General features: G+C 52.0%; 3 protein-coding genes across 4 annotated transcripts; 1 reads left to right on the plus strand and 2 right to left on the minus strand.

Annotated features, from left to right (window-relative positions):
• Positions 1–2,577: 2,577 nt before the first annotated feature.
• LOC120238956 (taste receptor type 2 member 134-like) lies at positions 2,578–3,504 on the minus strand. The gene has a single exon (XM_039243032.1). The coding sequence runs from the start codon at positions 3,502–3,504 to the stop codon at positions 2,578–2,580; it is 927 nt and encodes a 308-aa protein (XP_039098963.1).
• Positions 3,505–28,467: 24,963 nt separating this feature from the next.
• Positions 28,468–44,822, plus strand: EPHA1 (EPH receptor A1). Its single transcript, XM_039243079.1, has 18 exons — positions 28,468–28,612; positions 29,671–29,738; positions 33,993–34,274; positions 36,172–36,574; positions 36,815–36,970; positions 37,259–37,603; positions 37,757–37,884; positions 38,146–38,296; positions 39,199–39,295; positions 39,518–39,576; positions 40,389–40,514; positions 41,339–41,524; positions 41,676–41,737; positions 41,859–42,065; positions 42,237–42,386; positions 42,637–42,830; positions 44,226–44,381; positions 44,466–44,822. Exons 1-18 carry the CDS (start codon positions 28,531–28,533, stop codon positions 44,542–44,544), a joined length of 2,931 nt encoding a protein of 976 aa, XP_039099010.1. The 5' UTR covers positions 28,468–28,530; the 3' UTR covers positions 44,545–44,822.
• A 93-nt stretch (positions 44,823–44,915) lies between these two features.
• ZYX (zyxin) lies at positions 44,916–54,131 on the minus strand. 2 transcript variants are annotated; one of them, XM_039243041.1, is made up of 10 exons: positions 54,010–54,131; positions 53,637–53,859; positions 52,949–53,148; positions 52,704–52,796; positions 52,090–52,608; positions 47,966–48,086; positions 47,664–47,833; positions 47,351–47,529; positions 46,123–46,243; positions 44,916–45,524 (listed from the first exon to the last, which is right to left on the minus strand). In XM_039243041.1, exons 2-10 carry the CDS (start codon positions 53,842–53,844, stop codon positions 45,420–45,422), a joined length of 1,716 nt encoding a protein of 571 aa, XP_039098972.1. In that variant the 5' UTR covers positions 53,845–53,859; positions 54,010–54,131; the 3' UTR covers positions 44,916–45,419. The 2 variants fall into 2 exon arrangements, with proteins under 2 accessions (XP_039098972.1, XP_039098971.1); XM_039243040.1 differs by having other exon boundaries at positions 53,637–53,856; positions 54,010–54,130.
• Positions 54,132–69,870: the final 15,739 nt, after the last annotated feature.

Genomic DNA, 69,870 nt, shown 5'->3' on the forward strand with positions numbered 1-69,870 from the left:
TATTTTACAGTGCACCCCCCTTCTGGCCAGCACCATGTGCTACCAGTTCCATGCACAGAACCCTACAAAGGGAGACCAGAAAGTAGAAAATCCAACATCTCTCTCCACTTCCCAGTCGACCTGGGACAAAGATGCAGGTGGGATTCTCCTTCCAACACAGAGCCCTTGCTATGGTGAATATTATGTTTCCGGAGAAAGGAGAGACGGGGAATTTTGTTCACCCTGCCCTTCTGTGAAGATGCAAATCTTCAGGAGATAAAATTCCCAACTCCTCTCTTTGTTAGCCTTATTCCTCTGGCTGACATTTGGCCATTGCCTATTGGGCCTGGAACAATGGGGTAAACTTTGAGTTCATAGCTCTAGAGTCTGGCCAGCCACAAACCTCTCAGTATGGAATCTCATCCTTCCCACCCACCACCTCCACCTTCGATGGCTTATACTATGGGAAGGACATGTGCTAACCTTCAATTCATTCAATAATTTATGAGGCATCTCCTATGCCATAAGGACCCTGAGAACAGCTCTGGGGCCACAACAGTGAACTAGGCACCTGCCCTCAAAGTGTTTTCATGCACCAGTCATCAACCACAACACTAATTGGCCACATCACACTGCAGATCAAGTTAATCCAAAGGGGTAAATAATCGTTTGCATATAAATATGTGCAGTGCGTCTTATGGTGATTCTTTTGTTGTTTGTGCTTTTTGGTTTTGTTTGTTGCATTTTACTTTCCCGCATTCAAATTTATCTTCCCAGGTAGAAGCGAAATCTGAGAATTTGGAAGTTTTCACAGCTCGTCTTTCGTGCGTCATCATGGGAGCGGTGCAGGTAGGAACCTCGAGTAGATTCTCTATGTGGGAAACACGTACGTCAGAATCTCCCAGAGAGGGATGAAAAGGGAGGACTCCCAGGCTGCAGCTGGAAATGTTACGTGGCCTCCCATTCCCACCGCAAGAATTCAGAGAAGAGCTCAGCAGCAGCAGCAGCAGGGGCTTCACTGCGGGACAACAAAGACTGTCTCGTATGTTATAAAGGAGACGGAGCCATGAGTCGGTGAAGGAGGTGGAGCTACCATTATCTCGGGAATAATCTGGCAAGTCTGACTCTGGCAAAGGGAATGGTGGCCTACCAGGATGGAAAGGCAGGCTGCAAAGAGTTCACGGGAAGCGTTAAAAGTCAGGACGGGCTACTGGGTTGTGCTTTTGGTCAAGATGGGAGCCACCAAGTGTTTGGGGGACTCTTCAGAGTTAAAACCCAGGAAAGGGAGGCTAAGAACATCAACCAATCAAGAAGTCCTGAGATAAGCCCACGAGACCTGGCATAACTCAAAGGGCTATGAATAGGTTATGGGGTATGAGAGTTGCACCACCATCCCCTCCCCACCCGAGACGTTCAGTAAAGTTCGGGAGCTCTGCACAGGGAACAGCAGCCTTCCAGGTGCTTCCAGATGAGTAGAAGGGATGGCAGAGACAGACACCCCTGATGCTCTTGCCTTCACTGCCCCTACCCAAGTCTTTTGGTCTATATACATTTCTAAAGTGAATTCCATCAGCAAAAAAAAAAAAAAGTTTATGAGCATGCATCCAACCATAGGTGCCTTTATTTATTTTAATTACATGCATATACTACTTTACTAATACATTCTGTATATCTTAAAATATACACACACAAAATAGAAACTAAAAGGATGAAATAAAAATAAACGGAAATTAGAGTCACCACACTTTTCTTTGCACATTCAGTGGATCACTGTGTACACAACTCGGAGATGCAAACACCCCAATGTGGAGACTACCAAGCTAGGCACTGCCATTCCGGACTGACCTCCTGGGTGAAGAGACAGGAAGGGCAGGATTATCAAAGTTAACAACTATAGCAAATTTGTTTGGTTTCCCTTCTCTATCTTCTGTTGGCCAAAACCTAAAAGCATTTCCACATCAGACAATTCCTTTTAATTCAACGTATAGCAAACACACAAAATCATGGGCAGGACCCAGAATGGCACAAAACTCATATACCTTCAGCCTTTCGTGGGATCCAATTGAAAAGGCTAGGTAAATCAGTCGTCAACAGGGCACAAAAGAAGGGAATGGCCAGGAATGGCAGACCAAAGAAAGAAGGGAGTTCCAGATGGGCCAAATCACCGGGCTGGAGGGGACAGGCCGAGCTGACAGCACAGCAGTAACAAGGAGGCGGTGGTGTGTGGGACGGTGGGGGACAATCTATGCCACCGTTACAAAACTCTTCAGGTTGACCACAGAGAAAATCGACAACCACTATAGGTCTTCTGTAAAGGGTACAGACCAAAATGATGCTTGGAAAACGGTATTACGGCTGCTCATACAGAAGGTAGGAGAGGTCTCTGAGGCAATGAGGCCACCAGCCCAGCCCAGAGCGGTCTGGGACTCAAACTGGGGACCTGGAGCAGTGCGGGGGATGGCAGGAACAACAGGGGCCACAGAAAGAATGGATGCAGTACGGAAGGAAGGGGAAAGAAAGAGGGAAGTGAAGAGAGAGAAGGACAGTGCCGAAACTTTGGGGGCTCTAGCCACTTAAAGGCTTGTCCACTGATAGTGGTTATTGAAACTGATAACTTGAGATAAACCTGCCTTTGTCCAGAGCTTTCCAAAGCCTGGTCTTCAGGGCCTTTCTCAGCTTGGGGCTGCTTAGCACCAGGATGCTGGAGTGCAGACAGATACCTGTGTAGGTCACCACTTCCCAGGCCCAGCGCCAGTGACCCTGGAAGGTTGTGATTTTCACAATAACGACAATCAGGGACAGAATATATGATGTATAGAAGACAAGGAAGAAGGCAAGTGACTTCAGGGCCGTGATGTGAGCCTGGGTGCTGGGATCACGTGGGCCCAGTCTATGATCTCTCATCTGCCCCAAGTGCCGGTGCAGAGAGAACATGAGCAAAAGTGTGGACACCAAGAACAGAAGGAATGGGGTCAACCACAGAAGTATTGCATGAGGTTGTGAAAAGCGCCAATAGCTCTGTACTCTATGAGCCAGGGTCCTGTTTCCTTGGGAACTCTCGGAGGCAGTCATCTGCCTAAGGAATACAGTCCCAGTGATTGATGAGATGACCGTCAGACCAGCCACGAGCAGGGAGCCCAGCAGCAGCCTGGGCACTGACCGAGAAATCCGCCACTTCAGCCAGAAGAAGACAGGGTGGGAGAAGATGGCGATCTTCACACAGTAGAAGACAGCAAGCCAGGCGGTGAGCCAGGAAGAGAGAGTGTTAAAGAAGGTCCAGAGAATGTTGAAATAGTCCAGTATGGAATGAAAATCAAAGACGGTCAAGAGGTTGTTCAGGATGGCCACCCCATGCAGGCAGAACCGGGAGGCGGCCAAGGAGGCCACAATCATATCACCCGCAGGGAGCATCCGGCATCGCACCCACTCCCTGCCCAACACAGTAACGATGAAGCCATTCTGCAGCACTGCAGCCAGTGACTCCAGGAAGAAGACGGCCATGAAGATCAATGCAGGGGAGGGCATCCTCTCCAGGGCGTTCTGATCATACTGCGACACATCCACAGGGAAGAACAGCTTCTCTGGCCAAGCCACTCTATTGAGTCCAGGGATCTAGAAAGCTCTCTCCTTGAATTCATGCAAAAGCCTCGTTGCCAGCAAACGCCTCCAGTCCCCCGGATTTGAAAAAAGGGTCCCTGTGATCTCTTTTGGCATGCAAATCACTTCCAGCTCAATGACTCCCTGTGTCTATTTGCCTAACCTGTATTTGCCTGTGCCTTACCAGAGCCACAGGCAGGGAGCTGGTAACAGAAAAGAGGCTCCAGGAGTGACTGAAAATACTCATACTTTCTGGGATGCCTGGGTGGCTCAGTTGGTTAAGCACCTGACTTCAGCCCAGGTCATGATCTCACGGCTAGTGAGTTTGAGCCCTGCGTTGGGCTCTGTGCTGACAGCTCAGAGCTTGGACCCTGCTTCGGAGTCTATGTCTCCCCCTCTAGGCCCCTCCCCACTTGCAATGTCTCTCCAAAATGAATAACATTTTTAAAAATTTTTTAAAAGAAGAAAATACTCATATTTTGTACTTTATTTCTTAACCATGCATACTATTTCTTTCCTAACTTTTCCTTAAAAGATGCTCTAATCCTTGTTTGGCTCCCCCAACCAAAACCTTCCTGGTTCCCTTCACATCCTTGTTTAAGATTTTATTCAGAGGCCTGAATTACATTAAGGCCCACCTCTTAAATGGGTGGAGTAAGAAGTCATTCATATACACCAGCACCAGGAGAAGGCTCATTTTCTCCTCCACTGACTGCTCATGCTGCCTAAAATTTCACTACAGGCTCTATATTGAAGTCTGAGGAGCCTCCAGTTAAAATGTGAGTTTTCCCTGGCATCTGGTAGCCATTAATGCCTTAGCTTCAATGTGCTCAGCAAGCCAGAAATAACTCCTTTCCTAAGAAGGCCATGAGATGAGAGGAGATAAGGTAAGTCATGAAAGGACGGGAGACTGGGAGAGCAGACCCTGAACAGATCCAACAGGGTCCAGGGAAGCAAGAGTCTGGATGACAAAAGGGGCTCAGAACGAGCCCACTGGGTGGGGGGTTGGGGGGGGTGGCGGGCAATAAGAGAATAACAAGCAACCTGTTCAGAACACCTTGCCATTAACAACATGACTGCACCCATTGCATTTTGCCTCCACCACCAACCACACAGGGACCCTGGTTCAGATCAGGGAGAAATGAAGGAGAATCCAACTAAGGTGGGTTCTAAAGGGACAAGAATGCTTAGGAACATGAAGAAGAGCCAAGGGAAAAGAGGGAAGAGAGAGGAGGGTAGAAGGAAGCAGGGGTGCAAGCAGAGGAGGAGGGCAAGGAGCCTCCTCTTCTGATATCAAAGATCCTGGAGCCACGGTCCTCCCCAAGGCCACTCACAACTGACATGGTCTCACTTCAAGACTCCACAGTGAGACGTCTATTGTGAAAGATGAAAGAGGGGAACAACAAGAATAAACATTTACGGAGACCTCAGGAAACAGAGGTTTGGCTCCGTCTCATACATGGCATTTGCTTGAAGAGCTGCTTCCATTTCCTCAAAAGATTGCCAAAGAGCAGCTCCCCCACTCTGATCAATGGATTTGCAACACGACTTCAGTGCCTTGATTTAGTGTTTGGTGTGTTTTTCCCCAGGCTTCTCCTTGAGGACAGCAGCCCTGAGTGGCTCCTGCACGTTTCACAATGTTGTGGCTCTTCTTGGAATCGCCTGGTGGAAAGGCCAGCTTCACGAGGTCATCAAGAAGCAAGTTGAGGCCGTGGCACACACACCCTGCTGTGCTCACAGGCAACCTTAGGACCTACTTCCCCGGTCATTGAAGCAGATCCTTTGCCAGAAATGATTTTTCTCAGGACTCTTCCCATCCTACGGCTGACAGCGCTCCAAGCTGCTCTGTAAGCGGGTGGAGAGAGCGCCCTTCCTTCCCCCACCTCTCAGTGCTCCACGAGATGCATCCTAGACAGGTCCTGTGTCCCGTGCACAGTCGGCCTCCAAAAGAGGCCGTGAGCCAGACAACTCTTCACACTGTTCTTGAGAGTCTTTCCAATGCGCAACACCAGTGGAAATACGAGGTGTTTCTCACCAGTTTGGGTCATGTTTCTGTTTTCAAAAGGCATCTCGTGCCTGAAAATAAATCTTGAGCATGATGCCTGAGTCCCCTGTGAAATTATGCTCGTGTCAACATGTAACAACAGGACAATTCGGAAGAGACCTAGCACCACCTCCTTCATTTTGACTCTATACTATTAGAGGGGTTTTTTTTGGCTTCCTTCTGTTCATTGGGGGGGCGCGGGGGGGTATTTTTTCTTATTATGTGAAAATATGTACTGGGTTACCTTAGTGACATGTGAAAATATGTTATTTCATTTAACAGCCTTTGTAAATCTTGGTGTCTATTCCCCACTGGACCGCTAAGCGACCTGCAATGTGCAAAAACTTCCACGTTCTTCCGTGGCTTCAACAGGGAATTCGTGGCCTGTGCCAGGGAAACGCGGAGCAGGAAGGAAACAGCAAGGTTTTTAAAGGCTAGACTGTACATAAACATGAAGCTAAATTATGCACTAATTTAATAATGATTTCCATGAAGAATAAATCCCCAATACCTTTCTGGCCTCACAGACCCCTTCTCATTCATATAGTCAGGTAAGTAATTTTCAATGAAACGCTGAATCTAATAGCAATCCAGTGTAAAACAGAATTTTAGCTTTCTGAAAGTAAATGAGCACTTACAACAACTTTGCTTATCAAAATGTATAAGCATAATTAAATATTGCTTAATTTTCAGGTAAATTTATGTACTTTCCTTTCAAATAACAAAAAAAATAGCATTTTAAAGCTACTTTTACAATAATAAAGTTAGCCTGAAAGGAGGTGCAAAGTCCAATTTTAGTCAAGGTCAAAAAATTTTAGAATAGTCATTTTTTTCTCTGACACGCACCATCTGAGCAATGAGGAACAATAAAATCCATCTCTAAAGGGATAAATCAAGGCTCCTTCCATAATGCCATAAACTTCACTCAAATGTCTGACATCTGCTAGAGGGATAGATGAGGCTCCTAAATCAGCGGTTTACAAACCCCCTTTGCAGGGGGTTCTCATGTTAGAGACAGGGCAAAACGAGAACTGAGAAGTGCAGCCATAGGCTCTCACCTCCTCTTCAAACAGGGCAGCTTTGCCTATATCTAGTTCATATACGTGTACGTACACACACACACACACACACACACACACACACACACACACACGTTCTGTGTGAGATCTCAGTTAAAGACAGGACTCCAGGGGCACCTGGGTGGCTCAGTCGGTTAAGCATCAGACTTTTGACTCTGGTCATGATTTCGCAGTTTGCTGCGGTCAGCATAGAACTCGCTTCAGATCCTCTGCCCCCCTCTTTCTCTGCCTCTTCCCCACTGGTTCTCTCTCCCTCTCTCTCTCTCTCTCTCAAAATAAATAAACTAAAAAAAAAAAAAAAAAAAGATAGGACACCACAAAAGCAAATTAGGAGCTGATGTCCTAGATCAAAAGTCATCAAGAGGAAAAGAAGTTAAATCCCTGCATCTTCTTTCACCTCCTCCCCAGCCTTCTAAATTGACTGTACAGAGATTTTTAGAATCTACTTTTCAAGGCTTCAATCTACAATAACAGAATGACGGGAGGGGGGAAAAAAAACTACTGGAAAGTAGAAGGACGAGTAGCCAAAAACGTAACAGATCTGAGAAAACAAAATCCTATGCAAACAGAAGGAAAAGTCAAGAACTAACCTGACTTTTACTCAAGATTTTCAGTACCAGGAACCTCTGGAGAAAAATTGCTAAGCACTTGTTATAAGTCAGTTTAAGATTCAGACTTCCAGATCACTTCTCCCTTTTGCATAAGTGGGCGAGCACTCCTCCCCAGCCCTTGGGAAAGACTGGAGGTTATTTTCCAGAGAGGATAAAACAGGATCTTCTAGGTGAACACCAAACACATCGGAGGTGGGGGTACACTGAAGACAGACACGTTAGCTAACCACTTCCCCTCTCCTGGCTTCCAGAAGACTGGCACCCAGGCCTTCAGTTTCCAGGCACGAAATGAGTGTAGACTTTTCTAAGAACCCAAGCATTCCAAGAGGAAGATCTACAGACACTGATATCAGAGATTCCTCAAATAATTACCCCAGCCACTCACTCTACAGTGAAGCCTGGGGCAAACAAATCCCATTCACAAGTTCAGTTTCCCGTCAGCCCTTCCTTCCATTCACTCAGCTTGAGTCTGGAGTATCCAAGAAAAGGTGGATGATAAAACGAAAACAAAGCAACAAAAGAGCTATCATCAGTGCAAGGAGAAAAAAAACCTTTCCTCCCCAAAACCCATATTCTCAGGGAGTTCAGAGAATCCAACACTACCGTACAATATAACAAGATCTTGTTAAAAGGAAATATTAAAATTACTTTAAATTTTTAAAATTTCACTCAAGTAAAAAACATGATATCTGAAATTAAAAACTCAATACGAGGGGCACCTGGGTGGCTCAGTTGGTTAAGCGTCTGACTCTGGCTCAGGTCATGAGCTCACGGTTTTGGCTCACGGTTCGTGAGTTCGAGCCCCGTGTCAGGCTCTGTGCTGACAGCTCGGAGCCTGGAGCCTGTTTCAGATTCTGTATCTCCCTCTCTCTCTCTGCCCCTCCCTTGCTGGCTCTCTGTCTCTCTCTCTCCCTCTGAAATAAATAAACATTTAAAAAAAAATTTTAACACAATAGGAGAGGGGCCCCTGCATGGCTCAGTCGGTTAAGCATCCGTCCAACTTTGGCTCAGGTCATGATCTCATGGCTCATGGGTCTGAGCCCCACAACAAGCTCTGTGCTGTCAGTGCACAGCCTGCTTCAGATGCTCTGTCCCCTCTCTCTCTGCCCCTCCCCCACTCACTCTCTATCTCCCTCTCTATTTCTCGCTCTCTCAAAATTAAATTAACAAACATTAAACACAGTTTTTTTAACTCAATATGGGAGACCAAGATAAGGGAGGCCTGGGTGGCTCAGTCGGTTAAGCGTCCCACTCTTGGTATCTGCTCAGGCTGTGAGCTCTGCGTCGGCTCAGGAGCGCTGAGCATTGAGCCTGCTTGGGATTCTCTCTCTCCCTCACTCTCTGCCCCTCCCCCACTCTCTCTCTCTCAAACTAAAATAACATGCTTAAAATTTATTTTAAAATAATAATAATAACAACAGCAGAAGGAGAAGATCCTACAAGTTTCTCGGGAGGGCAAGAAGTGAGGAAGATACCGCATTCAAAATATTCGCAATTCGAGCATTTTTCAGACTTTTAAAAGGTACTTCTGGAAGCTGGCAGGCACTGCGACGATCACTCTCATCTAGCATTTCCTATCTGGATACTCAACTACAAGGGCAAAATAAAGGCTTTTCAGAGAAGCCAAGTCTCGCAAACGGACTACTTCCTGTGCAATCTTTCCCTGGGAACCACTCCTCCAATATCACCATAAAGGAAGCCATGGGATACACACAATACAAGGTCAGGGGGAGAGGGGCGCGGGGATCACCAGGACACCCGTGACGGCCGACCGCAGGGGGAAGGGAGGGCCCCAGGCATCAGGGGCCATTCCAAACTGGAACAGAACAAGAGATCCCCAGGAGAGACGCTCTCAGGCAAACAGAATCTTGGGCTACTAAACGTTTCCAAAATTGTTGAGAACCACTGGTGAAAAGTTTGAAAGGAGAAAGCAAATGTAATGAGGCAATTATGAACTCAGCAGAAAACAAAAGTTTTTATGGAAAAGAAAAAGTAACCGTAGGAATATAAAGGTCCACCGAGAGATAGCATTTACCTTGTCATTAAAAAGGAACTTGTTTCTCTATGTGCACAGACACCAAATTGGGGGTGGTGGGTGGTTCTCATCCCACAATTCTCCAGGGCTCCAGACATCAACTGGGTGTCCTCCAATTCAATTGCAACACTAATTACTCAAAGTTCGTGCAGACCCCCAGGCTGAGGGCTCAGTCCCGCGTGACCGCACCCCACTTCAGGTGCCGATCTCAAGCCTCAGGCTGTCACTAGAACGTCTGACCACCCAGCTCTAAATTTGTTTCCCACACATCCTCCTCAGGTTCCATAACTTGATACAGCATCTCACAAAACTCAGAGAAACACCTTAACTTATATTTACTGGTTTATTAGAAATGATTTAGATGAAAGGCCAGATGAAAAGACATATAGGGTGAGATCCAGGAGAGTTCCAAGTGCAGGAATGTGTCTGTGGAGCTGGGGTTCCCTGCCCGGCATCTGGATGCGTCCACCAACTAGGGAGCTCTCAGAAACTCCTTGTTGAGGGTTTTTATGGTGTTTTCCTTACGTAGGTGCTTGATTAGATCACTGGCCGCCAGTGACTGACTCCATCTCCAGAGGCTGGAGGTGGGGCTGCATCAACCTTGCAGAGGAGTCTGGGTCTTTCTATCACCAGCTCCATTCTGAAGCTAGGGGCTGCTGGCCACCAGTCCTGCCATTTGCATCAAAAGGACATTCCTATCACTCCAGAGATTCCAAGGGTCTTAGAAGCTCTTGCTCAGGAACTGGGGCCAAAGACCGCGTGATGCTCCCAGCACCCCTATACTCAGGAAATTACATGGGTTTAGTAGGTCTGGGTCAGAAACCAGAGGCAGGGACCAAACATGCATTTCTTATTTTGTGACAGTCATAACATTTCAAATACTGAACGTCGATCTGGCCAACACTGCTGTAAAACTACACTGAAAAGTGAGGCGGAAGAGGGCTGCGATGGGAACAGGGTGAGGAAGAACTACGTTTTCATGTTCCACAGTGGAAAGTATGCCCGAGACTGAGAACTCAAAAGTAGCAGTACAAGCATATAATTGAGAGACAAAGGACACGAACACACACACACACACACACACACACACACACACACACAGGTAAAGGCAGTGAAAGCAGTTGCTTTGGGAAAGGGGTTTGAAAGGGAATGGGAGCAAGAACAACTGTTTTTCAAAACAAATGGCGGAGGGGGGCCTGGGGGGCTCAGGCGGTTGAGCGTCCCACTCTCGATTTTGGCTCAGGTCATGATGTCACAGTTTGTGAGATGGAGCCCTGCATCAGGCTCCACACTGACAGTGCAGAGCCCGCTTGGGATTCTCTCTCCTCTCTCTCTCCTCTCTCTCACTCACTCTGCCCCTCCCACACATTCTCACAAAATAAATAAACTTAAAACAAACTAGTGGAAATATCTAACTCTTTAAACTACATGTATATGTAACTTTGATAAAATCTTAAGGGAAAAAAAATGAGAAAAGATAACAAGCAGAGGCCTACAAGCAAATACAGCCAAACTATTCCTCCTTGGTTTTCATAAATAGCAGTGCTTCCTAGAAGCACAGATTCATTCTCCTCTTGAAATTAAGTATTGGACTGCTGTCCTCCATAAACAGGAATCAGAATGATCTAATATTACTCATAATCTTATTAAAATCTTCCAAGTATGTGTTTTTCATAATCATTTGGAGCAAGAAAGGGCAGAAGTCAATATATGAGTCATGTTTCTAAAATGGCTTAATCATTCAGCTAGAAAAAATCATAATCTAAGATTTTCCATTTTTCAAACAGTGCTTATTCTTCTCACTTTTCTCTCTTCACTTCCCTCCATCTTGTCCCTCCTGAGATCCTCAAAGAGCTGCCAGCCAGCATTCATCACACACCTTACAGGAGGCACACGGGGTAAAGGAGGTGTTGGTGGTAGCAGGTTATGACTTCCTAGGGTGAGGGCAAATGTGCTGACCTATGTACCACGATCCGCAGTGCGAGAGTCCTGGGAATTGGCAGATAAAATAAAGAGGCAAAAGAACAACACAGCATCCACTATGTTCCTGCCATGATATGAGATCTCACATGTTTCCTCTTAAACCCAGTAAAGGAGGGGGTGCCTGGGGGGCTCAGTCAGCAGAGCGACTGACTCTTGGTTTCAGCTCAGGTCACGATCTCGCGGTTTGTAGGATGAAGCTTCATTCACACTGAGCTCCGCGCTGTCAGTGCAGAACCCGCTTGGGATTCTCTCTCTCCCTTTCTCCCTTTCCTCCCTCACTCTCTCTCAAAAGATAAACTAAAAAAACCCATTCCCAGTCATCCGGCGACTCCTGGCCTTCCCCTCAGAAGGCTCCCGTTGCGTGTGCAGAAGTGAAGGAAACAGAGGGATTCCAGTGGGCTGCAGGAGGGGGTTTCCAAGTGGGTGAACCTGGGGAAGGACTGTGGGATGGGTGCAGGAACTGGGTGAGGCAGTGTGGACCCAGCAGGGGCTGGGTGCTGGCTCCCAGACAGGTAGGTTGGTAGATTGGTTCATTTTTTCCCCATCAGACCCTGGTAATAAAAGTCAGAGATTTTTTTTTTTTTTTTTTTTTGAATCAACAAGTATGAAGTGGGGAGCTCTAGGAAAGAAATACACCCTCACATTGAACCACATTCACTGAAAACCTGTTAGGTGGCTGGCATCGTGCTAAGCACATTTGCATACATCATTTTCTCATTTTATCTTATTCGAGGACGCCATATGTGCTCCACATTTTGCTCTTTATTATTAGATTCACTGTCTACACCTTTGTGTTTTTCCTCAGAAAAACACAGTGAAGCTGCTGCCACTGAGCCTTTGCCCAGAACGGGAGACGGGGCACCATGTCATCGTTTTCCACCGCCTGGTGGGGCCAGAAGAAACCAGCCAAACAAGCCATCTCCTTGCCATTTTTCAGTGCCTCAGTCTCAAATTTCTGAACCAAGACGTTGCACGGAGTAATGAACAAGTGTCTTCTCATCTCCCTGTTTCTCCTCTTGCCCGTGACATTTCTTACTTACCACCAGCGGACAATGAGTAAATACGCCCGGGCAGGCAAACGTCGGAGTATCTAAGACACTATCGTGACATTCCAAAGAAAGCTACAAAAATACAATGCTCATCATAACATCCCACCAGTTTAAATCCATTCAGCGCTGGCTTGTAAAGGGCACAGAATTTAGATTGGAAGACCTGGGCTTGATTTTATTTCTGGCACTTTCTCAACCCGTAACCTACCATGTCTCCTCCTTCCAGTGTACGACTGGAATGATGAATACGTGCAAATCTGGGCACATGAGATGAGGCAATATTCACAAAACTATGGTTGTCCATTGCTAAGCCCTATATATTAGTCACTTAGTAACACAGGCACAAGCCAGGAAAGACAACGCAGACAAAGCAAAAGAAACACAATGCAAAGCCCTTGCTATCAGTCTATTCGTTTCCTTTTCTGAAGGGAAACTCACTCCCACAACATTCCTGCTCCAAAGTCTTTCCTCGTGTACAAAACCTGCCTTCTCCGTCCCTTACTTCTGAACAGATCTCAGCTCTTCTGACAGCTTCCTTGTCACGCTCTGGAACCCTGCTTCCCTCTCTCAGAACAGGCAGGTACACTTGCCACACCTGAGGCTTTTCAAGGGGGTCTCTCTCGTGGAATGGGCAAAAATCAGCCTAAATGTCCTCAAAGTGCCCTGCTAGCCTGAACGTCCGTATTTCTGACCCGCCTCTCTCTTTCCCACTCGCTGGGATCTTTAACCTCCTTTCCTTTTTCCCATGAGTCTCTCTGGGAACAAGTCCGACTTCACTAGCTCGCCAAGAAACACCTTCAAGCTACTCATAATTTTCAATATGCACAGTTAAGACACGTTAATTGAAAAAAATCAACCTCATCCCCACCAGCAGGGTGTCCCACCGGAGATCACCCCTCACAGGAGAAATTGTGAGTCACGTTATGGTAGAGGAGTCGCACGCGCTGAGGAGAGCCTCTCTGGAGGAGGAAGGTGGGCTCTTTGCAATCACGGATGTGCCACCTACCTCGGAGGGACAGGTACGAACCACCTACGCCACAGGAGGGCTGCATTCCTGGAGATGGAGAGGAAGCCATCTGAGCCAGGTCTGGGAACCACCTGGAAAAGAGGAAGAAGATGAAATAGAAACAGCCATCTTCTAGAGAAGCCCACTTGGTGCCCCTGCTTGCGTGTGAGGGCACCTGGGCTGAAGCGACCTGGGGATTCAGCTTCCCGCGAGGAACTATTCTCACGTGCCTAAGAGGTCACAGACAAGGATACTCTTCACTGCTCTGTTTACAGTAGCAAAAATCTAGACCAAAAAAGGTCATCATGAGATGAGCAGTTCTTACTGAGGACGGTGTCACCCTCTCTGAAAGACACCTATGAAATTCATGAGGGTGTTTTGATTTGTACCACCTTTGGGGTTACTCGTGGCATTTAGTGTTTGAGGGCCACGATGTATCCCACACAACGAAGAACTTCCCCCAGCCAGCAAGTACTTCGGGGTCCCGCCAGACACTCATGTAAGTGAAAAACATCTGAGCCAAGAATTTAACTCAGCTATATATAAACAGAGTAATTTCTGCACAATTTTTTATATCCGATGACTTTTCTTCTAAGAATGGAAGCACCAAATAAACTGACGCATTAGGACTTTGTTGAGTTTGAATCTTTACCCCAAGTTGTTCGTCATCTCAGAAAAGTCCTGAAATCGATGACAACATCCCCCAAAGTATTTAAATCAACAACAAACACACCTAAATTTGTCTGCATTTGGGGCTGTAGCGCTCACTGGAGTCTATACTTGGTGCAAGCATCTGTCTACTTCATGATGTCACTGGCCATGTGCATGAGCCATCGACACATCAACTTATCAGTGTATTATAAATGGCTCTTTGTAATGGCCTTATTATCACAGTTGGAACATTATATAAATTTTAAGTCATGTTTTAAGTAAGTCGTAGTATTTATGCATTTCATTTCAGGATAATAAGGGAGGCATTTCCCAGTATTTTATAAAAAGGGGACAGTGGTCCAGACAGAGTATCTTTAATTAAATAAAATGGAATACACTGCAATAGTTCTGAGGATTAGCTGAATCTATATAAACTGATATGGAGAAATCTCTAAGACAACTGAGTAAAGAAAGCTGTGCCAGGGAAATTTATACAGTATGTACAGTTGATACCAATTTATGTAAATATATATACCTGCAAAACCAAAAAACTATTTATGATAATATATGATATACAAATGGAAAAATACACAGGGAAAATATCTGAAAGTTTACAAAATGAGCTGGTAACGAGGGGACAGAATTGGGAATGGTGATCCAGGTGGGTTTCCACTTTATTTGTAATGCTTGACTGTGAATGAATGCAGGGATCCATAGCATACTTAAAAATTGGTAAAATAAAGGGACGCCTTTGTGGCTCAGTTGGTTGGGCGTCCAACTTCAGCTCAGGTCATGATCTCACAGTTTGTGAGTTCAAGACTCATGCTGGGCTCTATGCTCATAGCTTGGAGCCTGCTTCGGATTCTGTGTCTCCCTCTCTCTCTCCACCCCTCCCCTGCTCGCACTCTCTCTCTCAAAAATAAATAAACACTTTTAAAAACTTGCTAAAATAAAAATTTTGAAAAGAACTGCCTGGGGAAAAAAGCAATGGCAAGGTTGTCCCGGCACCCGTGTGTTCCTGGCCTGAACCTCAGGGTGCCCCTTGTGCACGATCAGTGAGATGGACTTCACAAGTGACGCTGCTCCCAGTGCTCTGGGCCCAGCCTGTGGCTCCCTGAGCCCTGAGCCCTGAGCCCTGGTCAGCCACGCCTGGATTGCTGCACCCTTCTGCACAAGAGACAGGGATAGGAAGCTCTGACTTGGGTCCCACCTAGCCCAGGCTGGGCATTCCACTCAACAGTGTGCCACCCCAGGGGACGGCTCCGCATTATCTCCATTAGCCACTAAGGAGGTCCGAAACCTTCACCCAGTATAGGAAGGTCAATGCAGCCATCAGCGTAGGGCTGAGCCAAACTGGGCTCCCTCCTGCTCTAGACCAAGACTGGATTAAGCATTTGGACACCCCAGACACAGAACAAAAAGCGGCAGAAGGGCAGGGGGGATCCCCTGGCTCTTCTCCTTACAATAAGGTAGAGGGCTTGAGGCACTCTAAAGAAGTGGGGCAATCTGGGGGGGAGGGGTTATGATCGGCAAAGACAGCCCCCCTCCAGAGCTGTCAATAAATACAACTGTCAATAAGTACAACAAAAATATTTTAAACTCACCCTTTGATAAGGCAGCCAGGGCAGTAGAATAGCACATTTACATAGCCCAGTTTAGAAGATGTTCTTAACAGGAAAAAAAACAAAAACAAAAACAACACCACACCACATTTGTATGTAGTAGTAACAGCTATTTCCCCAGGTCGCAGAAGCCCGGGGAGCAAATGACGCATCTCAGTGGCACTAGGCTCTGCGAGCCCTGCCAGCCTGTCTGGTCTGTGGATCTCCACACCCGGCCCCCCATGGCCTCCCCGCCCCCACACAGCTGTGCAGGGCTCAGCTGCCCGCTGCTGCTGTCCATCCTGGCCACTGTTGTGCCTGCCCGTGTCCCCACATCACCACCTGTGCTCTGTGGCTCCCAGACTTAGAGGAGGATCCTACCTCCAAGGAACAGAACTTTTTTTCCTTCTGGGGACATGCCTTAGATGGGCCAGGACACCTGGAGAAGCTTCCTTGATGACAAGACCATTGCGCAATGACAGCTCAACAGCCCTCTCTTCCAGCCATCCCGCTAGTAGCATTCCTTACTGCTCCTTGATTTTGTACACAATGCAAACCCCAGCGTCCCCAGAGCCTAACCATCACGAACAAACTCTTCACATAAATAATTTCTGGTGTCTACACAAATACACAAGCATTAAACGTAGTGACTGACAATATGAGCTGTGGTGTCAGACCACCCGCATTGGAAGGTCACCTACACCATGACTGCCGTATAACCCTGAGCGGGCCAGTCGACCCCCTCATGTGCACGTGAGCACACCGCACAGGCCTCTTACAAAGACTACGTGGATATGTAGGCAAAGTGCTTAGCACAGTCCTGGTTCATAGAAGAACTCCAAGAGCCATCGGTGTTCTGCCCCTGGGCCACCTGGTGACGTGTGCAGAAGCAGCGCCCACCACAGGTCTCCCACGCAGCAGTGCTGAAGGCCTGCATTCTGACTTCTAGACAGTAGTCTCAGTTCCTTAGCATTGCCTTCTCCCCTCAGAATTCTGCCACGAAAGGTGGGAATTCTGAAATTATGCTGCAGGGACTGTGACTTTGTTTCTGGGACCTAACAACAAACAGAATTCACAGAAGTGAAAATCTTACTACAGGAGGCAGGGCTCGGAGATCACGGTAAGATGCTGCACCCCCCCCACCCCTCCACCCCCCGCCTGGCTCAAAGCCAAGACACCTCAAAAGACGTGCCTGGGGTCACTAGCTGGGAAAGGATGGGGGATCGAAGGCAGAAGGAGTTAGGGTTACCCGACTAAACGAGGGCATTTTGTCACTTCCACAGTGTGCGAACCTCCAGGGCTCTTGGTGTCAAACTCTCGGCTCCCTGAGGGTCGTGAGAGTTTCTGGACAATAACTATGCTTGTTCACTGCTGTTCCCACAGGCCAGTTACAACTCGATGCTTCCTCAAGACGTAGGTAACAAAAATTACAGTAATCATAAGGTTAATGCCATTTTTCTGTGAGTCTGTTGGTTTTCTTCCTGATTCTGAGGATTGCAAGGTGACAGCAAGAGCTGTAGTTCAAGCTGGAAAAGTGACAAAGGAAGAGGGTACAACAGACCCCCCCGGGAAATAACAGACAGGGGAAGAACTGAGGAAACTGGGCCCCTCCCGCAGACAAATACCACCTCTGCGCAGGTGGCCAGACCCACAGGAGGACTTTGAAGATTCTGGCGCTCAGGGAGAGAGCTGGGGAGCAGAGGAGCGGCGGACAGTGACCTTTACTTTCAAGCCAGCTAGACTGTGGGGAGACATAAAGCAAAACCTACGTCACGGAGCAGGCGCACGGAGCAAAACGCCGGGCTCAGAAGAGCACACAGCAGGCACAGAACACATTAAATAGAGAAAAAGAAAAATATCACCAACGTTGACGTTTTCCTCCGTTTCGTTCTCTTACCGAGCAGCAGAGCAAACAGAAAGACTGACCCGATCACGGGAACCGTCCTTGGCATCCTGCTTCCAAGAGAACCAAGAATCTGAACCCCAAGGCACCACGTAAGGACTTAATTTCTATGGGGAGACAAGGGAAGGAGGCCACACCCCATGTCCTCCCCCACTGCTAATCTTCATAAATGTCCCCTTCAAGTACCCGGGCCACTTTTCATCGACGCTCCACTCCAGACATAACCTGCCCCGTCTTGACTTCCCCTCTTGTCCTGTCTCACACCAGCCTCTGCCTGGCCTCCCTGGGCTGCCACCTCTTACCCACGACCAACAAGTCCTTTTCACAGTCTTCCCAGCCACACACCCCTCTCCGCCACACAACACCCTAATTGAACATTCCGATTCAAACAACTCTGAGGAGCGGGCTTTTTCGCCCACACCACCAGGCAAGTCTACCAGGAGACAGCGTCAGACCCCCCCAGGCTGCCGACCCAGTCCCACAAGACTGCCCCCCACTCCAGAAACCAAAGCAAGTCGCAGCTGTCACCTGTGGTCCTGACAGATGGGCTGTAAATCAGAGGCTCTCCTGCCCCCCCCCCCCCACCAGGGGCCACCTCACAGAACTCAGGAAAACAGTTTACTTACTAGATTAGCAGTTTATTATAAAAGCATAGAACTCAGGTAGGGCCAGAGGGGGTTGATGCACAGGACACGGTGCGTCGGAAGGGGCGCGAAGCTCCCGTGCTGTCTCAGGGCTCACCGCTTTCCCGAGTCTCCACACATTCACCAACCTGGAAGCTCACAAAGCCCTTTATTTGGGGTTTTATGGGGGCTTCACTACATAGAGCCGCTGGCGGTCCATCTGACCTCCAGGACCCTCTCCTCTCCCAAGAGAGAAAGTTCCAGCCCACAGATCTCTGGATTGGCTCCCCTGGTAACCAGTCCTTGCATAGGAGCTTTCTGGAAGTCACTCCTTAACATGACAAAAGACACCTTGATCACTCCTCACACAGGAAATTCCAAAGTTTTCAGGAGTTCTGTGCCAGACCAAATATATGTTTCTTATCAGATGCCATAATATCATACTGATTCATCATCATTTTCTCTAAAGCATTTTTCAGAGGGCAGAAATTCCTTCCAGCACACCTACTCCCACGGAGATACAGTTTTCTAAAATCAAAAATAGAACCCTTACCACGATGAGTCTGTAGGAAATGGTGAACTTCCCTCACTTTCCCGACTAACTGGCCAACACACTGTTATTCTAGGAGTTAAATGTCGCCCATACAGCCTTCCCACTCACTGCCCAAGTTTGAGCCCTTGTTTCTTACCACAGAGGCCGCTTTTAGGCAACAGGCTTGAGCAACGGAAACTTGATCAAGACAAAAGGGTCCACAGGGACCACCAAGCTGAACGCCAACAGGCTCATTAAGCAACCCACCTTGAAATATCCATAGGCCCTAACTGACTGATTACAACCGGGCACAGTTCCTAAGATTACCAAAAACGGGGGAAATTCCATACATTCTTTTACCCCCTCACTCCACCCTATAACTGTGGCCCGTCACCACTGCCTCGCCCTCTCTCCTTTGCTGCCCAGCCCTCAGCTCCCTTGAGGTGTATTCAATAAACTTCCCTTTTGTTCCGTGTTGGGTGAAGTCTTTCAGCACGCACGCACACCACCGGCTTCCACTCAATGGGCTGTCCCACACTGGGGCACCGCCATCCGGCTGGGAGACACACCACGTCACCTGGACCATTACCTCTGACTCTCTCCTCCCTCCATTGTCAACCAGAGCTCAAACTCTCTTCTCTGACCATGCAGCTCCCATGCTCAAAACTTACTTTTGCTGCCTCTGGGTTACACAGAAAACAAAAGTTCAAACCCTAAGCTGATCACCAAGGCCAATTCCAACCTGCCTTCTTGAGTTCATCTCCCATTTCTCCCTCCTCACCCCAACGGAGCCCCTCACACCACACAGCCCGCCATTTCCCAACCGGCCGTCTTCCCACCCTGTACAGTCAAATGGCGGCCGCCTGCCTGGTGCGAAACCACCTTTGCTGCTCTAGGACTCTCGCCACCCCCTGCACGTCCACATACACTCTGCTTCCATCTCTCCTCGGCCCAACTCCGAGCCTCCTAACCGGTCCCCGCCCTGCCCCCACCCACACTCGCAGGGGTGGTCCCTTGAAAAGCTCAGTCCGAGGGTGCATCCTGGTTGACTGACCCCCTCCTCTCTACGGGTCCCCATCTCACTCAAAGGAAACGCCAAAAAGTCTCTAAAATGGTATGAAATGCCCTACATGTGCAATCCCCTCCCAGGCCCTCTCTGAGCCAGCTCTCCCCGCTGCCTGCTCTGATCGGAGAGCCTGGCCTCCTGGACCTTCACCGAGCCGCTCTGCACGCGCCTGCCCAGGGCGCCGGGGCCACATTTTCTGCCCGGGGTGTTCCTCCCTCTGATCCGAATCTGTGTGGCACAGCCTCTCCTCTCCTTCAATTCCCTGCCCCAAACGCACCTCACGGATATGTAGAGACCCCCTCATACCCCCTTCCCTGTTTTTTTCTCCCAGTATCTCTATCTGAAAAACATATTTATCTGTGTACTGTCTGGTTCCTCCCCCTAAAATGGAAGCTCAGTGAGGGCAGGTGGTTCTTGTTTTCCTGGTTTACAGGTTATTTCCCAGCACCTGGAACAGCGCCTGCCTCACGGTAAAGGCGGAATAAATTTTTGTTGGATGAAGGAAGGAACTACCCTACTGAAGTCATTCTACTAGGCTCAGGACAGAGGCCGCCTTTTCCTGTGACAGGACATTGTTCATGTCAGCCTCCTGTATTCGCGTGGCTGTCTGCTTCCACCTCCTCCTGAGGTTTCATGGGAGCTGCCTCCCCCCTGGGTGCTCCCCCCCCCCCCGCCACGGAGGTGCTCCCGAAGGCAAATGAACCGCTTGCATGAGACGGAGTCCACATCTCAGGGAGGCAGAAAAATGCCCACAGTCTTGCACTTCGGAGGCAGAAATCCAGAGTTCTACTTCAAGTCAATGTGAACTCAAAGGCTCCTAAAACTCCTTTCCGCGAACCCTCAGTGCCTCCCCAAAATAAAGAGGAACTTTCTCGCTGCCCGACCAGAAGAATTACTGGGGTGTATAACTTAACCAGGATCAACTTGAGGCTTTAGCGACGGAGAAACCAACAGACACCACCTCAGTATCATCTTCAATTAAATCTGGGCATCTATGGGCTTTTGGACCTTTTTTTAAAGACTGTTGAGCATTTTTAAGTAAGAATAAATGCTGGCTTAAAAAACAACTTTCTAAGTAAATGAAACACCCAGTACTAGAAGTACAGGTTTTATTTTCGGTCTAATACATGGTGCTTCCTGAGAATTATATTTTAAAGATAAAAAGAGGGGCGCCTGGGTGGCTTAGTCAGTTAAGCGTCCGACTTTCGCTTAGGTCATGATCCCGCGGTTCGTGGGTTCGAGCCCCGCGTCGGGCTCTGTGCTGACTGCCAGCTCGGAGCCTGGAGCCTATTTCAGAGTCTGTGTCTCCCTCTCTCTCTGACCCTCCCCTGCTCACGCTGTCTCTCTCTCTCTCCCTCCTAGAAATAAATAAAAATATTTAAAAAAAAATTAAAAAAAAATAAAGATAAAAAGAAAGAAGAGAGGGAGGGAGGGGAAGGAAGGGCAGGACCACCCTGCTGGCCCACGCAGCTTCAGGGTAAGAGCGCTGAGTGGAGTCCACACGCACCTCCCTCCAGCCTGCACCTGACGGACACCTTGCAAATAATGACGGTCCGCTCCTCCCGGCCGGCACCTCCTGGACAACTTAGGTTTCTGCTTTCTCCGCCGCCCCCACCACCCTGTATCCAGAACCCAAGCCTGAACTTGGACAAGCCCTCGTCACACCATGGCGAGCCCCTCCCCCCCTTTCTTCCCACCTGGACCCTCCCTTCCCTCCCGTCAGAGGAGGTCACTGCGGGGATGACACGGGCTGTCCATTTTCACAGTAATGAAAATCACTGTCGCTTTCGTGTCGTGCTAATTATTCCTGTGATACTCTAAGATTTCATATGGGCTAAATTAATACCTGTTGATACTTGAAGATACAGATGCAGTTACCTACTTCTCCTCAGCAGGTGGCGCTCACATTTTATGACCCATTTTATGGCCTGAATACCTTGTAGACTGGGGGATCTATGTGGAGAAGCGTACATTCATTTTTTTAACAGAAGTGGCTGTATCTGTGTGTTCAAACAGGCACCCTGCTGTGTGTGTATACATTCATAACAGTAACTTTCTAACTGGAACTTAGAAAAAGGTATGGATTGCCCCTACTAGAATCTCTGATTAAAAAGTTCTTCAAAGCAAAATTCAAAAGGAATCAAATTTCTGCCCAATTAATAAGAGCCATACTTATCAAATAAATCTTTTACAAGACAACAACGTAACATCATCTCTGGGCCACCAGACCAGTAGCTTAAAACTGTAAGTGGGGGTTATGCAATCTACATCCCAACCCTCTCTAGGGGTTAGTTCCCCAGAACTCCCAGCCTAGACCAGCAATAGAATTGTAAGTTTTTCAAAAAACCTATGTTAGCCTAATCCAGAAGACAAAGCTGACAGTTTGTTTCAGGCCTCTCGTCTCTCATACTAGCTAAACTAAAATGGACTTTGAAACATAGTCTTCCATTCCCTCTTCGCTTCCTGTGTTCTAACCAGTAAACATTTTGACAAGGACCAAGTTCTCACTCTTCTCCCAGGGGGGTTCTGGTATTTAACACTTGTCTCTACTTGTTCTTATTAAATTTCTGACGTGTCCCCGTTCACTGAGACACATTTGTTCTCTCCCTCTCCCTCCCTCCCTTCTACCTGCCCAAGCATTAATGGAGCAGATTAATTTCTCAGGTCAGCAATGCTATCTTCTCAGGCAGTCAAGCAAACAAGTTAAGGTGGAAGCACAAGGATTTCTCATGAGATGCACAAATATTAGTATAAGGAGTTTTGAGTCACAGCCTCTTCACGTGACTGACGCGTCCAAGATTTCATGTCACCACTCCAGAAATCAATGAAATAATAGGATGGTGGTAAATTGGTTTTATTTTTACTCTGGAGTGAGACCAGTTAAGAACGGGGTGGGGGGGTAAGGAAGGTGTCGAGGTAAAGCTTGTACCTAAATATGCACTTGGATGGAATGAACGCATAACCCCAATGGGAAGTCCCACTTCACCCCTCCCCTGTCTCTCCCATCAACACCAGAAGTAACCCCGTCTCCACTGTGGCTGCTACCACCCATCCTTCAACTTGAATTTCCTCTTCTCTGTGCCCCATGCTAGCAGGCAGCACAGGCTCACGGAGCTTTCACTACCTTCCTGCCTTTAAAACAAACAGAATGCTTTGGAAGATTTTAACATTGCACAGGGAAACAGAATTTTAGGAAGAACCAGTACAGGCAGAATTGCAATATGTCCCCAAGTGTCAGTGTCACGTTTAGTCCCATAATGTCCCATAGTCTCAATGGATCAAGAGTGACTTCTCTTAGATCTTGCTTTATTCTTCTCTTGCCTCTTCTTGAGATCTGAGCTTCAGCCAAACATCCCTTTTAATTCAGGGACTGGTGCCACTGCCCCTTCCTTCAGCAGACTTATTCTCGGATTCTCCAAATCCACCTTGCAAACAGCCCTGTACAGAGGCCACAAAAAGGGAAAAGCTGTGCCCTTTCATTGCACGATGGAACCGGGAACACGTGACTGCATCCCTCATCACGCTTGACCCCCCTCACAGACCGTGATGTAGGTGCTTAGGACCAACAGCATTATCACCATTTCCCCCATTCTGTGGATGAGAAAGCTGAGGTTCAAGGAAGTCAGATGAGGGGCGCCTGGGTGGCTTAGTCGGTTGGGCGTCCGACTTTCGCTTGGGTCATGATCTCGCGGTTCGTGGGTTCGGGCCCCGCGTCGGGCTCTGTGCTGACTGCCAGCTCAGAGCCTGGAGCCTGTTTCAGAGTCTGTGTCTCCCTCTCTCTCTGACCCTCCCCTGCTCACGCTGTTTCTCTTTCTCTCTCTCCTAGAAATAAATAAAAATATTAAAAAAAAAAAAGTCAGATGATATGCCCACGATCACGTGGCTATTCAGTGACAAAAGGATTTTTAGTTTTTTTCTTTTTTAAGTTTTATTTATTTATTTTGAGAGATGGAGGGGAAAAAAACCACAAGTGGGGTGAGGGGCAGGAAGAGAGGAAGAGAAAGAATCCCAACCAGGACCCTTGCCATAGCGCAGAGCCTGATGCGGGGCTCAAACTCACAAACCGTGGGATCATGACTTGAGCTGAAATCAAGAACCGGACACTTAACCAACTGAACCACTGAGGCGCCCTAATGTAGGACTTTCTGATACGTATTTTTGCTCCTGGCATCTTGGGGAAAACTTCCACCTGCTTCCGTCTCAAAACAGTCCTACTTCTGATATGAAGAGTTGCAGCTACTTAAACAAATTGGGTGCTTTCCTTTTGTTAACGTGACATGGAAGGAGGGAGGACCATACAAAGGAGGAGGGGAGACAGAGGGGACAATCGGGCAGTGGCATTGCTCACAGGCTGCCTCTGAATAGATTTAATCAATTAAGGAGCCATGGGGCTAGCAAGAAGTCTCCTTTAAAAACAGAAGTACCTTCTGGACAGAGCAAACCTCTCTCACAGATACCCAGACTAGATAAACCAAGGGAGTTGCCCAATGTGGCAATTCAAGAATAAAACGTTTAACCACAAGTCAAGAAGTCTTTAAAAATAAAGTGTTCTTTTTTTATTTTATTTCTAATGTTTACTTCTGAGAAAAACACAGAGAGAGAGAGAGAGAGAGAGAGAGAATGAACAGGGGAAGGGCAGAGAGAGGGGGAGACAGAGAATCCCAAGCAGATTTTGAGCTGTCAACACAGAACCCAGCCCAATGCAGGGCTCAAACCCACGAACTATGAGACCATGACCTGAGCTGAAATTGGATGCTTAACCCACGCTTCCCCCACTGAGCCACCCAGGCGCCCCAATAAGGTGTTCTTTATACAAGAGAATATCGTACGAGGATGAAACCGCACACACCTGCATAAATAAAGTGCACAAACTAAGAGTAAATGAAAAAACTCAGACACCAAAGAATGTATATTACATGATTACATTTTAGAAAGTTTGAAGCCAGGCATTTTTCATCCATGGTGCTTCAAGCCAGGGTAGACAGAGGTAAGGAGGCAGGAAAACAAAATTTCAGCGCTGCGTACTTCTTCTGCTTCTGGAACCCAGAGTCTAATAGACCTGGGTTCAAATCCTGATTCTGCAACTGAGTGACTTGGAACAAGTAACTTAATTCCCTGTGCCTCAGGTTTTTCCATCTATAAAATAGAACTAATAATACTTCTTCAAAGAGTTGGTGTGAGAAGTAAATGAAATAATGTACGTGAAGTGCCCTGGCAGCATGCGCAGGTGCGGTAATAAATGGTAGCTATGATTATCCCCACCCCTGCTGCCTGACGGTAAACCAGGATCAGAGAGCAGATAGGTAAGAGCGAGAGCAGACAGGTAAGAGCGCAGGGAAGGGAAGGGAAGGACAAATTAGCCTTGTGATCAAAGACGTGCGGAATTCACCCGAATGCACCAGGAAGGCTGTTCCTTCTCTTCGCACTGCCCACATGGTCTCCTGGATCGTGCTGCCTCCGAGTGCAGGCCAGCCCCATGTGGCCAGAACAAAGCTGTTTGGTCCCATCCACCCAGGCCCTTGCTCAGGACCTGACACTCCTCAGTAACCAATGTGCACTGATGCTCCCGTGGTGGTGCTGGCAGCTTCCTGGGCTACCCTGCCGGTGAGGCTGTGTTTTAACCACTCTTAGGGGCATGGAAGGCCTTGACCTAGGCTGGGTGAAATTTCACCTTATGCCAGATCAGAAAAGAGCCAGGTGGGGCTGGGGAGGAGGAGCAGGGGCAGGCGAGGGATGGGACAATATGGACGAGGGAGCGTTAAGGTCCGGGCTGCAGGAAGAAGCCAGAAGCCAGGAAGTCCAAGGCTGTAGGGATGAGCAGGCTTTCCTTTCCTTCCTTCTTGACTACAGAATGAGAACCACGGGGCCAGGCAACTTGGGTTCTCTCCATCTAAGAGGGAAGACGCGTGGCCCTCTGGGAAGCCTCCCCGCTAAGGGGCCTGGAGTGCCTGGGGAAGCAGAGCAGAGGAAGACTCGTTTCTGGATTATTCAATAATGCCTGCGGGCATCCACACAGGGATCAGTGGCCAACAAACCAGAAGAAGCAAAGTGCTGATGTCCACAACCTGCACGGTCCTCAGGGGCATCATGTTGAAAGGAAAAGCCAGACTCAGGAGACTACAGGAAATTCTGGCCCCAGGGGAAACTCATCTATAACGACAGGAAGCCTAGGGCCCAGGTGGGAGTGGCAGCGAAGAACACTGAGGGCCCTTCTGGGTGATGAAAGTGCTCTGGGTCTTAAGTGAGACAGTGGTTATAAGGGCGGATGCCTTTCTCAGAACCCACTGAACTGTGCTCTTGGAACGGGTGCAATTCATGTTATGCAAATTATCCCTCGCAAAGTTGCTTTTTAAAAGAAAAAAACGTGATGCCTTAGTCACAGAGGCTGTTCTACTCGAGGAGCTCCCTGGAGGAGACTCAGTAAGCCACACCTCCAACTCCGTCCCAGGGCCTGGGGTCTGTGTGGTGCCCTACTGCTAGGAGCATTTTCTCCTCTTCCAATCATCGATCATAGGATCATAGCACCCACCCCCCTGCCGTTTTATAGCCAAGGAAACAGAGACACAAAATAGCTAAATGAGCTGGCCTATGTCTTTCACTCCTAATCCTGCCATTTTTCCTGGAACTGGCCTCGGAGATCACTCGAATGTAGGGAAACTAAGGTCCAGAGAGTGTAAACAGCCTGACAAAAGCAAGAGTGCTGGTTAAGGGCAGAGGCCAAAATCAAGGCCTGCCTCGGCCCGCACAAATGGAATGAGGAACTGTCAAGCTGGGAGCATCCTGAATGGAGGTAGGAGGTGGGCTTTCCTTCCCCTTCTGCATCCCTTCCAGAACCTGGACAGAGAAGCAATCTTCAAACAAAAGCAAGGCTCTTTTCCAGCCCTTTCCACGCCACCTCTCATGCCCGGAGCAGCCCCCACCCCACCCCCTTCAGTCCCAAGGGTCTTGTAACTTTAACAAACTACAGCAACGAGCACATGCATTACCTCACCACAGTCTGGCTTATTTCCTAGCAGTAATTGTCCAAAGCTTGCTCCATTTCCCCCCTTCTGTTGGCTGTGCACCCTTCACCCATTCCTCCCTGCTGAAATCACAAAGCTCTGACCCCGGTGGGCCTGCAGGAGACTCCGCCTCCTTCCCAAAGTACTTACCATTAGAAAGCGGCCCCTGGTGCTTAACAGTGTGTATCCATTGGCCTCGCTGTATACATTCTAAAAGCATGCATGTGTGTGTGTGTGCTTAGGGGGAAAATCCTGGGAGAATCTCAAGACACAACTGGCGGCCATTAACACTAGGGAGAGGAATTAGAGGGTGGAAGAAGGGAGGATTCTACTTCCCATTTTGTTTCTCTTCTGTTCAGCGTGAATTTTCCCACCAATGTCCATGGATTACTCTGATTTATGTATGCCAGTGAAGATAGTCTGGGCCAGAAAATTATAAGCCATTTTCTTCTTATACTGAATCTATACAAAAAATAGAACACCTGAGAAGTATTGTTATTAATAAAGTAAACACCTGTAAGGCACCACCTCCCTTTCTCCACAGTCACTGAAATATGCAACAACTGAAATGATACAAAGACTATGAATGATTCACCCAAATGAGGTGGAGCCAGGGAGGGGTAGAGAAAGGAGAGGCCCCAGGAGTGGAGCCCCCACCATCCTGAAGAGATGCATCACTCCCCTTTAAGCCACTGAAGTCCCCATTTTGCACCTCAGCTGGGCTCTGCTCCTGTCATTTGAGTCAAATGCATTTGCTTTATGTCCTAGCCCTCAACACTCCTCCCAACCAATAGCTTGTTTAGGGCAGGGAATGTCTTACTCTTAGAGTCTCTCAGAGCTTGATGCGTGCAGAGTAGAAAGAGAATAAAACATTTACTGAATATAACGTAAGGCAGTCTCCAAGAGGATGGGAGGGACATGGGCTGTCTCCCCCGAGACAGGGCTGAAGCAGGCTGGACCTGCTCCCTCTGAACACTTGTGCTCAGAACCCCTCACAGGTTCCTCTCTTTTGCTCTGTAAAGCTCATGGCAACATGTTTACCAAGACCTTCCCTGCTCTGGCCACACCTGCCTCTCTGCCCTGCTCCCAAGACAAATCCTGTGCCCCAGCAGTCAAACTGGTCCACTCGCCACTCCCAGAGCACACCTTGGGGCTCCGTGCCTCAGGCCCTTGCTCATGCCTTTCCCAATCTCTGCCACTGAAAACCCAGCTCACAAGGCCTACTCCCTAAAGACTCGCCTACTGTGCCCGGAAGGCTGGGCTTCCTTCCTCTTCCAACTCCCCAGGTGCTTCCCTAAGAGTTGTAGCCCACCTTGCATTATGGTCACCTACGCCTCCCCTACTGCAGCATAAAACCCTGCCTTCCCCCGTGCCTATTACATTGTCAGGACCTTTAGAAAGGGAGAGGGAGAAACACAAAGGTGTAGGTAGTTCAAGTCGGAGGTAGAATTAGGTTAAAGGCTGTGGATCACGACAGGGTTGGGTTTAGGATTAGAATTAGAATTGGGTTAGTCGATTCCTAGTCCCACCCACTAGGCGGCGCCCGCAGTCTCATTCCGGTCAAGACGCCTCCGGTTTTTGAAGTTTATTACCTGTCTAACAAGTTTCCTTCCTGTTCTACTGTCCCTTTAAGAAGGTGATCCAGGTGAGGCCCGGCCCCGCCCCCGGCCCCGGCCCCGCCCCCCGCCCCCGCCCGGCACTCCCGGCTCGTCCAGTCCGCGCGACCCGACCCAGCCGTCTGGGCCGAGGTCCCAGGTCCCGGCCGGCGCCATGGAGCGGCGCTGGCCCCTGGGGCTCGGGCTGCTGCTGCTGCTCTGCGCCCCGCTGCCCCCGGGGGCGCGCGCCAAGGAAGGTACCGACCCCCGCTCCCGCCCCCCCTTCCCCTGGGGCCCGGCCGGCACCCTTGTCCAGAAGCCGGCATTCCTGCGGAGGCCCCCTCCGCGCGCCCCTCTCCAGCGCTCTTGTTTCGCCCTGCCGCCAGGCGATCGACTGGCCAGGCCAGTCTTTGGTCTTTGACCCCCTAATCAACTGCTTTCCCGGGTCAGTCACCCTGGTCAACGGTTTGCGTCTGGTGGTGGGGAGGGACCTCCTGCCCGCTGCGAGGAAGCAGCGTCCAGACCCGCACGCCAGTAATCGTGGGGATCCCTCATTCCCAGGCAGTCACAGTCTCAGGTGCCCAACCCAGAGATCCGGATCTTACTTAGTCGGAGGTGGGAAGTCCCTTTATGCCATCCTAGGCCTAGGCCGGAGGGGGGGGAAGGGGGGGCAGAGAGAACTGCCGCTGGGGATGGATTCGAACTCGGGGTGCAGGAGTTTCTAGATGTAGAGAGAAAGCCTTACAGGCGAAGGCTTGCACACCCTCTCTGGCCCTACTACCCCTTCTTCCCAGGCTCAAGGGCCAGGCCTGGTACCCTCACTGCGTACCCTCACCCACAGGCAGAGCAGGCTATTTGCCTGTGGGAGGGAAACTCCCCATCCAGGAACCCCTGTAAGGTTCCCTGTCCGCACCCTACGCACTCATGACCCCAGGGGCTGAGATCCTTTCTTGCCCACCCGCTTTTCCAACTCTGCACCTGATGGATTTCCCCGGGCTGCAGCAGCCACTGCTGAGTGACAGGGTGCAGGTCTTACAGGGGGCTGCGATTCCCAACACTTCCTGCCTTGACTTTGGTCAAGGATCCAGCCCTCCAACCCTTGCCCGACTCTGCCTTCCTCCCTTCACACTCTAGAGGAAGACAGACTAATCCCTGAGCTCTTCACTCCTCCTTCCTGGGCTAAACCTCAGGAAGCCACAGCTGTTAGGAACAGGATGTTGAAGCCTTGGAACTGGGGGCCCAGAATGAGGAATGTGGGTCGCACGTGTGGGGCCTCCTCCCCCAGAAGTGACCGACCTTTCTCTCACCACTTCAGTCACTCTGATGGACACGAGCACAGCACAGGGAGAGCTCGGCTGGCTGCTGGACCCCCCAGAGGATGGGGTAAGTGTCAAGGGAGGGAAGGCTCAAAGCTGCAGGCCAGTGGGAAATGGGCGGGCGGAGAGGTGGGTGGAGGAACGGAGAAAAGAGCAGGAAAAACTGGAAGTGTCTCCTCAGGGAGGGGGAAGGGAGGTGAGTCAGAGCCTCCCGAATGGGACATTGGGGGGGGGGGGTTCAGGCTTCACCCCATGAAGAACGCTTCAATGCCTGGCTCCTCCCCTCCCTGCCCCAGAGAGAGGGGGCTAAATACTTACAAGGACTTGGGAGGACATTGGGGGGGTGGTGGTGATGAGACCACAATCCCCCAGGGAGGTGATGAACGGGATGGTTGAGGGCTAAGAACCAAAACACCAGATGTGTCCTCAATGTGAAGTCCATCTATCCCAAAAGAGCTGCACAGACAGACTTCAGAGAGTGAGGGAACCCCCTAAAAGCGGATTCTAAGTTGTGTATACGTACGTAGGGGATATTCTTTTCTGGAGAGGAAAGCCAAAGTTTTCAGTAAATTCTTCAAAGGGTGTTTGACTCCCCAAAACTAAAAGCTGCCCCCCCCCACTAGAGGTCCCTGAGCCCTTGGCACCTTGTCCACCCTCTTGAGCGTGCGTTCCAGCCGTGTGAAACTGCTCCAAGTCCCTTCCATCCTTGGCTATTCCTAAGACCTAGTGAGCAAAGGTGGGTTCTTGTGAGTCCCAGGGCACACCTTTCCACCACCCCGCAGAGCTGGCCACGGAACCCCCGGAGGCTGCCCTGGTTGTCTCTGCTCCCTGGAGTCTGGCCTCAGGGCCTCCTTCCCTCTGGTCCCGGACCCCTTTGGCCTTCCTATTCCCGTAGGAACGCAGCCTCTATTTCTGGTATTGGGGTCACTTGCTTTCTTTCCCTCTGGGTCCTAGGGTCCCAGCTCTACTCCTAGTTCTCCCACAGAGTGGCCTATAATTAGAATTAATAGACTAAACCATAATGTATCCTACAGGAGGGGCTGCTTGGAAAATCCTGGATTAGGCCAGCCGTAATAGGCGCCTCATCTCATAAACCAGCTAATCACTCCACAATGAGGGCTGCAGGTCCATTAGCTGCTCCCACAGGCCTTCGCTGCGCCCCGGCCACCCCCACCCAAACAACTCTTCCCTAATTGGGCTGGAGTGGAAGGAAGGCCCCTTGTGCAGCTCAAACCAAACAGCTTTCCCCCGGAGGGCAAGAAGATGAGAGCAGTTACAGACTCCCAATGTCTACCTCGTCCCCTCCCCTCATGTCTCTGTCTCTGTCTCTGTCTCTGTCTCTGTCTCTCTCTCTCTCTCTCTCTCTCTCACACACACACACACACACACACACACACACACACACACACACACACACACACACACACACACACACACACACACACAGATTCAGGCTCGCCAGAATGTACCCATGGAACAGCCAGCAGCCTGAGCGATAAGTGAAAGGATCCTTGCTGCTGATCCTGGGCAGCTGGCTCTCCCCATCTGTCACCACAGAACTGGGAGGGCAAGTCACAGCTGGGAACATCTGCTTCGCCTGGCTCCAGCTGCAGCCATGGCAATCTAGCTAATGAGCTGCACATTAACCGCCTACCACCCTTCCACCTGACCTCCACCCCATGCCTTCCTCTTGGGCTTTCTCATCACAGCTTCCTGCTAAGAACAGGCCCCAGGTGCCTTCACTGCTGGACGCCCCTTGCCCAATCTTTGAACTACCTGACACAATGCAAAAATAAGTACCTCAGATATGCCTGCCACTGCTCCACCCAATTCTTAGTTGATGGAGCTTTCTCCTACTTTTTCCCAGAGCTGAGAGTAGCAACCTTCCCTTAGAGAAGATGTCCCAAGGGCCTCAGGCTCCTCTATAAGGCTCAGGTCACCATCTCAGCAGTTCGCGAGTTTGAGGCCCATGTGGGGCTTTGTGTTGACAGCATAGAGCCTGCTTCGGATTCTCTCACTCCTCTCTCTGCCCCTCCCTCACGCACATGCATGTGCGCGCACTCTCGCTCTCTCTCTCTCTCAAAACTAAGTAAACTTTTTAAAAAACTGATTTTAAAAATAAAACAAGGAAGAAGAAGAATATAAAGTTACATCTCCATTTCATACTATACACCAAATAATAAATTCTAGGGAGATTAAAATCTAAATCTAAAAACAAAATCCACAGAAATATCAAGAGACAATACAGAAGATCCTTGTAAGTTGGGAATGAGAGAGCTTCCCAAGCAAAATACACAACCTAGAATTCATAAATGGAGCGAAGATAGATGTTACTCTGTAAAACTTTTAAATGTAGGCCAACATCAAAGATATCATTAGCAAATTAAGTGGCATGACATGAAGAAAACACCTGAAGCATATTTCAAGCAAACGATTAGCATCTGTAATGTAAAAAAAGGAAAAAAAATGTTCATCCAAATGAACACTCAAAAGGTAACAGGAAAAATTTACAAACACATAATCACGTAAAAATACAGAGAGCCAATGAACAAAATAGAAACACAGCCTCCTTCTCAAAGAAATGTAAATTAAAATGGCAAGAAGCTGCGGTTTGTCCATAAGAGAAGCCAAAGATGAAGGAGATCTTTAATATCCAGGTTTTCAAAAAAGGAGCCCTCATGCATGGTTGGTGAAAGTGTAAATTGATAAATCCTTTTTGGAGGCCAATTTGACAGTACCTTCTTACAAAATTTAAAATACTTACCTTTTAGTACAGCACTTGTACAGAAATCTTATAGAAATCTATACGTTTACTTAAAACAAAACAAAAAACAAAAACTAGAAGCTCCCTAAGTGTTCAACAATAGGAAAATAGTTAAATTATGGCACACCCTTAAATGAAATACTATTTTATGAATTGCTAAAAAGACTTAGGTAGACCTACTTAGACTCTTGTGGACATCTTTCAAAGATTTTTTATTTGTTAAAAACAAAAAGTAGGTTACAGAATAACATGTTAAAAAATTATGTGAAAAACATTCACACATTTCTCTAGAGGCACTGAAAATGGTCTGGGGGACTTTACTCCAAACTGTTAAAGAGTAATTGCCTGGGAAGAGGTAGTCAGGTGAGAAGACTTTCACTTTATACTATATATGTTTATTCTTTGAGTTAAAAAAAAAAAAAAAGTATTTATTTTGAGAGAGAGAGAGAAAGTCCATGCATGAGCGTGGGGGAAGGGCAGAGAGAAAGGGAGAGAGAATCACAAGCAGGCTTGGCACAATCAACCCAGAGCCCAATGTGTGGCTTCAATTCATGAACCTTGAGATCATGACCTGAGCCGAAGTCCAATGCTTAACTTACTAAGCCACCCAGACGCCCCTGCTTTGACTTTTCATAATTAGCCCATAGAGACATAATGATCAAGAACATAGGGGCACCTGGCTGGCTCAGTGAAGCATGTGACTCTTGATCTCAGGGTCATGAGTTCAAGCCCCACACTGGGCATGGAGCCTACTTAAAAAAAAAAAAAAAAAAAGAGTGGTTACCTCTGGAGCCTACAATGCCTGGGTGCACATGCCAGCTCTGCCTCCTAACTACTGAGTGCATAGGGCAAGTCACTTAACCTCGCTGTGACTCAGTTTCTGTCATGGAAAGTGTTTATGACAGTGACTGGTGCATGGTAAGTGCTGTATTAGTGCTAGCCATTGTTATTGCTGAGTTTAAAAACAGAATGCTTTTCATGTAAAAGCAGTTAAGGGGGTGGGCTGGATGGTGTTTAGGAGTCCACCCAACCCCATCCTTTGTTGATTTTGATAGTGCCCATACCTAGAAGGAATGGAGAGGGTGAGTTCCCTCCCTACAGAAGAGATCTATGCTTATCTGTGCCCTCCAAAAGCTTAGGGACCTTAATATTAAACGTAGTATCCTCTTCTCTAAATAAATCAGCAGAAAGGTTCTGTGAATGAGCTTCTGCCATAAAAGTCAGCCTTTGGGGCACTTGACAATCCTGACTGTTGAGACAGGTAAAAAGCACTGCCCATAAATCTACAGCTGGAGTGGGCTCACTGAAGAGATCCAGGCTGGCTGCAGATCGCGTTGGGGGGGAGGGGGGGGTATTGTCTTGCCCATCCTATATCGAACTAAATCCTAACTCTAAGCATTTCACTTATTGTCCTGGGGCCCTGGGGTGGGAAGACACCAGGACAAATAGAAGAACTGGGAGAGTTCTGACACCAGCTTCCCCATCATCAGCTCTAGAAAACCAGAGTTCGGGGAGCAGGTGATAACTCGGAGCCTAACTCGGATTTTCCTCTCGCAGTGGATTGAAGCGCAGCAGATATTGAATGGGACCCTCCTCTACATGTACCAGGACTGCCCACTGCAAGACGGCGGGGACACCGACCACTGGCTGCGCTCCAACTGGATTTACCGCGGGGAGGAAGCTTCGCGAGTCCACGTGGAGCTACACTTCACCGTGCGGGACTGTAAGAGCTTCCCGGGGGACGCCAGGCCTCTGGGCTGCAAGGAGACCTTCAACCTCCTGTACATGGAGAGTGACCAGGACGTGGGCATTCAGCTCCGACGGCCCTTGTTCCAGAAGGTGCTTCTACCCCGCCCCGCCCCCCATCCTTGCCATTTTGGCCCTAACACTGGTTCCTGCCTCACTCTTTTCCGTGACTCCGCTCAGCTCAGGAAAAGAGAAAGAGGGTCTAGGGGTCAAGTCAGGACAAGAATGTGAGACTAGAACTCAGAAGAGGCGGATTTGAGTAGCGTAGTACCCCCCACCCCTTGACCCTGACCTGCGGGACATACCTCCCAGGGCCCCCACGGGATGCCTGCGCCGACAGTACTGAGCCCCGACACGTACACTGCGGTGGGTAGGCTTTCGCGTATACATGAGGCAGAGACGGAAACGCAACGCTAGCTCGCAATAAAATAAAACAATTATCACAATATACCGTAACACAAGTTATCAGAGGATAGTCTCTGCCCCTCCCTCTCTCTCTTACGGTGCTGTACTCACCCTTCTTGGGGCGCTGGGAGACAGCAAAACGCCTTTCCAGGAGAGGAAGCGAGGAGAAGCACGCAGGCGCTGATGTCAGCCTTGTGACGTGCGTGGCGTGACGCGATGCGACGCGACGCGACGCAAACGCAGAAGCATCGGGCTACTATTGCCTTCTGACGCAAGGTCCGGAGGAGGAGCCTCTGCCCGCAGGCGCACTTGACAGCCTTGCCGGCCTTGACCTTGACCGCTGTGAGGCTGCGGCCGACCGCAGAAGCCCGACCGCGGATACGGAGGAGCAGGCAGTTCTACCTTTTCTGCTCCGTCTGGCCTTTGGGCTCTGCACTTAACCTCTGGGAGGTTTTCTCGTCTTCAAATAGTGTTGATAATCGTGCCGCCCTTATCTGTTTCAGAGGCTTTGCCTCCATTGAGATAACAGCATTCCCTGGTGGAGGTATTTGAACTTTTGCTATCAGCACCCAGGCTGCTCGTGTGTGACACACCCCCATGGGTCTACTTGGAGCTCTGTAGGGAGACACTTCTCTGTAGGCTCTGTCTCTAATGCCATCCCTTTCTCTCTCCTACTCAAGAGGACGTACCGGAATGCAAAAGCATTAGGAGCATATTACTATAGGATGGGCTCTCATTTTTTTTTCCCAAAGAGGTGTTGTAAACTTTGTTATTAGTAATAAATTAATGATGACGCACTTTATAACTGATCACCTCATTGGCACAGACGTTGGGAACACCTTCAAATAGTGGAAATTATATGGGCTGTAGCGTCTCACTGCCTGGGTACCGGTCCCATCATGTAGCTGTGTGATCTCGTAAGTGGTCTCTAGCCATTCTTCACCTTAGTTTCTTCATCCATTAAATGGGGATGGCAATCCCTCCTGCCTCACAGGTTTATTGCAGGGACTCAACAGCACAACACACTTAAGATACTTAGCTCAGTAGCTCATACATAATAAGCCCTTGGTTTATGGTTGTGTAAACTGTATTTATTTTATATTTTAATGTTCATTTATTTTGAGAGAGAGACCGAGTATGAGCGGGGGAGGGGCAGAGAGGAAGGGAGTCAGAATCCAAAGCACCCTCCAGGCACTGAGCTGTCAGCACCAAGCCCTACACAGGGCTCAAATCGTGAGATCATGACCTGAGCCAAAGTCAGAGGCTTAACTGACTGAGCCACTCAGGCGCCCCTAAAGTATTTTTTTTTAATGTTTATTTATTTTTGAGAGAAAGAGTGCAAATGTGGGAGGAGGGAGAGAAAGCAGACGATCCAAAGCAGGCTCTGCACTGTACAGCAGACAGCCTGATGCAGGGCTTGAACTCACAAACCATGAGATCGTAACCTGAGCTAAAGTCGGACGCTCAACCACTGCAACTAGGCAACCCTAAATTATAAAGAGTTACAGAGCCAACAACTGTTTTCTGTTCCCTGGGAATGACGCGTGACTTTGCAATTCTCTTCTCTCCCACCCCGCCTTCCCAGGTAACCACTGTGGCTGCAGACCAGAGCTTCACCGTCCGAGACTTCGCATCTGGCACTGCGAAGCTGAATGTGGAGCGCTACTCCTTGGGCCGCCTGACCCGCCGAGGCCTCTACCTCGCTTTCCACAACCCAGGTGCCTGTTTGGCCCTGGTGTCTGTACGGGTGTTCTACCAGCGCTGTTCTGAGATGGTGCACGGCTTGGCCCAATTCCCCGACACTCTGCCCGGACCCGGCGGGTTGGTGGAAGTGGCAGGGACCTGCTTGCCCCATGCCCAGGCCAGCCCCGGGCCCGCAGGTGTGCCCCGCATGCACTGCAGTCCGGAGGGTGAGTGGTTGGTGCCCGTGGGCCGATGCCACTGTGAGCCTGGCTATGAGGAAGGCAGCAGCGGCAAAGGATGCCTGGGTAAGGAGACCCGAGGAGGTGGTGGGGACTCGCAGGGGCCACTCGGGGGAGGGTCTCCAGGTGCCGATGGAGGGAAGGAGGTCTACGCTCCATCTTTGCGATGTGTAGACTGTGGCTGAGCACCCCAAGAGACACATGCAGGGTGTTTCTGGAACAAAGAATTGGAGGCGGTGGAGAATGGGGATGATTCTGCCTGTAAAAACATTGCACCACCTTGGCTCTGCCACATTCTCCCTCCAGCCTGCCCTAGCGGCTCCTATCGGGCAGACACAGATGCGCCACACTGTCTCAAGTGTCCGGAGCACAGCACAGCCAATTCTGAGGGGGCCACCATCTGTACCTGTGAGAGCGGCCATTTCCGAGCCCTTGGGGAGGGCCCCCAGGTGGCCTGCACGCGTGAGTCCAAGGGGCTGGGCCTGGCCGTCTGTGAGGAGGTGCGGGACCTTTGTTGAGCCCATGTTATGGTCGAAGTTTCCCATAATTTTTCAGATATTGGTCACCATTTAAAGTGCCAGGTGCTTAAAGCCCCTCCCCTTCCCCCCACTTTCCCCGGAAAAATGCAGAGCTGAGCTGGGTGGGAATCCGATCTCCCAGCGAGGCCTTTGGAGGTGGGAGGAGGCAGGGGCCAGCGGCTTGGATGAGAGCAAAGCTGGTTCCTCCTAATGGCCCGTCTTCTCCTTACAGGGCCCCCCTCGGTTCCCCGAAACCTGAGCTTCTCTGTTTTGGGGAATCAGCTCTCCCTGCGTTGGCAACCCCCAGCAGATATGGGGGGGCGCCAGGATGTGAGGTACAGTGTGGGGTGTTCTCAGTGTCGGGGAGCAGCGGTGGATGGGGGACCCTGCCAGCCCTGTGGGGGAACTGTGCGCTTTTCCCCGGGAGCCAGCGGGCTCACGGCACCAGCTGTGCGCGTCAACGGCCTTGACCCCTACGCTAACTACACCTTTACCATCGAGACCCAGAATGGAGTGTCGGGGCTGGGCGCGTCCACGCATGCCAGCGCCTCACTGAGCATCAGCATGGGCCACGCAGGTGAGTGACCTGGCCAAGGGCCAGGACAGGACTCGAGGAAACCAGAAGGGCTCAGGACCACAGAGACAAACTGATGGGCAGGACGCAAGCAAAAAGTGACATAAGTTCTTTCCTCTTTCTTTCCACACCCCCTGGAACCCTCTTGACCCACAGAGTCACTGTCAGGCTTGTCCCTGAGGCTGGTAAAGAAGGAGCCACGGCAGCTGGAACTGACCTGGGCAGGGTCCCGGCCCCGTAGTCCAGGGGGGAACCTGAGTTACGAGCTGCATGTGCTGAATCAGGTGAGGGTGAGGCAGAGAGACAGTCCCCGGTGTCTGGATGTCTGTTCTGGGGCACACCCCGCCATTCCTTGCCTGGGTTATGGGACAGAGGGAGAAATGACCAAAGTGAACTGTGTGGCTTTCTTAGGACAAAGCCTACAAATGGCCCTGCCCTGACCATTCCCCAACCCACCCCTGTCCACGCGATCCCACCAGGACTGCCCATCACCTCCCCCAGGTCTCACTCTGCACAGCCCAGTTTCCATTGGTTCTCATCCACAGGACGAAGAAAGGCACCAGATGGTTCTAGAACCCAGGGTCTTGCTGACCGAACTGCAGCCAGACACCACGTACATTGTCAGAGTTCGAATGGTGACCCCTCTAGGGCCTGGCCCTTTCTCCCCTGACCATGAGTTCCGGACGAGCCCGCCAGGTGGGTGGGTTATCCTGTGTTCTGCCCCAAACACACATGTACCTGTCATCCCACTGAGGCTTCTCAAATACTGCTCCAGTCAGTCACCTTTCCTCTTCCACTGCTCACGTGCACATACACATACATGCACGTGCACATAGGAGCTACCTCGGGGGGAGAGCCCCGCATGGACTCCTAGGAAGCCCCCGCCCCACGGTAATCTCAGACGTTTTTTTTAAAGAGAGAGAGAGAGAGAGAGAGAGCGCGTGCAAGTGGGGGGAGGGGCACAGAGAGAGAGGGAGAGAGAAAGACTCTTAAATGGGCTCCACACTCAGCAAGGACCTGGGACTCACGACCTGAGCTGAAATCAAGAGGCAGACACCGGGGGACACCTGAGTGGCTTAGTTCGTTAAGTGACTGACTCTTGGTTTCAGCTCAGGACATCATCTCATGTTTCGTGAGTTTGAGCCCTGCATCGGGCTCCACACTGACAATGTGGAGCCTGCTTGGGATTCTGTCTCTACCTCTGTCTGCCCCTCCCTCACTTACTCTTCTCTCTCAAAAATGAAAAAATAAACTTAAAAAAAAAAAAGAGTAGGACACTGAACCACCTGAGCTACCCAGGCGGCCCTCCTCAGACACACCTTCTGATGCTGGATCCTGCCAGCTGGTATCTGGCCAAATCTCACCACCCCCTCCACCCCCCCCCGTTTTGTGCTCATCAAAAGGGAGCCCCAAGCTAGTGGCCCCAGCGCGAGGCCCCTCCACGTGCTCCCTCTCTCTCTCACACACACCCCATCTCTTCGGGTAGGGGGTGCACACCTGAGGCCACTGAGGGACCTGCCCCCAGGTGTGCCCTTGTAGCCTTCACCAGCCCTGTGGACTCTGAGCCCTCCAGACCTCCTCACCCCCCTGTGCCACAGTTTCCAGGGGCCTGACCGGAGGAGAGATCGTGGCTGTCGTCTTTGGGCTGCTGCTGGGCATAGCTCTGCTGCTGGGGGTCCTCTGCTTCCGCTCCAGGTGCTCTTCCTGCCCCTCCCTGGCTGCACCCCGGGGGCCCCAGAAGCCCCGAATGCAGCCCTGACACCCCTCCCCTCCCCTAGTGTGCAAGCTCCCTCCAGCATTCCCCCACCCCGTCCTATGCCCCTAGCCCCTGTGGTTTGTGGGTAAAACACAGCCAGAGCCCCCTGGGCCCATGTGGCGGTTCCGGACCCTAAAGAATCTGCTCCCTCGTCCCCACAGGAAAGCTCAGCGGCGACACCAGCAGAGGCCCCGTGATCGTGTCACCGATGTGAACCGGGGTGAGCCCAGGGCACCTGTGTGTGTATGTTGGGGGGGCCGGGGGAGGTTGCAAGGCGCCCCTGGGATAGAACCAAAGAACCCACGTCTGCCAAGCCAACTCTGGGAGCAGGAGTCGGGGCCGTGGTCTCCAGAGCTTTTCTGTTCTGCTACCTAATTAACTTTGGTTAATTAACTTTGTGCTGATAGCCCCCCAGAGGCTCTATGCAATTACCTGTTAGCTCTTGGTGCCACTGTTGCGACACCCTGGCTGACCAGGTCTGCAAGCCGAGGCTCGGCGGCAGGGCGGCTGCTCCAGGCTCCCTGAAGTCCTCTGAGCACGTGGGCTGCCTGCCGGTCACCTCATTAGGTGCCCCCACGAAAGGGGGAGGCAGTGGGCCTTCGAGGACGGGGGTGAGGGCGAGGCTTGTCTGGGAATGTGCATGAGGTGGGAGTGATTGGAGGAGTATGGCTAGCCGGGGTGAGGAGGAAGGGCAAGGGGTTTGAAGTGTGGTCGGTGAGCCGTGGAAAGGTGGGGTAACTGGAGGCTGTGAACCGCTTTCAGCCCCAGGTTCTGGCCTGCCTCTCTGGGCCTTTGGGGGCAAGGACACAGAGCTTTACGTGTAGACAGAGGAAGAGCCTCATTGCTAAGGACGAAGACTTTTCTCCCACTTGAGCCAAATCAAGACTCTTATGGGAACAAAGGATGAGAAGTTTGGGGATGTGCTGCTGGCCCTCCCTCTCCTCTCCCCACCCCCGCGAAAAAACTCCTGAGCCTTGAAGTTGGAGATCCTGTGGCTGAGCCTCCCCCTCCCCCACACCGTTCTCCCCACAGAGGACAAGCTGTGGCTGAAGCATTATGTGGACCTCCAAGCATATGAGGACCCTGCCCAAGGAGCCCTGGACTTCACCCAGGAGCTTGACCCAGGCTGGCTGATTGTGGATACTGTCATAGGAGAAGGTGAGCCCCGCAGGTCCCCTGTGTGTGGCAGCACAGAGCTGCGAGCCGGCTGGCCCCTCGGCTGGCCCAAGAGCGCCTAGATGAGTTCCTTTCTGCTCTACCCTGAATCCTCCTCGAATTGCCGTGGTCATGCTGTAACCCCTTCATCAGATGTCCTCGAGCAGCCCCTGCTCCGTACACAGTGTGCTTCTGTGGTTACGGACCTTCTGATGAACGGCCTCAAGCACATCATCTTTGTCAACCGAGGGGTCGCCGTGCCCAGGCTCAGGCTCTTCTCAGAAGGTTCCCAAACGTGGGAGGGCTTCAGAGCCTCCTTCGTCCCGCATTCCACCCCACTAGGGCCCGGTGTCCTTGGGCTGCCCTGATCCCTTGGGTCACTGGAGGAAACGGATCTGAGCAGAGAACAAAGCTCGGCAGTGTCCTCGCTGGTTGTGCAGCCAGGCCAGCTGAGCTGTGACCGGAGAAGCTGGCAGTGGTTAGCCTCCCCAGTCACTGGTGCGCTGGCCCCGGCCCAGCCTGCCCCTTACGGACACAGTGCCCCTGCACAACACGCATTCACCTGCCGTTTACCGAGCACCTACTTTTAGCTGAGCATTCTGCTCATCCCAGAGACCTCAGCGGCGCCGCCGCGGAGCTGGTTGTGGAGCTGCACTGTTCCTCCAGACTCTCGTCCCCTTCCCTGGGAAGTGTAGGCAAGGCCCTGTCCCACAAAGGGCAAGCCTCTGTCCTGATCCAGAGAAGAAAAGAACCAGGATGCTTGCTAGAGGATATCGCTACCTGTCCCCTAAGGGCATTGGGCCATGGCCTGTTTTCTTTCCACCCAGGAGAGTTTGGGGAAGTGTGTCGAGGGACCCTGAGAATCCCCAACCAGGACTGCAAGACGGTGGCCATTAAGACTTTGAAAGACACGTCTCCAGATGGCCAGTGGTGGAACTTCCTCCGAGAGGCCACCATCATGGGCCAGTTCAGCCACCCACACATTTTGCACCTGGAAGGCGTCGTCACAAAGAGTAGGAGCAGCGGGTCTCCTGGAGCATGGGGAGGGAGGGAGGGCATGACAGCACCGAAGCGTAGGGGAGATCTGCCGCCAAGGGCGGGAAGTCTGGTGCTGGGAGGAGATGGGGTAGAGGCTGCCAGGCCGACATGTGCTTTGTGTCTCAGGGAAGCCCATCATGATCATCACCGAGTTTATGGAGAACGGAGCCCTGGATGCCTTCCTGAGGGTGAGGAGGGTGGAGAGCCAGCTGGGGAGGAGAATGCACCCCGGATGCCTGGGTTTGGGCTCCTGGTTTGGGAGGAGGAGACCTTGCCGGGTCCCTAACTGGCCCGCTTGCCCTGCTGCAGGAACAGGAAGACCAGCTGGTCCCCGGGCAGCTGGTGGCTATGCTGCAGGGCATTGCGTCGGGCATGAACTACCTCAGCAACCACAGTTATGTCCACCGGGACCTGGCCGCCCGGAACATCCTAGTGAGTCAGAACCTGTGCTGCAAGGTGTCTGACTTTGGCCTGACCCGCCTCCTGGACAACCTTGATGGCACTTACGAAACCCAGGTTAGAACCCTGCGCTGCCCGCGCCCCCACTCACATGCAATTGTGTGCCGTACACAGTCACACATGCATGAGTACGGGACACGATAATGACTTATCCCTTCGCACAGGTGCTTTCTCGCGCCGCTCCTTGCCCTGAAACACATCACCTTTCTGCCCTCCATGCCCTGTTAGGGGGGAAAGATCCCCATCCGTTGGACAGCCCCGGAAGCCATCGCCCACCGCACCTTCACCACGGCCAGTGACGTGTGGAGCTTTGGGATTGTGATGTGGGAGGTTCTGAGCTTTGGGGACAAACCCTACGGGGAGATGAGCAATCAGGAGGTAAGCCTGGGGGTCCTCCCCATGCCTCCCCTAACTCCCTTCTCATCTCCTCCCCCAGTCCTCCTGTGGCCCCTTCCTGTACTACCTCTTCTCCCTGACCCAGCTTTTCTGCTCCCTTGCTCCTCTGTCCCCGTATCTTTCTCCCTGTTCTCTCTCTCTCCTACAGGCCGGGGTGGGTCTAGGCTCTATTGCAATGATCTTGCGTCCGCGGAGACTTCTCATGGGGCCCCTCCCCGCTCCCCTGCTGCAGGTAATGAAGAGCATTGAGGATGGGTACCGCCTGCCCCCTCCCGTGGACTGCCCCGCCCCTCTCTATGAACTCATGAAGAACTGCTGGGCCTATGACCGAGCCCGTCGGCCCTCCTTCCACCAGCTGAAGGCACATCTGGAGCAGTTGCTTGCCAACCCCCACCCCCTGCGGACCATTGCCAACTTTGATCCCAGGTAACCACGTTGGAGAGGGCAAGCGGGTTCGGAGGCCAGATCTGGGAGAAAGGAAATGGGCATTCAGCAACGCTCACTGAGTGCTGGGCCGTGGAGCTCTGGACAATGCAGCGTCCGCCCTTGGGGAGGAGACACCGTCCCGTCCTTGATAGCTCTGGTTTGGTAGATGGGAAGCAAGCACACAGGGAGGGAAAGCGCATATAAGCTGTGCTTCCAGCCAGATAACTACTCCAGAGAGCTTGGTCACTTGGGTGGGGGCTGGAGTGGGGGAGACAGAGCAACTAGCAAGTGCTAGAAGGTAGGATGTGTGCATATCATGGCCAAGGGAGGGGCAGCCTCGTGGGGTGGGGTCTCCCAAAGCACGTGGCCAGCCTGGGTTGGGGAGCTAGCAGCAGACCAGTTACAAATAGCGCAGGGTCCCAGCAGAGATGAAGCCGGAGAGGTGGCAGGGTCAGTGCAAGGGGGACCAGCTCTGCTGAGAAGTTTGGACTCTACCCTGAGTGCAGAGAACTACTGGCCAGTTTTTAAATCAGAGGGACAGGACCAGAATTGTGTTTTACCAGAAACACTGGCAGCATGTGGAGGATGAACTGGTGGCCGGGGTGAGGTGGGGGAGATGGGCACGGCTGGACTTTGAAGGCCAGATCCGGTGAACCAGCCCTGACATGCTGGCCTCCGTATCAAACCACCATATATAACCTTGTTTCTGGGAGAAAATGTGCTCCAAGCTCCAACTTTTGAAACTATCTTTTGAAGCAACAACTCCCTCGTATACTGGCGACTGTGTGTGCTAATCTTTCTGGAATGTTGAATATTTTTCTCCCAGCAGATTTACTTTGCTAATGGTTTTGGCTCCGGCTGGCTTCAGCACAGCAACGCTCATTGTCTTTGCGGGTGTTGGAGTGCAATAACAGCCGGGGCGGAGGGGGCGAGCGGTGGCTGCTCCCGGGAGCGGGGGGCCGCCCCGTAAACAGCAGGACCGTGCCTGGCTCCTGAGGCCTCTGCTCTCCTGCTGTCTGCTTCCCCTCTGCTGGGGCAGTGGACACTTGGGAGTCTTAGCCAGCCACCAGCTACCCGGAACGGACCACTCCAGTGGGAGAGGGGCTGGTGGCAGGCTTGTGCCGGCCCCTTCTCTTCCCCTGCATCTATCAGTGCCGCAGGACTGTCAGCCTGCCTGTCGCCGTGAGCACACCAGGACTCGGGCCAGGAAATGAGTTCACAGACAATGGCCGGGCTAATCCACAAAGTCCAGATAATCTCTGTGCTCAGACACCCAACTTGAATGCTGGCTGCCGACGCTCAGAGGCTGAGCTCCGGTTTCAGGAAAGCTGGGGCAGGAAGGCTGTGGACAGCCCCTGCATCTGTCGTGTGACTGAGGGACCCCTTGTCCCACAGGGTGACGCTCCGCCTGCCCAGCTTGAGTGGCTCCGACGGGATCCCCTATCGAAGCGTCCCTGAGTGGCTGGAGTCCATACGAATGAAACGCTATATTCTGCACTTCCACTCAGCTGGGCTGGACACCATGGAGTGTGTGCTGGAGCTGACGGCCGAGTGAGGACCCGGGGGTGGGGGGGGCCGGACAGGGAGGGCTGCTGGGGGTTGAGCCGACTCACAGTCCCCTTTCGTTGCCCACAGGGACCTGGCACAGATGGGGATCACACTGCCAGGACACCAGAAGCGCATCCTTTGCAGTATTCAGGGATTCAAGGACTGAGCCCCTCCCTCACCTGGCCTGGCCTCAAAGAGCACGAATGGGGCCATGGTCACTCCCCATGGCCCTCCCCTCAACCTACAAGATGTAGGCCTTCGGTGCTGCTCCTGCCCACCCTTGCCTGAAGAACTCACCTCTGGGCCCCGGAGCCTTTGTTTTAAAAAGGGAGTTAGGGGAGGAAGTGAAAAGGTAATTGGGGGAGGGACTTGGGGGAGGGTTTAATATATATACATATACATATATATTTTTGTAAATAAACAGGAATGGCATTTTCACCTTTACCCCTGGCTTTTTTCTCCCTGGGTGAAAAGAGATAGATCTCTTCCATCTCACCCATGAGGGCTGTACGCACAAGAAAGACTTACTCCTAAGAATTCTGGAAAACACAATTTTTTTTTTTTATCTGTAGCTATAGACACAACCCGGCAGCACGGGGAGGGTGGGTGGGAGTGTGCAGGCCAGTCAACCCAGCCCAGCCCAGCCTCCCCGCGTCAGGGGGTCTCCCGGCTCTCAGCAAGCAGAGTACACGGCTGCTCGGCTGCTCGGGGACCAGCCGAGGGCATCGGTGCAGCAGTGAAAGCAGCAGCGCTCAACCTGGCGCCCCCTCGGGTGGGGCACACCTGGAGAGGGGTGGGTGGTCCCTGTGGGATGGGCCCGGGGGGTGGGGGGGGTGGACTGGAAACCCAGAGCTGGGTGCGGCAGCCCTGGGTCATGTCGGGGCCCTGCACAGGGCACGTGGGATATGGGGTGGGGGCTGGCATGGAAGGAGAGGCTAGACATGAAAAGATAACTGAAGGGGGGCAGGGCGGGTGGAGGGCAAGGTGGTCTCAGTGTGGGTGGTCCGCTGATGGGGGAGGAACGCCCTCGCCGGTGCCCACTCAGGTCTGGGCTCTGGCAGTGTGGCACTTCCGGCAGAGCACGTGGCCATCCAGGGGGAAGCAGCCGTTGTCATCCGCCTCAATGGACAGTGGCTTCCCGCAATCCTGGGAGGAAGGAAGAAGAGTCCGCCGTCGGGAAGGCCCCTGTGCACCCCGCCCCCCACACATACCTCTACCTTTAAATTAGGAAGACCAAATGCTCTATGGCTTGGCTGATGTCCAGCGTCACTGCCTGTGTCCCCAACCACACTTAGCCCCACTCCTACCCTCACTTCTACTACTGCCCATTTTCACTCTTGTCCCCTAGGCCTCTCCTGCCCAAGGTGGGCAGTGGGAGGAGCTGTTCCCAAGGCTTCCACCCAATACACGACGTGGGACCTCTCCCACCTGCCTCCACTCCCTCTCTCCCTCTCCCTCAAGCACATCCCCATCCCCACCGTAGCGAAGCCCCACAGCCCTCCCTCCCACTGGCTGCCCCCTTTCTTGGTTTATCAGAACTTCAGTGGAAACTCAGCGAAACCCCACAGAAGCCCCTCTCCCCATGATGCGCAGTGATGGGAGCATCTGGGTGGGGACAGCCACGAGCACCCCCCCCACCACTAAATTGCAGCTCTGATCTCCAGGCTGGTACTGCCCACCAACCACCTGGTAGTGAGCGGTGTCCCACCACCTCCCAGCCCTGGGGGCCAGGGGGCCAGCCAACCTCACACTTGTAGCACTTCATGTGGAAGTTCTTATCCAGAGCGACCACTCGCACGGTCTCCTCACGGCCAGGTTCAGGCATGATGGGCCCTTGACAGACGGAGCACCTGGGGGCGTACTGCCTGGAGGGGCCCAGAACGGGGCAAGGGGCAGGAGTCAGACGGAGGCAGCGGGTGCCCAGGGCTCCCCATGAAAGTGCAGGGGAGGGAGACGGCGGTTGCACAACGGGGCAGACGCAGCCCATTTTGCTCCACATCCCTAGGGAGGGGAAGCTCCACACCAAGTCCTAAGACCAGCCATCTTATCTGGCCCTTATCAAGGGAGATTTCCCACCTTTTCCCCTCACCCACCCCAGAAACCTCTGCCACAGGGTCTTGACTCCCTGGACATCGGCACTGCAGCCAGCAGCATCTCCAGCCCTCATCCCTGCTCCCTTGACCCTCGCCTTCTGCCACACAGGTGTCCTGCCCGACCGCTGGGGTGCGCAGAGAGAGGGATGTGAAGTTCTGGACGCCTAAGGTGGAATTCTTAAAAACATGCACCTCAGGGGGCACCTGGGCAGCTCAGTGGGTTAAGCTTCTGACTTTGGCTCAGGTCATGATCTCACAACTTGTGAGTTCAAGCCCTGCATCAGGCTCTGTGCTGACAGCTCAGAGCCTGGAGCTGGCTTCCGATTCTCTCTGACCCTCCCCTGCTTGTGCTCTGCCTCTCAAAAATCAATAAACATTAAAAAATTTTTTAAAAACAACGTACACCTCAGACCCACTGTCAGAGGTGGGAGTCAGGCGCTGCAGTTTCTCTGTGCCGCCCCGTAGCTATGGGGTTCTGCTGCTGGCCTAAGAGCGTAGCCACCTTGTAAACATTGTTTCTAGGGAAAAGCCAGAGTTCCAAAGAGCTGATCTCCAAAAGAACTTTTAGAGCCCAGCCTGTGTGTGAGATGAAGTCATTCCAGCACACATTGTTGCATGCAAGACCGCACCCACAAGAAGCCTCCGCAAGCCAAAGGCCAGCAGGCATTTGCCAGTAGCCAAGACTTGCTACCAAGGTCTGAGGCCACCGGACATCGAAATCCAGATGAACTGGTGTCTGCTGTCTACACGAAGGATGTGGGGCCAGAAAGGAGGGCCAGGGGGTTGGAGCGGTCTCGGAATCAGGAGGGCAGCCCGGCTCCCAGATGACTGGGGCTGGCAGCCAGAGAGGAGCCCAGAAGACAGGAGGTGGGTCCTCACTTGTGGTAGTCGGGTACACAGTGGGGCCGGTTGGCCTGGTCCACAATGAAGGAGGTGCCCTCCAGCGGGCAGGCGCAGACCACGCAAGTGAAGCACTGCGGGTGGTAGGCTTTGCCGGTGGCCCTCAGCATGCGGTCAGTGATGGGCTGCCCACAGGTGTTGCACTTCTCCAGCGTGTCCTAAGGAGGTAGCAGCGGGACATTGGCAGGGAACTGGCACCCAAAGGGCAGCTGCTGAGGCGCATCGGCCCCACGTCCGCACCCAGCCCCTGGCCGAGCCCCCCGGGGTGCCCCTCGGCCCGACCCTGACTCACAGTATAGCAACCCTCACAGTAGGGCGCCCCCTCCAGGCTGTAGAACTGCTGTCCCTGCAGCTGCTGCTCACACTGGTGGCAGGTAAAGCAGGTGATGTGGAACAACTGCCCCAGAGCCCGAACTGCAGGCTGCGTGCGTGCCAGGGGCTGATGACACCGGCCACAGAGCTCTGGGGAGGCCACAGGAAACGAAAGTCAACAGGAGGAAGAAGCTTGCAAGGGATCCGAGGCTTGGCGGCGGGGGAGCCAGCCGCCCCCCCCCCCAGTGGGCCAGTGCGAAGGCAGAGGGGGAGTGAGCTCACCATTGACAGCCACATTCTGCCTCTGAGGATGCTCCATGTCCTGCATCAGCTGCTGGGTCAGCTGCTCCAGCTCCTCCACCTCCTTCAGAGTCAGAGGTCCCGGGGCCCCAGGGGCGCGGACCTGAAACCCCAATACTTTCTTCATACTCTCTTGCCAATCACCTTTCTCCAAGCACTTTTCCCAGCCAGCTTAGCCACTTTCTCCCAATGAGGACGAACTCCCCACGCATTTCCCCCGACGCTCAGGTTTGACTCTGAAAGCTCCTCATTCTCCCTCCCTGACCCCCAGCACCACACAAAAAGGGGAAGGGGGTGACCCTTCCACCCACTTTGCCCAAACCCCCCGGCCCCTGGGCGGTCACGGACAGGCCAGAACAACTGAGCGGACAGAGGCCACACACACAGCAGCTGAGGTCACTGAAGCAGCCAACACACCCGGCCACGCGTCAACTCCACAGAGCATGCTCAGACATGGCCCCCCACAGAAGGTCGGCAAGTGATGGCGTGCGCACCCAAGTGCACACACACCTACCCGGCCCGCCTGCTGCCGAGCAGCCCCTGTCAGCGTGCGGATACAACACAGGCGGGAATCACAGGTTAACCCCCCACAGCTGTCTCTCAGAGCCCAGCCCACAGCTCCCCATGCCAGGGTCCAGAACCACCTGAGCCCACTCCCCCCGCAGCAGGCCTCAGAGAAGGACCATTCCCTAGGCCCGCCTACCCTTTCTCTTAAGGGGGTCCTGAGAGAGCTGCCGGCTGGGGGTGGGGTGCAAGTGAGGGGAGGGGGTCATTACCAGAAACCCTGAGCAGCCCCAAGGGAAGCTGCTGCAGTGTTTCCATGACATTCCATCAGAAACACGAGGTTGGTTTTCCCTGTACTGGATAAATCCGCCCAGGACTGTGGCCCCTGTCGCTGAATGTGCTACCTGTCACCTGCTAATGCTTTGGTTCCTGTAACACCTGGAACCCCAAAGCCTCCGAGCTACCTCCTCCCGCAGCCGCCTTCTCCTCGGCCCTGGCTCCACCATGCTCACACCTGCGTGCATCCAGAGGTCTGCAGCCGCTGCAGCTCCCCGTAAACTCCCACCGCCTCCCTGTGTCCCCTGTAAGCCCCTTCCCACGATGTAAGCGCCACCCTTCCCTCTCCCGATCTTCCCTTCCTGGCGTCTTGGGGACAGAGGCAGGGCCGCTTTAGACACCTGTCCCGCTCTTCGGAAGTATGACCCATTCAGGGACATCCGCGCCCCACGGGTATCCACGGCCCTTCAAAGACACACTCAGTCCCGCTACTGTTCCCTCTCTGCCTGCCACAGCTTCAGCACCCGTGGCACTAGGCCCTCCAGCTCTTTCTTCAACTCCAGCGGCTCCAAACGTGCTTCCAGCTCAGACACCTTCCACCACGGAACCCTTCAGACCTGCCATTCACTGGTCAAGGTCATCGTGTGCCAAGCCCCTGGGGTTGACCTCCCAGCGATTCCACCCTCCCTGCCCACTCACACCTACCCAGAGAGCTGATCAGAAAGGCTCCTGGGCCTCCCAACCCTCCTCCTACATCTTATGCATCAAAACTTTCTGGCTTGCCTCCCCACCAAGTCTGGTCCCTTAACCACTTATTTCTACAAGGCCCTCGCAGCCACTCATGCCACCCTGAACCGCCATCTCTCGCTTATCTGGCTCCATCTCAACCCTGGGCCATGCCACTGCCCGCTTCCTCCTTCTGACTCCAAGCTGCAGAAAGTAGGTGGAGAGAGTGCTGAACACTGCAGAGTGAGCTCCCGAAACACTGCAGCGCCCTCTGCGCCCTCCAGCCTCAGCCCGGCCGTCTGGTATTTGGCTCCTGCGGATTCCCAGTCGCCTTCCCCACAGCAGCTGTTCCAAACCTTTCCATCTCCTCTCGAGCCCCCAACTGCGTCGTCCCCTCGCTCACTGATGACCTCACCTCCTACATGACTGAGAAGATGGAAGCCAGCCAGCCCCAGCTCCCTCCTCTCCCAGAAACACTGTGGCCACGCTGCCCTTGCTCTCTGGGAACGCCTGGGGGGCGGGGGCATCCCGGGCTCCCCCCCCAGGACTCCATCGCAGCAGCAGCCCCCGCTCGCAGGCATCAGTAACCCCTCTTCCATCAGCTTCTTCCTACTGCTTCTCCCTCACACACACACACTCCTTCCCCCGCCACAGGGCACCAACAGGCCACCCCACAGCCATCTACAACTTCTGAGTAGTCAAATCTCTGGCCTTAGTCCTCGCCTGCACCGCTGAAGAACTCCTCAGCCATCGCATTCTCTTCTCCCGAGACCTCGCTCTGTCCAGACACCCTCTTCCTCCGGCTGCCCTTCCTCCCCCTGCCACCTGGTCAACCTGAGCATCACCCAAGATTCCTCCCGGGCCCTCAGCATCTCCTGCTCAGCAGCCCCTGGGCCCCTCGGCGGCCATCGCCGCACCTGGGTCACCACACACTACACCACGCACCTCCCCCACCCCCCCGAGTCTGAGGCCCCCTCCTGACACCCAGGGCTCCATTTCTAACTGAATGACAGTCCCAGCTGAGGCCAAGTCCTCCTAGAACCTGTTGCTCAACAGACTGACAGTTGGACCCCTCCCCTTCCCGTCCAAACCATTTCCCCTTCTGGACTTCTCTATTCTGTCAGCAATACTGTCATTCCCCAACACACTCCTCCTCTTCCAAAGGCTGGCTTATCGGCTACCAAGCCTGGAGCCTCTTCCTTTTTAACAGCTCTCCTATCTCGGCCTCATTTTTCATTTCAACTAACGCTACACTTGCCCAGGGGTGAACTCTCTTGTCACATTGCTGACCTCCGACCTCTAGCCCGCACCTCTGCCCAAAAACTTTCCCCAAAGCTTCCAAAAGCACACCTGGGCTGTCGGCTGTCGCCAGCCCTCCAACTGGGCCATGCAAGTCCTCAGAACCCATCTGTGCCTCTCCGGGACGGGCAGGCTCCCTTGGTGTGCCATTTTGTTATTTCCTCCTCCCTCCGGCCGCCCCTCCCCCACTCCCTCCCTCAGCACAGTTCTACAATACTCCCGCAGGAACTGGCTGCTGTTGTGCTCTTGTGCCCTTGAGTCTTACTCATGCTGTTCCTGCCCAAATGCCCTTCCTGCTCTTCTCCTCCCACCATCCTTCAAGATACACAAGCGCCACGACGCCTTCCCTAACTCGCAGGCCCCCATGTTGACACCTGTCCGGAGTTCCTGAAACACCAGATTCTGCAAAACTCACTGGCAGTCAGCATCTCTTCTCCACTGTGTCTGAACACAAACACCCCCCCCCCCCCCCCCGCCGCCACGCCATCAGTTACCTTGATGGCTGGCAGGACTAGATGTCGATCAGGGGCCCTTTCACTCAGACCTCAACCCCCGCCCCCCGCCCCCCCCCAACAGAAGGCAGAAATGGTCAGACAGGAATAACTTGTCTATTTTTGAGCACTCAAGAGCTAGATACAGACCCCTTTCTACTCAGGGCGAGCTCCCTTAATCTGCATAACCGTTGTGTGGGGTGTTATGGTAAAGGTGGGGAAACTGAGGCTCAAAGCTCACGTAACTTGCCAAGGGTCTTGTGAGCTGGGAATTCTATTCCAGGCCCATCTGACTCCCTCAGACTTAACCTCTTTGAGAGATCTCTTCCCTCCAGAGCACAGAGCACAGTGCCCGGCGCCCAGCTATGCTATGCTCCCTGTTTACTGCTGGCTGTTTACTGTTACTGTGACTCTTATCACCAGATGGGCCCTGGGGCAGTGACTGTGGATCAGAAGAGCAGAGAGATGAACTCAAGAATCCAAGAAGGGGGAAGAAGCAAGGTCAAACTGGTGACGATCTCATCTCTTTTAACATTCTAGGGGGGCAGGGCGCAAGGGAGAGCCCACCAAACCCTTCTCTTGATTCAGAGCCTGTGCTGCTCCCCCGAAGCCCGGTCAGGCCCCACCCAGACCCAGACCCTGCCAGGCACTCCTCAAAAGAGCTTTCTCTTGCCACTGACCCAACCGGGCCAACTTTAGAGGCTCAAAACTCCTATCCCACCACCCCCGCGTCCACCCCCCTCTCTGGGACCACCTGCGCCCTGTTCTCTGGCCCCCTGGTCCCAGCCTGGTCCTCCCACCCTCTCTCACCTGATTTTGGTTTTGAGCCGGTGGGGACACTGGATGCTGTTTCTCCTGCACTCGGGGCTTCTCCTTCTGCTGAGCATACGTGAAGCTGGGGGGCTGCGGGGAGCCTGTGCTACTGGAAGAGGAGACTTCAGGGGACCCCAACTTCTGACTGGGCTGCGACCCGGGTCCACCTGGGGCTCCAGGGCTGAACTTGGAAGTCACAGGAGTAAACTTGGGAGCCACTGGAGAAAACTTAGGGGCCGGAGGTGGGGCTGGGGGTCCTCGAGGCTGGGTGTTTGCCAAAGGCACCGGCTGGGGCGGGGCCTGGGGCTGCACGTGAACCTGGACCTGAGGCTTGGCCTGGGGCTGCACTTGGAAGTGGGTCTGGCTCGGAGGCTGAGCCTGAGCCTGGGGCAGAGGCTGGGAGCTAGAAGGGGACTTCCAAGGAGGCAGGGGTGCGGTGCCTCCAGCTGCAGGCTTAGTATTGGACTTGGGAACGAATGGAGTAGTGACCGGTGGGGGTACATATCCAGATGTCACCTGCAAGGGGAGGGGCAGGGGAGACAAGCTCAGTTAGAGGAGCGGGCCGACCCCCTTCCTCCCCTCCCCACCTTTCCTCCCCTGCAGTCCCTTACCCGGGCTTTGAAGGGATCATTCCTGGTCATGTCATCCAGCAGGGAGGACAGAGAGTCGATTTCCAAATCAATACTGCTCACCTTCTCCCTGGGCTAGAGGGTCAGGGGTCAGAGCACCCATCCCAGGTCTCCATTCCCACCCCACCCCAGTCAGGTCAGAGACGCAGGGAAGATCAGAGGTAAGGACTCTCCTCTGCTCCCTTTGGGGGTGTCCCAGTGTAGCCGCCCTTCCCAAGCCTCCATACCTGTGGGGGGGGAGGTATGGCGGCCTCAGGCCCTCCCTCCTCCTCCAGTGGAGGCGGTGGGGAAGGGAAGATCTCCTCCTCCAGGGGCGCAGGGGGAAATGGCTCCTCGATAGGGGGAGGCGGAGGTGGGAAGGCACCTCCCAGGGCGCCCTCCGAGTCGTCGCCATCCCCAAGGAGAGGAGGGGGTGGCGGGGGGAAGTCTGAGGTAGAGACCAGAGAGGACAGTCGGGAGAAAGAACAGTCAGCGAGAGCCGCTCTACCCCTTTCCCAAGTTACCCTCTTTCTATAGCTCTAACCCCTAACCCAAGTCCTCTGGGGAAGGGGCGGGGGGGGGGGGGGGGGGAAGCAAAGGGAGACGCAGGACGCCCTGGGAGCACGGGGTCAGTAAGGGCGGGGGCTCGACCCAGGACTGATGCAGCTCCCGTTACACTTGGGAAAACGGACCCAGGGAGGAAGATTCGTGCCCCACATTCCCGCCTCCCACCCCCCAGGCGCGGGACTTGGAACGGTCCCAGGAGACCTGGCTCCCAGCCATGAGCTCCGCGATGAGGTAAGAACATCTGCTCGGGACAGACTAGCTGCGCCCAGCCCCCTTCGCCGCAACCTTCCCAGGCACCCCCAAACTCCCGAATCCACTGTCCCCGGCCCGGCGCCCGCCGGGGTCCAGCCCCCGAGCCGAGCCGCATACCTTCCGCGGGCGGCGGGGGGATCTCGCCCACCCGGCCCATCTGCGCGCGCTGGGCCCCGGCGGCCGGCGGAGGCTCGCTGTCCCCGGGCCGGAAAGGATTCACTTTGGGCTTTGGGGCCACCACCGGGGCGAACTTCTTCTGCGGCGCGTAAAAAGCCGGAGCGGAGACCGAGACGGAGATCGCGGGAGGCGGGCGGGGGGCCGCCATGGCCGGGCCGGGCTGCTGGAGGCGGGCGGCCGGGTTACGCGGCGCGGGACCCGGGCAGACGACCCCCCGCCGGCCCGGCCGCCCCCCGCCCCGCCCCGCGCGGCGCGGCGCCCCCGCCCCCGGCCCTCCCCGCGCGCGGCCGCCGGGCGGCTCCCCGCGCCTCACCGCGGGCCGGAGCGTGCGCGCCGCGTCGCCGGTGGCCGCCTCGCAGCCGGGTCCGCGGACTCTGCGTCCGGGTCCCGAGCAGCCTCCAGCCTGGCGGGGAGGGACGCGGGGAAGAGGGAGGGAAGGAGGGGGCGGGGAGAGAGCGGCGCTCAGACCTTACAAGGAGCGGCCCGGAGAGGGGGCGGGGAGAGGCGGGGAGGGCGGGCCCGGCAGGAAACTCCCCCAGGAAGGGGCCAGGCTCCTGCCCCGAGGCCGGAGGCTCAGTCGAGGTCCTCCCGCCCCCGCCCTGCAGCCCCCGCCGCCCCGGCCCGGCTCAGACCTCCAGTCCCCTGGCACAGGCCTCTGATGTCATTTCCTGACTCGCCCCCAACCCCCACCGCCCGACCCGCGCGGGTGCCGGAGATCTGACTCACCGTCCCCACTCCCGGCGGAGCCGGCTGAGGTCGGACGGGTGCCCCAGAGGCGGCCCAGCCCCCCTCTCTCCGGCCTGCCGCTACCTGCCCCCTCACCTCCCGCTGCTCCTCCGCTCCCCGCCCCCCCCACCCCCCGGCCGCCAGTCTCGTCCCCCGTCCCCTGCTGCTCAGCCCGGGGCTGGCAGGACCGAGTGGAAACTGGCTCCCAGGTGGACAGGGATGGTGAATGGGGGGGGGGGTTCCCTGCCCACGCCCCCCTGGGCCTTTGTGAGACCTGGAGGTGGGGTGTGAGCGCCAACCTCCAGGGTCCTCGGAGGATCCTAACTTTAAATCCTGGGCAGCCGCCTGAGGCTTCTAGGAATTCGCATCATCCGCGCCCCAGCCTGCAGATCAGTTAAGCTTCGCGGGAGGGAGACCGGGAACGGAGGTGGGGGGCGGGGCGGAGGCGAGGGCGGCCGGCGGGGCCCGCGAGGACCCACGCGGACCGCACTTCGGCGGCGCCCACCGTGACCCACCCATCTGAGACCCTCTGGGCGGCGGGGCAGCCCCGGGGCACACGGAGCCTGCGTTCGGTGGAGCCCCCCACTGGTCCGACCGGATTCCTCCGCCCTGGACTCTGTCCCCGGCTATGCCAAAGGGAAAGACCTCGGCTCTTTTTTTAATTGAACATGGAAATTTACCAAACTGCTGTCTGGATTCCAACACAGCCACTACCTGCAAAGTATGGAGACCTGTGACATTTCGGCCCGTAAGGCCACTCTATGACCCGCGGGTGCTTCCTTTCTTCTCATTCTGTGCTGCCAGCCTCCACTGCCATCTAAGGCAGTCAGTGCCCTGTGCACACCATACTCAGTCTATCTCCGGTCCTTGGCCCCCCAAATGAGCTCTGCCCTGGGCTATGCGCTAGAGACCTTCCAGACTCAGCCCTCACTGAGTTTCTCATTTACCATGAGAAAACAGGCGGGGAATTAGGAGAGCCGGCCTGGTCAGACCCAGTAACTGCAGGGACTACACTGGACCTGGGGATTTTGAGGCTGTAATGTGAGACCTCATATTCCCCTACACCCTGGTGTCAGGTAAAGCAACTCTGGATACAAGAGAGCAGAGTGAGGTCAGGGTTCAGAGACCCAGCTTGAGTGGCCGCAGTAAGTGACAAGTGTCTTCATTCTCTCTGCTCCATTCTGCTGTAAAAGAGTGGTGATATTTAATCCACCTTCTTTATTGCATCGTATGGAAAAAATAAATAACACTTCATATCTGAAAATGCCATATATTGCTTGGTATTATTATTCAACTCCCAGTTCAGCCCAGAAGGGAAATTCTGAAGTGTTCGCCTAAAGCCTGTATCCCCTTCCCGGTTGGCAGGCTGACTTCTCAGGGGCCTTCGTTGTACGCAAAGCCCTACTCCTGCCTTCAAATAACCTTATCAAATAACTAATTCTACCGGGATGCCTGGGTGGCTTAGTCGGTTAAGCGTCCGACTTTCGCTTAGGTCATGATCTCGCGGTTTGTGGGTTCGAGCCCGCGTCGGGCTCTGTGCTGACTGCCAGCTCAGAGCCTGGAGCCTGCTTCAGTCTGTGACTCCCTCTCTCTCTGACCCTCCCCTGCTCACGCTGTCTCTCTCTCTCCTAGAAATAAAAAAAAAAAAAAAAGAAACAAATAACTAATTCTACCAAAGACTACATTTTCATCGTCTTCTCAGATCCCACTGATCTTTTTTCTCTAGTGTCTTACTACCTCTGTCACCGGGATTTCTCACAGCCACAAGCATGTGTGGCGGTGTATGATATTAAGCATGCAGTGCAGACCTTCTCTGACAGGTAGGAGCTGGTCCTGGGCCTGTCCCTATGAAGATCTGCTAGAAATTTGATCCTGGATTTCCTGTGCATGTTGGAGACTGTGTCTTGGGCTTTACAGACCAAAAGTCTCATTGCCAACCCTTCAAAATAGAGTCGACCCTTCAACATTGGTTTGAACTATGCAGGTCTATTTATACGCTTTTTTTTTTTTTTAAAGAAATACAGTACTGTAAATGTATTTTTCTCTTCCTTAAAATTAAATGAACATTGGAGTGCCTGGGGGGCTCAGTCGGTTAAGTGTCCGACTTCAATCTCACGGTTTGTGGGTTCAAGCCCCGCATCAGGCTCTGTGGTCACAGCTAGCTCAGAGCCTGGAGTCTGTTTTCGGATTCTGTGTCTCCCTCTCTCTCTCTCTGACCCTCTCCTGCTCATGCTGTCTCTATCTCTCTCTCAAAAATAAATAAAACATTAAAAAAAAGTTTTTTATTAAATGAACATTTTCTTTTCTCTAGCTTACTTTGTTGTAAGAATACAGTATATGATACATATAGCATACCAAATATGTGTTAATGGGCTGTTTATGTTATGCTAAGGCTTCCAGACAACGATGATCTATTAGTAAAGTTTTGGAAGTCAAAAATTATAGGCAGATTTTTGACTGCACAGGGGTTGGGGCTCCTAACCCCCCATGTTGTTCAAGGATCAACTATATATCCACTTGGGGAAGAAAGTTAGGAAGATGGTTTCCAGATAGCATCACAGGAATAAAAGCCATCTCCCCTCTAAATGTGTCCTTGAGGAATGTGCATGTGCAGAATATAGTACGTTTAATTGTTAGGCAGCTGAACCTATTTATGTATCAAGAATAGAAGAGTGCGTAGGCAGGGTTAGTTTTACTGACAACTAATAGCATCTGGGATGCAGAACATTAAACCTACGAGTTTTAAGCCAGCTTTTCTAAATACAAGTAGAAACACTTCAGAATATCCCAGAAGGACACATTCACTAGGCCAGCGGAGCTGCAGGGTCAATGCTATAAAAATGCACACGATAAACAGGAGAAGCCCTAATGGCTCTTTTTAAAAATGTTTATGTATTTTGAGAGAGAGAAAGCACAGCGGGAAGGGACGGGGGCGGGGGGGTGGGGCTGGACAGAGGATCTAAACTGGGCTGACAGGGAGGGCTGATGTGGTCTCAAACTCACAAACCGCAAGGTCATGACCAGAGCTGAAGTCGGGCGGATGCTTAACTGACTGAGCCACCCAGGCACCCCAGCCCTAATGACTCTTAGTTGTTGGTTTTTTTTTTTTTTTAATGTTTATTTACTTTTTGAGAGAGACAGAGCATGAGTGGGGGAAGAGCAGAGAGAGATGGAGACACAGAATCCGAAGCAGGCTCCAGGCTCTGAGCTGTCAGCACAGAGCCCGGTGTGGGGCTCAAACTCATGGACCAAGATCATGACCTGAGCTGAAGTTGGGTGCTTAACCGACTGAGCCACCCAGGCGCTCCTTGGGTATTTTCTTAAGTAAGCAATTTTACTGGGCTTTTTCAGGTAACGTGTACAAAGTATAGCAAGTAAGTAGATGTTCCCACCCAGTTGTTTCCAACCACTTGGGGCCAGGCAAGAGAAAGGAGGTGAGAAAACAGACAGGGACCTTTGCTAACTAAAACCTCTCTACACACCTCCGAGGATTTATATTCACCAGGTCTCAGACAATTTGCTTCGAGGGCACACAACATAAACCAAGAAGTTAGAGGCAGTCAGAAAAGGGATGCTATCATGGGGTTCTTTCCGGATGCCGGCTGCAGATGGCCAGAGGGTCAACAGTGTGCCCCACGTGGTGCCGGGCACTGTGGCGGCAGCCAGGGACACAACCACCACAACCACCACCACCAATAATAATAACACACTCGGATAAAACTCAGTATGTGGACCTAGGCACAAAACTAAGCCCTTTAAACATATCGCCCCCATTTTATCCTCACAATAAACCCACAAGGAATGTACATTATTATCCCATTTTTCAGCTAAGGAAATTGAAGCCAAGTAGATGTTGGAGTCTGTTGACTTTCAAAACTCAAAAACAAAACTCGCAATGCAAATATTTTATTATCTGAAGACACTCCTGGCCCCCACTTACACCCTTGCATCTATCATTTCGTCCCTTTAAGAGCCCCAGCCTGGTGCATCAAACCCTCTGCCAGCCAGCCTCCAGCTCCCTCCCTCACCATAAGTACTGGGGCCACTGTTTTCTTTTTCCATCACATGGTGCCATCACATTCTAGCTGTCTGTCCATCTGCATGTGTGTATACACACGTGTTTTGTATATGTGATATATATACATATATATGTGTATACATATACACACACGCACTACATCTGCATTCTTCTGGAGATTATATATGAAATATATATATTGCATATATAGGTATATTTTGTATAATAGAACATTTCTCGGAGGTTAAGTATCCAGTTCTTTTTTTAAGTGCTTATTTTTTAATGTTTATTTTTGAGAGAGACAGAGACAGAGCGTAAGCAGGGGAGTGGCAGAGAGAGAGAGAGAGAGGGAGATACAGAATTCGAAGCAAGCTCCAGGCTCTGAGCTGTCAGCACAGAGCCGGATGTGGGGCTCGAACTCACAAACCATGAGATCATGTTGTGAGCCGAACCGTGTCGTGACACTTAACCGACTGAGCCACCCCAACGCCCCTTAAGCCTCATTATTATCATTCCACCAGGTCCAAAGCAGCAATGAGCAGAGCCTACAGAGGGCATCAAGGAGCAGAGGTCAGAGGAGCAGGAGGGAGGCAGGGTTCCATACATCCCGAGGTCTAAGCCAGATGGGCCCCCAACAGCACAGTGAACGTCAGCAAGGCAGAAATGTGCGATGGTTGTGGGGGCAGAGTAAGCAGATGGTCAGATGGCGAGGAGTCAGCAGCCCAGAGAACTGGGAAGGGCAGACAGGAAAAGAGACCCGGGGCTTCAACAGCAGCACAGGCGGGTTGCTGGCACCCAGGCAGCCCCAGTGGGGCGTCTGCTGCCTTCCTTCTCCCTGAACCCAGGAGAGCCCAAATCGGAGACAGTCTGCCCTAGAGGCTTGAGCCTTCGTCACTGTACATTGCAGATCAAGTGACTGTGGGGAGTAAACATTTCAGGGGGTAGGGGGTGAACTACAGAGAGAGAGCCTAGCTGTTCCGGACAAGAAGTACTGTTTCTCTGGTGGCTCCTGCTGCCCCCGCCCCCCTTAATAAGAGGGACCTAATATGAAGAAACCCACCAGGAGCACACTCTCCCGCTGGGCTTGTTGTTATTTACCTGCCGCCCAGAGCTGCCCTGAACATGGCAGATGGACACACAGCCTCTGAAAGGGAAGAGGGCACCCCCCCCCCACCCCAGAACACTGAGGTCTGAGGTCTGTCTTCCTACGGAGACTTCTGAACCTACTGGAGCTAGCCAAGGACAAGTCTTCGAACCCACGTGTGAGATGCCACCAGAGGACTCACCGAGGCTACAAGCAACCTAGCCAATTCCAGCAAGGTCGTCCATATGCTCTGTAGCAGCAGGGCGTAGGGAGCCCAGCCAGGGCCTGCCACGAAGCCAGGGCCTGCCACGAAGCCAGGGCCATGAACACACTCCCTGACTGCAGCTGAGTTCCGGAGCCGTGCAAATCTCATTCCAGATCAGAACGGCCCTGTATTTAAGGGCTTTGGGGTCATCTTGAATCACTCATTCATCTATTTAACAAACATTTATTGAGTAGCTACTACGTGCAGGACTTTGTTAGGTGCTGGGGATATAATACTGAGCAGTAACAGATATGATATCAGCCCTTATGAAGGGGCCACGCCCTTGGATGCTCTACTAGGGGGGATGAATGCCAATCAAATAATCATAAATGCAAAACTGCAGCTAAAGGGAAAGATATATGTCCTTTAGACAAAGGGAGAGGAATCTGGTGAGGGAGCTTAAGGAAGGGATGGCCAAGCTGAGATCTGAAAGAGAAGTAGGAGTTAATGAGGCGAATGGGAATTCCACGTGGAGGCGGTAGCAAGTGCAAAGCCCCTGGTGGCTATTGGCCATGCGAACAGAGGGAGGGCAGGTGTGGCCGGCCCCTGAGGATGAGGCTGAAGCTCGATCTGGGAGAGCTGCAGGCGGTTGGGAAGGTTGGGGGGCTTGGGGGGCGAGGGGGGTGCAGAGATGCAGACCATACTTTGTCCTGAGCGGGTTCCAGGTTGAAAAGAATGGCATGAAAAGGCAGGAATTTTGAAAACCTCACTGTAGGGGCAACGCAGAGAATAACAGAAGAGCACAGATGTGGACAGACTCATGCGCGAGGAAGAGGTTTGTGGAGATGGACACAAGTGTGTGGACTGAGGGCTGTTTGGGCACGGACTCATCGGCAGAACCTAGCAATGCTCTGCAGTGGTGGGGGGTGGGTGGCAGGGGCGGGGAGGGCGTTGGGGCGAGCCGTCGTGGACCCCGCCCAACTTCTGGCCGGTACCTGCCCAGAGTGCGGTGCTCAGGGCTGAGATGTGCAGGTCTGGGAGCAAGACTGTGTGTCTTGCTTTGGACTTGCCAAGAATCAGAGGGGGTACAGTAGGCAGTGGGATACCCCCGTCCAGAGCAGAGAGAAGTCTGTGAATACCCATAGTTACGACATCTGCCTCCGGGTAGTAATTTGAAGCTGTTATTGGCTGGAAAAAATCACCTAGCAAGTAGTTGAGAGGGCCTAGGATGGGCTTTGATGGATTACAGCATTTGTTGGGCAGGGGCTGAGGGAGGTGGGACTCTCCCAGGAAGGAAGCCCCACCCCAGGCCCCTTCCATCCCTCCAGTAGGAAGAAAGACCCCCTCCTCCCCTGCACTTCCTACACTCAGCACCCGGCCTCCATTTGCTCTGACTGCATTAAGCCCCTCACCCCCTTATGTCCGTCACTGCAGGAAGCCCCAGATGCCCAGCTCCCATCACATCTCGTTCCTCTGCCCAACTCCCGACACCAGGAACTCACAGACCTTGCCCACGAATGTGCCTGTTCCTCCCACATTCTCTTCCCACCTGCTCTAACCAGGGTCCCCTCTGAGGACACACCTCCTCCGCAGCCAGGTCAAGTGGCAGCAAAATGCTTCCCCCTAGACTCTTACCAGTAGCCCTGGATGTGGGACAGATATCCCTTTTGATGCTCGCTCGTTACTACTTCCACACTATTCTCCCTCCCTCCTCCCTAAAGTCCCCAGCTTTGAATATTCTGTCATCAAACTATACCACCTACTGCCCTCTGAGGCACTGTGTCTATTGCCCTGGGCCATTCATCCTCATTTCTCCAACACTGTTCTGTCCTAGCTCCCTGGCACTTTCTCCAAAACAACTTTGCTAGTAAGTCTTGGTCATTTCAGCATCACAAAGATGACCCTTCCCGCAGCGCCTCTGCTCCCTAAACTTCTCTCTTCCCACGTCTTTGCTCTGCCTTAACCACTATTCCCATGGTAATACCCTAAACCAATATTGGCCAACAGAAATGTGACGTGACCCATATATTTAATTCAAAAAGAAAGTCAAGGAGCGCCTGGGTGGCTCAGTTGGTTAAGCATCTGACTTTGGCTCAGGTCATGATCTCACGGTTCATGAGTTCAAGCCTCACACTGGGCTCTGTCAGCGCAGAGCCTACTTTGGATCCTGTCTCCCTCTCTCTCTGCCCCTCCCCTGCTTGTGCTCTTGCTTGCTCTCTCTCTCTCAAAAATAAGTAAATGTTTTTTAAAAATGTAAAAAGAAAGTGGGGCACCTGGGTGGCTCAGTCAGTTAAGCGCCTGACTTCAACTCAGGTCATGATCTCACAGTTTGTGAATTCGAACCCCACGTCAGGCTCTGTGCTGACAGCTCAGAGCCTGGAGCCTGCTTCAGATTCTGTGTCTCTCCCTCTCTCTCTGCCTCTTCCCTGATTGTATTCTGTCTGTCTGTCTCTCTCTCTCAAAAAATAAACAAACATTTAAAAAAAAAAGAAAGTATGACGCTCAGGTCTCACCCCAGACACATTCAAGCAGAATGTCTGAGGGTTGAGCCTGGACAGCAGTATTAGAAAATAAATAAATAAATTGGGGTGCCTGGGTGGCTCAGTCAGTTAAGCGTCCGACTTCAGCTCAGGTCATGATCTCATGGTTCGTGGGTTCGAGCCCCACGTCGGGCTCTGTGCTGACAGCTAGCGCAGAGCCTGGAGCCTGTCTTCAGATTCTGTGTCTCCCTCTCTTTCTCTCTGACTCTTCCCTGCTCACGCTGTCTCTCTCACACAAATATATAAAAAACATTAAAAAATAAAAATAAAAAAATAAATAAACTAAAGAAGGAAGAGGTGACAGTAATTTCAATACTAGATTCAGTTAAATAGGTTTAATGTAGCATTTCCAAAATATTATCATTTCAACATGTAATCAATATTTTTAAAAATATTAATAAAATATTTTACATTTCTTTTTATTTTTTATTTTTTTTTACTAAGTCTTCGGGATTTGGTATGCATTTTACCCTTACAGCACATCTGGACTCAGACAAGGCCATTTCAGTGGTCACAGGCCACTAGTACCTACTGACTATTCAGGCTGACTACCCGGCTCTAGAAGACCTTGTGCCCTGTGCCAGCCCTTTGCAATAACAGCTTAAAGCAACCCTCTCTCCAAACCAGTTCCGTCTATCTTTCCAGTTTACTCTCTTCTTTTACCTTGACCATTAATGATCCTTGGGCCCACTGGGACCTACAGTTTATGTCAGCTTTTCTCTTTACCTCCCCCTGCATTGTACCCTCCCTACCCAGTTTAAAAGCCTTGGGCAGGAGCACCTGGGTGGCTCAGTAGGTTGAGCGTCCGACTTTCGCTCAGGTCATGATCTCACGGTTCGTGGGTTCAAGCCCCACGTTGGGCGCTGTGCTGACAGCTAGCTCAGAGCCTGGAGCCTGCTTCAGATTCTGTGTCTCCCTCTTTCTCTGACCCTCCCCTGCTCACACTGTCTCTCTCTCGCTCTCAGAAATAAATTAAAAAAAAAAGGCCTTGGGCAATCATGAGAGCTACTCGCCCTCAACTCCCTTGTCCCTCCCTCTCGCTCTGTGGTCCTCACCAGGCAAAACCCAACCCTGGGTTCAACCCAGCTCTACCAAACCCCCACTTGTGGCCAGGCAGCTCAGGGGGGCTGGAGGGAAGCACACAGCCCTTCTGGCCAGTCTCATTTTGAAGTTCATGACAACAAACCTTTAGGTGCCACTCAGCATTCTAATTCCCAGTAAGCCTACCAATTTCTCTTGTCCGTTCACTTCCTGCTCTTTTGAAAGACTTCTAGATCTTTCCTCTCTTCAGCGTCTTCCCCATCCACACCCATAGCTGATGACCTTGCTTCCTTGCCTCCTGTTGTCCTGAGAAAATTGAAGAAATTGGAAAGACCTTGGCCAGGCTCCCCTGACATCCACCTTCCCACCTGAGTCTCCTTTGCTGCCCTATGCTTTCCTTCCTCTGACTATAATGGACAATCCACAGTCACTTTTATTTTTATTTTTTAGCATTAAAAAATTATTTTAGAGAGAGTGCATATGCATGCACATGAGAGCTGGGAAGGAGAGGGGCAGAGAGAGAGAGAGACAGAGAGAGAGAGAAAAAATTAAGCAGACTCCACACCTAGCATGAAACCTGATCCAGTGTCCCTGGGATCATGATCTTCCCAGAAATCGGGAGTCAGATGCTCAACCGCTCAACCAACTGAGCCACCCAGGTACCCCACCCATGGTCATTTTTAAATGTTTATTTATTTTGGGGGGGGGTGCAGAAAGAGGGATACAGGATCTGAAGCAGGCTCCATGCTGACAGCAGAGAGCCCAACATGGGGCTTGAACTCACCACATCATGACCTGAACGGAATCTGATGTGTAACCGACTGAGCCACCCAGGCCCCTGTCCCCCATAGTCATTTTTTCAGCTGCCATCACCGCTCTTGCACTAGATTCTATTCATTCTCACCTGCCCTAGGATGTTGCTCCAGCAATTAAAGCACTCCCTTGAACTTCAGTTTTTTCTCCTCTCTACTAGATCATTTTCATTAGTATACTGATATGCCCCAACCACTCCATTTCTCTGCTCATTTTTGCAGCAAAATGTCTTCAGTTCTCTATACTTGCTACCCCTAATTCCTCTTCTCCCATTTTCTCTTAACTTGCTACAATCATCTTTGATCCCCACCACTTTGCTGACAGTACATTTGTCAAGATCAGCAGTGACCGCCATACTGCCAAAGTCAATTACTTTTCTTGACATATCGACTATATTTGAATCGGTTGTTTACTCTCTTCCGTATGAAACATCTGTTGCTTCACCCTCTGTGTACCACGTTCTCTTATTTTCCTCCAACCCCACTGGTCCATACTTCTCATTCTCATCTGGCTCCATTGTATCTGCTCAGCTTCTAAGTGCTGGGAATGAGTCCTTGGATCTCTTATCTTCCATCTATGCACTCTTCTCGCTGACCATACCCAGGCTGAAGCCTTTAAGTGCCACCTCCATGCTAATGATCCCCAAATTTGTCTTGGACCTTTTCTATGGTCCAAAAACACACACATCCAACCTCTTGCTTCTAATTTCCACTCGGTCATCTAGTAGACATTTCAAACTAAACATGTCCTAAGCTTAATTCCTACTCTTTCACCCCAAATCTTGTTCTACCCATAATCTTCCTCATTCAGCTGAAAGAAACTCCATTGTTTCGTTCAGGCCAAAAATGTTAGAGAGATCTCTGACATCTGTCTTTCTCTGGCACTCAAAATCCATAGAATCCTGCTCATTCTGGCTTCAAGACACTTCCAGAATCTGGCCACTTCTCGCCATCTCTACCACTACCCTCTTGGTCAGAGCCTCCATCATCTCCCTGATTTACTGCAATATCTTGCCTCCCTAAAATCTACTCTAAATATAACTGCCAATGTTATCCCTTCATCTTATTTCACATTGTGTTACTCTAATCAAAACTCTCTTTTCTCATTTCACTGGGAATGAAAGCCAGAGTACATGGCTCTGCCCAAACGAGTCCTACATACTCTTTGAGCTCATGTCCTATGACTCATTCTGCTCCAACCACACTGGCCTACTTGCTATCCCTCCAACACGCAAGTCACATTCCCACCTCAGAGCCTCGCACCTGCTGTCCCCCTGCTTGGAAGGCTCTTCCCCAGACATGTGCATGGATCACTCTATTTTCTCCATACTCTTCCTCAAATGCCACCTTCTCAGTGAGGCCACCCTATTTAAAACCACATACACCAGGGTACCTGGGGGGCTCAGTCAGTTACGCGCCTGGCTCTTGGTTACGGCTCTTGGTTTCAGCTCAGGTCATGATCTCATAGTTTGTGAGTTCAAGCCCTGCATTAGGCTCCTTGCTGTTCTTGTTCCTCCTCTCTGTCCTTGGGAGCCTGCTTGGGATTCTCCGTCTCTGACCCCTGACCCTCCCCACTCTCTCTCTCTCTCTCTCTCTCCAACCCTCAAACTAAATAAACTTTAAAAAAAAAAAAAAACACGTACACCAATGCCCTTTATTCATTATCCTCCTTTCCTTCATTTTTCGTTCATAAGACTTATGACCTTAAAATGTATTATATAGTTAGGTCCTGGGCTTCAACAACAACAAAAAAATGTATATTACTCATGTCTTTTCTCTATTGCTATCTCCTCCCCACTTCTCACTTGACAGTGAGCCCCATGGAAGGCTCCATGACTTTAGGCCCCTAGCACCTAGAATAGTACTGACATATAGGTGCTCAATAAATACTTGTAATATAGAATGAATGAATGGACGAATGGATGGATGAATGCAATGAATTAGCAAAGAAATTTCCAAAGAGAGTTAAGGCAGAAGGGAAACCAGGAAAGAATGTTCAGGGAGAAGGGAGTGGCCACCAGTGGAATGCTCGTGGTATATTAAGTTAATATTAGACATGAACACAATCTGCGGGCATGGAAGGTACAGGAGCCCGCCGGGTGAGCTGTTTCAGTGAAGGTGCCTGACTGGAGTGCAGTGAGGAGTGGATGGAAGCGAGGAAATGAGGATGAGTATCAGCAGCTCTTCCAAACCCTTCGGCTGTGGAGGAAACTGGAGATACAGGGAGCAAAAGATCAAGTGGCAAGTTCCAGCTCCCACTTTAGAATGCAGAGCTTGCTCCCATCTCCTCCCTCAACTCAATTTTCCACTGTCAGTAATAAAATCCAACCTCCACTACCACCCGCCGCCTCGGTGCATATATATGCACAAGTCAGTTTGGAAGGAAATGTTGCAAAATGTTCATAGTGTAAAAAATAGGTGATGGCTTTGGTTTTCTTCTTTCTGCTTGTGTGTATTTCAAATTTTTCCCCAGGGGCTCCTGGCTGGCTCAATCAGTAGAGCGTGCAGCTCTTAATCTCAGGGGCCGTGAGTTCAAACCCCACGTTGGGTGTGGAGCCTACTCAAAATAATAACTTTTTCTAAAACGAGTACAAACTGCTTGAGAAAAACATGTCCGCACCACCCAGAGTTCAAAATTTCCCGTCTCTTTTGGACTTTCCAGTTTGGGTGGGTCCACTGCACTGCCCGTTGGCAGCACAATCATGATTGATTCGGTCCGTAAACAGCCCTTACCTTCCCTACCCCACAGGAGAGTAAAGCCTTGTCCCCATCAGCTTATCACCATGAAAAAAAAAAAACCCTACCAAACAATAATCTGAACATATACACAAAGATTACACACCCATTACACACCCAGAACAAAGCTCTGGAACTCCTAAGTTAGAACAATGTCCTTTCCTTTTTTTTTTTTTTTTAAACTTTTATTGTGGTAAGAACACTTAGCATGAAATCTACACTTTCAGAACAATGTTCATTTTACCCAAAAGGAGCTGATCAATCTACGTGAGCAAAAGGAGCATGGGATCCGAGCATATTTCAACAGTGTTTGGTGGTACATACATTTTACCTAATAAAAATCAGAAAAATCATCCAATGTATGTTTAGGGTGGCATCATTCAATAGGGAAAAGAATGCTAGAAGAGAGATGCAGAACGTGAATTTTGGTTTCAGTTAAGTCACTTATTAGCCATAGGACTGTGAAGAAGATCTGAGCGACAAATCTTCCTTGTCTGTGAAACTATAGCAACAGACTTGATGTCTAGGGTCTTGTCCGGTTCCAACATTCACAGCCCTGTATTTAACGCGCTGTGTATCTACTGCTCTTCCTCTCTTGGGAAGACGCCTCTGCTGTCTTCTCTGGCCCTGGCTGGCTTGCTCACAGAAGACAGCAGACTGGCAAGGGCGGAGTCCTAGAGCTACACTGACCCATAATGCATTAAACACACACCACTTAGGATCTAGGACCTGCAGGAAAGAAGATTCCAGGCAGTTAGACATTGCAGCAAAACCAGATCCTCATCCAAGAAAGCACTTGCGAGAGGAATTCATGCTGAGATTGCAGGACATCCCAAGGGGGATCGGGCAAGGGGTTGGGAACCCAGAATGGGGGTATATTCAGGAATCCGAAAGGGGAGCTGTCAACCGTCAGCTGGTGATGGAGAAGTCTGGCGGGTAGTAATGGACCATCAGCCACGAGGCTGTAATTCAGAGGCAAGATCAGGGGAGGGTGTGTTGTAAGCCCAGGAAGGTATCTCTCCTGGGGGGCTGGGCAGGAAGGTGGGGGCTAGTGGGTGCCAACAGGGGGGTGAGACGGCTCCAGGAGCATGATGTGACAGGGCTGCTCCTCTCCCCTGAGTTACTGCGCACTGGCCACATGGCTACCAATGACGCTCGGAGCAGAGCCTTCCAATTCCCAATTCTCACCGACTCTCCTGGAGGGAGGGCTACCACATTGGCAGATAGGCTGCAAGAAGTGACCAGCGTCACCTGTCTGATTCTTCCCTTTCTCTGCCAGTGCCTCTGGGGTGTGCGAGTGCTGAGGACTTGCTTGATCTCTGAAGATCCCATCTGGTTTGGCTCTCTTGGGATTGATAAACTCCATGTTTTTATTGCTTACCCGGCCCCTGACTCATGCTTGCCCAAACTCCAGGCCTGCTTCCTTGGTCCTGGCATCCTGCCTGGTCTGCTGCTGGCTGTGACCTGGACATGATGACAGTGGTACCCCCGAGGCCCTTAAATATACTCAGGGCCTGACTTGCAAGCTGTAGTATAGCCCTGACCTCGTTCTGGGCCCTCCGGACGAAACCCTCCCCTTCTCTGAGAGAGGTCGGAGCCCATTAGCCCTTAACCGCTGGCCTGGCCTTTCTCATCAGAATGTTTGGAGGGAACCCCCAACTCAGAAGTGATTCTCTTTCAGCCTTTCCCGCAGACCTGCTTCTCAAAGGGAAGACAGGGCGAATGTATTCTCTTGATGTCTTACTAGCGTCTGGACACTCTCTTCTGCCGAACGAGTCCACAGGATCCTTAAAATGTGGACTCAGTGACGCTGAGCTTCCCAGGAAGGACAACGCCTCACACCGGGAGGGAGGGAGGCGTGTCTCACCCGGAAGCGCACCGGAAGGTGGGCAGGGGGTGCGGTGGGAGAGCGCCCCACTGTCCCCAGCTCCCGAGCTTTCTTGTCTCACCGCATTGGTATGAGCTCGCCTTACCTAGACTCCTAAAGTTCTCTGAAGTTTCAAACTTCCATCTAACAGTCAAACCAGCAGTGACCTATGCTGGTCTAAAAGTGTATCTTCCTCAATGGCCAGGAGATCAGAGATTGGCCGAATGAGGCCTTTTGGCCTCCACCACCAACAAGGAAGCCAGAGAATTTCCGACGTGGAACGTGTTGTTCTATGTAACTTGCTGCCCTGACGCTAGCTGCCCCCCTATTCGGGGCAACTATGCCCCACCCAGAGCACGGCCGCCCCCGCACAGCGGCCAGGAACCTTATCTACTGGTGACTCTGGGAATCCAGCTGAAGGTAGGGGTGGGGTGGGGAAGTGAATGCCACAGAGCACCGCAGATCCTGTAGCCGCTTCCTACTCCGAGGAAATACGATTTGCACACGACCAACACCCCTGCCCATCCATGACTTAGCTCTGAGTCTGCACCTGTGTGTCAGCAACCTAACCCGCAAGCTCCATTCTTTGCCTTTGTTCACTGAGGATTAAGTAAATTACTCCCATTAAAAAGAACACCGCCTCCATCAGCTCTGTCTCGGCTTCTTCCGATTTCCACCGAGATGCCCGGGCTGTTCCAACAGTACACCGTCACCAAATGACCTACCGCGGCACTTTCCCCAAGTTCTCCGGTATCTGCATGCCTACTTCTGGTGCCTTCAGTGGACAGGACCTCCTGTGACCCACTAAGAGCCGCCCCAAAGCGGACTACACGTGGGGGCGGCCTGCGTCACCTGCTGTCACCCTGAGATACCCTGAGAGACTTTGATACAAAACAGCCAGCCCTCTCCAGTCCCCAGTGCCTCAGGACAGCATCAAAGACCCACAGTCGTGGCCACAAGTGTCCCTGAGGCTGCAAGTGTCCCTTGCCTTCTCATTTCAAAATTTAGGAATGTAGATAGATTTGGCCCGCGCTTCAGCTTATGGCCCCGCCATCAAAAAAGAAAGACAAGACTGAAGGAATGTGTATCAAATACAACCCGGAGCCAAGTAACTCTAATTATTTTTAAAAAACCAGATGAGCGAA

The sequence above is a fragment of the Hyaena hyaena genome, unplaced genomic scaffold (assembly GCF_003009895.1).
Source record: "Hyaena hyaena isolate Hyena2069 unplaced genomic scaffold, ASM300989v1 scaffold_220, whole genome shotgun sequence".
NCBI classification, from domain to species: Eukaryota; Metazoa; Chordata; class Mammalia; order Carnivora; family Hyaenidae; genus Hyaena; species Hyaena hyaena.

Coding starts and splice junctions, on each gene's coding strand:
- LOC120238956 (XM_039243032.1), bottom strand. CDS start 3,504: ATGCCCTCCCCTGCATTGATCTTCATGGCCGTCTTCTTCCTGGAGTCA.
- EPHA1 (XM_039243079.1), top strand. CDS start 28,531: ATGGAGCGGCGCTGGCCCCTGGGGCTCGGGCTGCTGCTGCTGCTCTGC. Junction 39,577..40,388: donor TGTCACCGATGTGAACCGGG/GTGAGCCCAGGG, acceptor TTCTCCCCACAG/AGGACAAGCTGTGGCTGAAG. Junction 41,738..41,858: donor CCCTGGATGCCTTCCTGAGG/GTGAGGAGGGTG, acceptor GCCCTGCTGCAG/GAACAGGAAGACCAGCTGGT.
- ZYX (XM_039243041.1), bottom strand. CDS start 53,844: ATGGCGGCCCCCCGCCCGCCTCCCGCGATCTCCGTCTCGGTCTCCGCT. Junction 52,609..52,703: donor ATGATCCCTTCAAAGCCCGG/GTAAGGGACTGC, acceptor CTCCCCTTGCAG/GTGACATCTGGATATGTACC. Junction 47,834..47,965: donor GCAGAATGTGGCTGTCAATG/GTGAGCTCACTC, acceptor TGGCCTCCCCAG/AGCTCTGTGGCCGGTGTCAT.